This window comes from Bidens hawaiensis, unplaced genomic scaffold (assembly GCF_021521415.1).
Source record: "Bidens hawaiensis isolate Kalapana, Puna unplaced genomic scaffold, B.hawaiensis_p1.1 tig00003126_1, whole genome shotgun sequence".
Lineage (NCBI taxonomy): Eukaryota > Viridiplantae > Streptophyta > Magnoliopsida > Asterales > Asteraceae > Bidens > Bidens hawaiensis.
Window position 1 is genome coordinate 2760930 of NW_027491168.1, and position 68817 is coordinate 2829746.

Below are 68817 nucleotides of genomic sequence, written 5' to 3' on the forward strand. Positions count from 1 at the left end.
TCGTTTCAGCTGTTCACTTCGTGTGTTACGTGTCATTGTCTGTAATAGTGACCTCGGGTCACGTGTTTGTTATCAATATAACGTGTTTGGTTTATTGCTTGTGTGTTCGATCTCTACATACTCTACACTCGTATCTACCTACGCAGGGATTCCGCACCTGCGTTGTTAGCGACATCCCGTGTACGATCCGTCCAGGAACCTACAATTGGTATCAGAGCCATCGGCTCGATTGTGAGGTTCGGGATTTCACGCGGGTGTAGAAAACGTCTCGTTTGACCTATTCGCGGGACGTGTTTTTGTTGGGATTGTGTTTTGCTCGTGCTTGACAGTCATTTTCAAGCCATTGCATTGATCGGAAACTGCTGGATTGACGAAATCAGATCTGAACAGTTTCCTTGTTCATCGGGCGAAGTTACCGTTCTTCGGGCGAAGTTACCATTCTTCAGGCGAAGTTGCCGTCACTGGAATTAGGGTTTCGGCGAAGATATAAGGATTAGCGAAGTTAACCACAACTTCGCTTACCTCATAAGTTCGCCTTAGCGAAGTTATCCGCAACTTCGCTTTCCACCCAAGTTCGCTTACCTCCTAAGTTCGCTCATTCTAAGCGAAGTTATTTTTAACTTCGCCAAGTCAAGCGAATTTAAGACCCAGCGAAGTTCTCTTTTCAGCGAAGTTAACTTTCAAGCGAAGTTATTCTTAACTTCGCCTACTGAGCTGTTTTAATATTTTTTTATTTTCAGGTTTTTCAGGTTTTCGCAAGGATGTCGTCAATTAACATCTCCGATTTGGTCAAGATGGAAGTAGAAGCGGGGTCAGCCACTAAGACCCCGAGGTTGATGAAAGGAACTGACTTCGTGGCATGGAAGGACAGATTCATCCAATACATTAAATACCAGGATGCCAAAATGTGGGTGTGCATCCAGGATGGATATATCCCTCCAACTATGCAATACGAAGGCCGTGACGTGGTTAAGAAGTACAGCAAAATGGAGGACGAAGAAAAGAAAATGTATGAGGCTGAGAGCAAGGCCCATGCAGCTATAACAATGGCACTTCCTCAAGAGGTTCTCCACACTTTCAGAAAGTACACTTCTGCGAGAGAGCTTTGGGATGCTCTTGAAAATAGATTCGAGGGGAATGTGGGTATCCGTGCATCAAAGATCAAACTCTTAAAGACCCAGTTCTCCGTCTTCAAATTTTTGAAGAACGAATCACTGGATGATATTATCACCAGATACTATCCTCTAATGACAGAGCTTAGCAATTATTCGATTGCCTATCGAGAAGAAGAGATTGTTGAAAAGCTTCTCGATGCTCTCCCACCGAAGTGGGAAATGTACACCGTTCTTATGAGGGAAGACAGAGACTTTCCAAATTATGATCTGGAAACAGCAGTAAACAAGCTCAGAACTTATGAGCTTAATATGGTTCGAAAAGAAACACCAACAGATCAGATACAAGACCCTGGTATGTATGGTGCAAAGGTTAACTCAGGCTCAAGTTCGAGGCCTGAATCTGCTGCTTTTTACTCGAAAGGGGAGTCAGGTCCTGACTCTTCTCATGAAGGAAACGTTTCTGTGAACATGAACGGTGATGTCTGTTTCGTTGCTGGAGGATCAAGTACTTCAAAGCCTCAAGCATCCTCAAGTGGTTTTTCTGCAAATGCCTCAAGCAATAATTATTCCAAGATGCCTATGAGTGTAAAATCTGCTGAAGAGCAGTTTGCAGTCTATGCATCATTTATTGCTTCCTACAAAAACTACATCCAGGGGAAGATTGTGGACCCTGCTGTACTGGATGAGGACTACGACCAGATCGATGCTGATGATCTGGAGGAGATGGATTTGCAATGGCAAATGGCAATGATTGTGAGGCGTGTAAAACGGTTTATGAACAAAACTGGGAGAAAGTTTGTTGGTGGTAGGCCCGGGTTCGACAAATCCAAGGTAAGGTGCTATAATTGTCAACAGTACGGGCACTTTGCCAAGGAATGCAGAAATGAGAGGGTTGAACGAGGACAAGGTCGGCCTACACAACACTCTGGAGTTAACAGAGAGATTAACGCCATGTTGACCAGAGAAGCAGGTGAGTACAACTGGAACCCGCATTCAAGTGGTTCTGGTGAGCAAGCGAACATGGCTGAGTCTGAAGTTGAAGAATGTGAGAAGGTTGATGGAAATGAGAAAGCTAATGAAGAAGAAACCGCTTTCATGGCAGATGACAAGGATAATCGCTCCGAGGTAAGTACTAAGAATATTTGTACTAGTTGTGAGAATTTGTCTGAGCAACTCACTACGATAACTGATCAGTACGTCCGTTTAGATGCTTATTTTAAAACTATTAAAGAAGATCACCATTTTACTAAATCAAGAGAAAACAGTTATAAAGTTAAAATAAAAGCATGTGAAAAAGACATTCAAAGCTTAAAAACTAAACTTGCTGAGAAAATTGAAATAATTGATCTTAGTTATGAAGTTTTAGAAGAAAAAACTAAATTGATTGCTGATCGGGATAAACAGATTGCTGACCACCAGGTGAAGGTGGTGGAACTGAACCGCAAACTTGAGCAGTTCAGGAATTCCTCGGCCATCCTTGATCACCTCGTGAGTGATCAAGGTACCTCTGCAAAGAGGGGAGGAATCGGATATCACGAAGTTCCACCACCCTTTAACCACAACTATACCTATAATCCGAGTGTTCAGAAATCTGTTGATTTCGAGGTTACTCAGACAACTCCAATCAAGATTACAAGGGTAGAACCAAGTGTTAGCTGTGGCGAAACGAGTTCGCCTGTTTCTAGTGTGAATATTTCTGTTTCGAGTCCAGTCTCATCGGATTCGGATAAGTTGTCCGAATCTGGTCAGACAAAAGAGAAAGTAGGGTTACCCAACGGTGGAGATAAAAATAAAATTTCTAAAAAGAGTTCTCCACTCAATCCGTACGTCCCACCTTATGTGAGACATACGGATGGTAACACTGCCTCTACATCCAAACCAACATTTAACAAGAAAATGGAGAGTCGGTGTTGCTTTAGATGTAACAAATTAGGGCATTTAGTTGCAGACTGCCCTCTGAAGCCGAGATTTAGAGGTGTGAGGCCAAATACAACTGAGGATAAGCGTCATTTTGTTACTGCTAAAAATGAAAACTTTTCAAAGTGCAAAAATGTAACTAATTCAAGTTTTTATAAAAACAAACCTCAGTTTTTCAACCAAACCACAAGATATAATACTTTCAACTCTCATAGGTTTGGAAGGCATTACACTCAATCTGCAAGGAGATTCCCTAACAGGACTTACAGAAATTATCCTGATGCTAACTTGAGAAAGCCAGGGTACGGGACGTATCGATCCAAGACCAATTGGTCTTGGGTCCCAAGATTCTAACTCTTTGTTTTATTGTGCAGGAACAGTTGAACAGGGCTGCCAACAATCTTTGGATTGTAGATAGCGGCTGTTCCCGGCACATGACAGGCAACAAACACTTGTTGCAAGACTTAAAACCTGTTCAGGGAGCAAGAGTTAGTTTTGCTGGTGAGAGCGGAGGAAGGATTACCGGTAGAGGAACTGTGTCGAATGGGAGAATGACACTTGAGAATGTAAACTTTGTGGAGGAATTAAAGCACAATCTGCTGAGTGTGTCGCAGATTTGTGATAAAGATTACACTGTCCATTTCACGAAGAATGAAGCGATCGTATTGAAGCCTGGTTTTCAAATACCAGACGAATGGATAGTAATGAAAGCTCCACGTGAAACGAATACATATGTGATGGATATGAGGTCTACTGAAATGGCCACTGGAGAATCCTGTTTAATGACAAAAGCAAGCGAATCAGAATCAGAATTATGGCACAGGAGAATGGGACATATTCATCTTCGGAAGATGAACTTCATTGTCAAGAATGGGCTTGTGATGGGCGTTCCCTTAAAAAGTTTTAACTTTGAAGACAAATGTATAGCATGCAAGAAGGGAAAGCAACACAAGAAATCCCATCTCACCAAGAAGATTAATTCTATTGCCGGTACTCTAGAACTACTTCATATGGATCTCTTCGGTCCAGTGAATGTAAAAAGTCTAGGTGGTACTACTTATTGCTTGGTGATAACTGATGACTACTCGCGATACTCGTGGGTATATTTTCTGAAACAAAAGACGAGACAACTCAGATGGTGAAGAATCTAATTACAAAAGTTGAGAACGTCATGAGTAAATCAGTTAAATACATCAGAAGCGACAATGGGACAGAGTTCAAGAACTTTGAAATGGAAATCTTCTGTCTTCAGAAGGGAATTGAACATCAATACAGCGCTCCGTATACTCCACAACAGAATGGAGTGGCTGAAAGGAAGAACCGAACGTTAATTGAAGGAGCCAGAACTATGCTGGCAGACTCGAAGCTTCCTGTGATGTTCTGGGCTGAAGCAGTTGCTACAGCCTGCTATGTTCTGAATAGGGTGTTAACCGTTAAGAGACTTGGAAAAACTTGTTACGAGCTTATGCACGGAAGGAAGCCCAACGTGTGCGGTCTTGAACCATTTGGGTCTCCTTGTTCGATTTTGAAGACTAATTCGAAATTTGGTGAAGTAGCCGATGAGGGAATCCTAGTCGGTTATGTTGTTGGGACTCCCAACAGACGGGTCTTCAAGACGTCGACTTGCAAGGTGGAGGTGGTTTGTAACACCGACATTACTAGTTACCAACCGCCAAAACCAAGCAATGGACCTGCTGAGCTTTTCGACTATGTTAAACTTTTTAAGTCGTTTAACGTACCTGATTTGGAAATTTCTGAAGAAGACGAAAGAGCTGTGACGAAGATGATACTTGATGAGGAAGAGAATCTATTGCAACATCAGATGTTTGAGAAATCTCAACCTTCCACATCAAACCCTATCGATACCCCTGTGGCCTCAACTGAAGAAGAATTTATTAATCCTTTTCACTCTCAACCAGAAACAACCATAGATGAGATCTCTTCAAATTTGGAAGATAATTTGCATGTCGGTGCTGTTCCGACCACGAGAATTCACAAAGATCACCCATTGGAGAATATTACAGGTGATATGTCCTCCAGTGTTCAAACCAGAAGTAGCTTGAATGAGCACACATGTGTTTATACAAGCATTAAAGAAACGGGTATAATGAACGAATGTTTGTACTCCTGCTTTATAAGCCAAATTGAACCAAAGAACTATCAAATGGCTTTAAAGGACAGCTCGTGGGTCGAAGCCATGCAAGAAGAGTTGGCTCAGTTCAAGAAAATGGAAGTTTGGACTTTGGTTGAAAAACCAAAGAATGTGCATGCTATAGGCACAAAATGGGTGTTCAAGTGTAAGAGAGATGATAGCTGATGTCCCGCCAACTCTAACGCCTACTTCAGATTCCGAGAGGATTACATCACAAGAGCGGATTGTTGCTGATCAGACAAAGACCATTCAAAGCCTAGTGGAATCCAATCAACTACAAGCAGCCCTCCTGGTTGAACACGGTAAAGTTATAGATGCCTTCAAGGCATTCTTGGCATCTCAGGGGGAGAAGACTTGTAGGGGAGATGAGTTGAGGACGAAACGGAGAGAAGATCATGACGATGATCCCAATGCACCGGAAGGTGCAGGTGGTGAGCTGCCAAGAACCTCTCAGGCTCTTGGGGCTTCCACAGCTGAGGGGGAGTCTACAAATGCAGCTGGTGACGACGTGGTAGCGGTTGATGATGATGCTGATGTTGAAGATGTTATCGACGCATTGAAAGAGTTGGATGAGGAGGATGATGAGTTTATGATTGAAGATGATGTGCTGCCAGTTGATGAGATCGAGAGGATTGGAGAGCAGATTACGGTTGAAAACGTGTTAGAAGAATGGGAGATTGTTGATGACTCCGTGGAACACGAGATTCCGGAGGTTGAGAGACCAGAGTTGGGTGATGAGAACGCGGAGGAAGATGCTGAGTGGGAGGAACAACCGAAATGGAAGGAGGGTTGTGCCCACTGGTTCGTAAAGACGAAGAAGCCGGCGGTCCCTAAGATGTTCAGAAAAAGTTACAATATTAAGGGATACGCGGAAGCCAAGAAAGGTATTATCTGCTGGTTATACGACGAGCAGCTGCGGCTCTTCGTGATCAAGAGATACGATGGCATTCAGTACTTCCAGAGAAAGTTGAGATCTCTAAACACTCTGCCAGAATGTGAAGTAAAAGATTTAGCCAGATTGGGATTGATAAACAGAAGTGAAGACAACATGGCTAGAATCATTGCGAAGATCGTGTGGAAAGAGTGCGTTAAAGAGAAAAAGTTTGAGCTACTGAAACCACAAAAGGGGAAACTTGTCGAAGACAAGGATAGAGGTCTGAGAGTTGATGGAAAACCTTGGATGGTCATGAAATACAAACCGATCCGGTGCCTTAAAGAAGTACCGATGAAGTTCATGCCCAAGGACGTGCTCAAAGATCTAAAATGGTGGTACGTGGATTGTGAGACAGCTGAGGCGGTAATGGAAGATGAGGATGAACAAGAAGTACTTCGGGTTTAAGACCCGATGCATCTTGTTAATCTATCGCAGGCTGATCTGAAAGTGCTCAACGAGAAGAAGATCTTCTACATTCCTGCTTGGAAGGATCAAGCTAGGAAATATCAACGGGTGGTGTCGGTATGTGTTAGAGAGGGGGCGCATGGGTAGAGATGCAAGATTACAAGACTCAAGATTTGAAGATCAAGATATGAAGCTACTGCCAAAGGGGAGTCTGTTGGTACATGTGTGTCAGTAGTTCATAGTCTAGCATTTGTAATCGAGTCTGTAATGCAATTATGTTTTGATTATGTTTATATTTGTAACACGCGAAGTTGTCAACAAGTTCGCTCTGGCGAACTTGTTGAATCAGCGAAGTTATTGACAACTTCGCCTATGGCGAAGTTGTCATGTTTATATACTGTTTCAGCCGAAACAGTTAGAGTTGGTCGTTTAGGGTTTTCGTTTCAGCTGTTCACTTCGTGTGTTACGTGTCATTGTCTGTAATAGTGACCTCGGGTCACGTGTTTGTTATCAATATAACGTGTTTGGTTTATTGCTTGTGTGTTCGATCTCTACATACTCTACACTCGTATCTACCTACGCAGGGATTCCGCACCTGCGTTGTTAGCGACATCCCGTGTACGATCCGTCCAGGAACCTACAAAATGTCAAGAAGTAAAAACTCCAAAACCGGGGACATGTGCCCAAAACCAAAAATAAAATAAAATAAAATATTCTTGTTATTTAGAAGCTCTCGACTAAGAACGCCTTCAACCGTCCGAGTAGTCTCCAGCACATCCAAACGATAATCTCTACTCCTTAACCTGAAAATCAAACTAATATACACATAAAGTCAGCTTGAGCTGAGTGAGTCTAAGTTTTAAATAAGCAACATTCATAAAACATTTCCAAGGTTATAGGTGTAAAACACTATAGATAATAATAGGCAAATGATTAAATAAATAAATATTTAAATAATCACCAAATAACATATTCACGGTTGAACACACGTACGAGCCTCCCCGTGTTTAAATAATAAATAAATAAATATATAATAATAACCATATAATATATTCATAGTCGAACACGCGTACGAGCCACCCCGTGTTTAAATAAATAAATAAATAATAACCAAATAATATATTTATGGTCGAACACGGGTACGACCCAAGCACATGATACGAGATTTTAAGAACCCATTATAATGATGATAATGCCACACGAGCCTCACCTCCCTCCACGGGAATTTAAAAACCCGCCACGGGATTTAAGAACCCGAGTCTTATAGTTTGGCCCGGCCAATATCACCATGCACCCAAAGAATCAATTATAATGATGATTATACCACACGAGCCTCCCCCTCCCCCACGGGATTTAAGAACCCGCCACGGGATTTAAGAACCCGAGTCGTATAGTTTGGCCCGGCCAAGATCACCATGCACACAAAGAATCAATTATAATGATGATTATGCCACAAGAGCCTCCCCCCACATGATTTAAGAACCCGCCACGGGATTTAAGAACCCGAGTCGTATAGTTTGGCCCGGCCAAGATCATCAAGCACCCAAATAATGAATTATAATGATGATTATGCCACACGAGCCTCCCCCCCCCCCCCACGGGATTAAAGAACCCGTCACGGAATTTAAGAACCCGAGTCGTATAGTTTGGCCCGGCCAAGATCACCATGCACCCAAAGAATCAATTATAATGATGATTATGCCACACGAGCCTCATCCCCCCCCCCCCAAGAGATTTAAGAACCTGAGTTGTATAGTTTGGCCCGGTCAAGTTCACAATGCACACAAAGAATCAAATATAATGATGATTATGCCACACGAGCCTCCCCCCACGAGATTTAAGAACCCGCCATGGGATTTAAGAACCCGAGCCGTATAGTTTGTCCCGGCCAAGATCACCATGCACCCAAAGAATCAATTATAATGATGATTATGTCACACGAGCCTCCCCCACACGGGATTTTAGAACCCGCCACGGGATGTAAGAACCTCAGTCGTATAGTCTGGCCCGGCCAAGATCACCATGCACCCAAAGAATCAATTATAATGATGATTATGCCACACGAGTCTCCCCTTCCAACGGGATTTAAGAACCCGCCACGGGATTTAAGAACCTCAGTCGTATAGTCTGGCCCGGCCAAGATCACCATGCACCCAAAGAATCAATTATAATGATGATTATGCCACACGAGCCTCCTCCTCCCCCCCCCCCCCACGGGATTTAAGAACCCGAGTCGTATAGTTTGGCCGGGCCAAGATCACCATCCACCCAAAGAATCAATTATAATGATGATTATGCCACATGAGCCTCCCCTCCCCCCATGGGATTTAAGAACCTGTCACAGGATTTAAGAACCCGAGTCGTATAGTTTGGCCCGGCCAAGATCACCATCCACCCAAAGAATCAATTATAATGATGATTATGCCACATGAGCCTCCCCTCCCCCCATGGGATTTAAGAACCTGCCACAGGATTTAAGAACCCGAGTCGTATAGTTTGGCCCGGCCAAGATCACCATGCACCGTATACCCACACACCGTAGGCATACGCAACTAATTCTAGTCACAATGAACTAATTAATATCAGCAATCATAGGACATCAGGTAATATATGTATATAAGTCAGTCCAAAATATGAACTAATATAATTAGGTCTACTCACATTCAATTAGTACCAGACCAAATAACATCCACAAAACTAGTCCATAAACAATATGTATATCCTTTATAATTTAAGACGAGTCTAAAATATCCTAAGGCATAGAATATAATTTACACATGGTTTTATAAATGTACAAATATGGATAAGACTATGCATTACAGTCCACATAGTTTAAACGAGTAAAATCGAGTAAAATCGTAATAGGATGTGTATGCTAGCCCAAAACGTTAAAAGATTTAAAATGGGCGTCATGAACTCACCTGACACGAGTCACGTAAATACCAACAAGCTAGAGAACCTCTGAGCAAGTCCATAAATCACAAGCCTGTCGGATTGCACAATAAGATTACTAACTAAACCGTACCGACTCACTTACCCTACGAGGCGTTCTATCATGATTTGATTAACCTAAAGCCTCGTCCATACGAATTCCAGTTACATCAGCCCTCAAGGCCTCATACTTACCAAAACCACCCTTAGATAATCCCGAGGATAAAGGATTCCCAAATTACCCCCGGAAGTTGCTAGATGAGACGAATATGCACTTTTATGAGTTGTTTATTCACTCAACAACCAACTCAGCCTCGTTTGGACCAAATTTAATAAAATCACGGCCGATAAGTCCACACGACACCACACGAGTTGGATGGGTCGGTAATTCGCAAGCACAACGCACAAACTACCAATAAACTGCGTTGTACCGACCCGTTTGAGTAACCGACAACCAATTCAGCCCTAATACTTCAAAAAATAGTTTTTCATAGCTCGTAAATCATACCGAGGCTACACAATCTGAATTGGTTATTTATTCCCTCAAACAACACGCTAAACGCAACGGTTAACAAATTAGACAACCGAAATCCTAGTTTTTCAATCTATCGACAATTGATCTATCAAACGAGCTTCATAGCTCACGATACTAAAGTATAACACATATGACATACCGAGGAAGATGGCGGAGCAAAACATCACCTTAAACAGCCCCGACAAGAACACAATTAGACAGCCAACGGTTAAGCCTAAAACGAACGTATCGATCAATAACGAGTATAACATGCAGATTTTAGCATGCAAAGATGTATTTTATTACATAGGAAAACCATAGAAATAAATTATGAAATTTTTTCCAGAGTTTAATAAATGTCTTTGGTTTATAAAGATATTTTTATTATATTTTTCTAGTGCACATAAAAATCTTAAAACGATTCCAATTGGGTTGTCATCTTAACTCAAAATATGAACTTTCAGAAGTGGAATCAACCAATTTGGATTTGTCAAAAAAGAGTTATGATTTCAAGAAGATAGACCAGAATCCGTCAACCCGCATCAGCTTTGACACACAATTTTATAAAATCTTAAAAACATTCAAATCTCGTTCAAAAATTACAAATTATACCTTTCTAGAAACTAGACTCAGATTAGAACATCATGGAAACAAGAATCGTTCAAAAACAATAATTTTTCATCGAGTTACAGACCGAAAAATAAACGAGTACAAATATGCCAGCAACAGTTATCAACAAAACTCAAACCCTAACATGTTTATGACATCTCTAGGGTTCAATAAAGGGTTTAATGGTGAAAAAGATATTCAATCGAACAATACTAACCTGGAATTAGATGAATATGTGATTATGGCTGGAACCTTGGAAAAAAAATTGATGGTGGTGGTGCTAGGAAGAGCCAATCGTAAGAACATGGAAAGGGGGCTAGTATAAAGTTAGGTTTAGAGATTTTGTAAATAAGGTCCTTCCACTTGTACTTTGTGATAACTTGAACCAAAAGATAATAAATGGACTTTCAATAAGTTTTAAGAGTCCCCTCAACTTGGAAGATTCAATCCTGAATATTTTACAAACCCTACAAACGTGCGTGCCGACAAACAAAGTTTGCGGGTGTTACATACAAATCTAGTCCTTTTAGTCATAAGAGGTGATGCCTTGAGCAAAAGTATGGATAAACGGACTTTTAAAACGTATTACAAGACTCCTAAATTAGAAAGATAAAACACCGCCTTTTAAACAAACTTCTATAAACAATCAAGCCGATTAACGAATTTTCCGGGCGTTACAGGATAGCTATAAGTCACGTTAGCAAACACTGTTTCACCATCGAGTGGTCCAAGCTGGTCAAAAAACCAAAGTTATCTGCACGAACTGAGCCGGAGAAATGGGTGTTAAACCCCAAGTTCCCAGAACAGACGGTTGTGATAGGGCCTACTATTTCAGAGATTGTGCGCACATTCTTGAAGCAGCTACTTATGAAGAAAATTGATGTCTTTGTGTGGCAACCTGTAGATATGACTGGTGTGCCACAAAGTCATGCTGAACATAAGCTGTGGATAAATTCGATGTTCAAGCCAATGGTTCAGAAAAAAAACGAAAGATGGGTCTTGATCGAACAAAAGCTATGAATCAACAAGTTCAAGACTTGTTGAATGCGGGAATCATCCACGAAATCTGGTACCAGACTTGAGTTGCGATCCCTGTAACGGTTGCCAAGAGTAATGGAAGTTGGCGGATGTGCATTGATATCAAAGATTTGAACAAAGCATGTCCAAAGGATGTTATCCACTACCAAAAATTGACTTGAAAGTGGATGTGGTAGCCCCTTCAAATTTAAATTCTTTTTTGGATGCTTACAAAGGTTACCATCAGATTCGCATGGTAGAGGGAGATGAAGATAAAATCGCTTTACGGACTGATCAGGGCACTTTTTCCTACAAAATGATGTCGTTTGGTCTAAAAAAGCGGGAGCTACCTATCAGCGTTTGATGGATAACGCATTCAAGTAACAAATTGGAAGCAATTTGGAAGTTTATATGGATGATCTCGTGATTAAGAGTATTGAAGAAGATCAAATGTTGCGTGACATCGAAGAAACGCTCCGGACGTTAAAGGAAATAAATATAAAACTCAACCCGAGTAAATGTTCTTTTTACATGGAGGAAGGAAAATATCTGGGGGTCACAGTTACAAGCGATGGTATTAAAGCTAACCCTGAAAAAGTCAAAGCTATTTCATGGATGCCATCTTCTTCTTCCCTCAAAGAGGAACAAACTTTGAATGGCAGGTTGGTTGCCTTAAATAGGTTTTTGTCTAATCAAGTGTTAAAATCATTTGCTTTTGTCTCCACACTCCGCAATTGTTTGAAAAAAAATCCCATTTTAAATGGACTCCGAAGGCGAAACATGCATTTTTTGAAGTAAAAAGATGTTTAATGGAGCTGCCAACCCTGACCACCCCTTAAGCGGGTGAACCATTAACATTATATTTGTCCGCATCTGACATTGCGATTGGAGTAATTCTCATGATTGATATGAAATCTGTTCAAACTCCTATCTACTACATTAGTAGAACATTGGCGGATGCTGAGACCAGCTATTCTATGCATGAAAAGTTAGTTTTATTATTGGTTTATGCATCCCTCCGTCTCTGCAGATATTTCTAGGGTCATCCGATAAATGTTTTAACAGGGTATAAATTGAAGAGTGTGCTTAGCAAATCAGAGTTGTCAGGGCGGTTGGCTAAATAGTCCATCAAACTGGGTGAACATGCAATTGAATATAAACCTTGACCCGCCATCAAAGGGCAAATTCTGGCTGACTTTGTCACTAAGATCCCAAAGAATAAAGAAAAGGAATGTCATGATGAACAACAACCCGCCATACTGCCCGAATAGGGACATATTTGGTCTTTATATAATGATAGTGCATCAAGCGGAGAAGGGTCAGGCGCGGGCTTGAGATTCGTGAATCCCAAAGGGCATGAATTTACTTATCCCATCCGTTTAGATTTTAAGAGTACAAATAATGAAGCGAGATATGAGGCATTCTTACTTTGGTTACACATCGCCCAGAAACTTTGCGTTCGTCATCTCGAAGCGCGAGTACATTCTATGTTAATCGCGGGACAGATCGACGGCTTGTACGAAGCAAAAAAGGAAACAATGGCTTCATACATGCCTCAAGATAAGGATCTCATCCAATTCAGTTCTTGCAAAGTTATCCACATTAAACGGAGTGAAAACAAACCCGCGAATGCCTTAAGCAAATAAGCATCAACAAGTTTTGACAATTTGGCAAAAGAAGCATGCATTGAAGTCCTGGATAAACCTTCAGTCCCGCATCAACAAGTGTTGGTCATGCAAACGGGAGTGACTTCATGAATGACACCCATTAAATATTACTTATCATTCGGGTATACTTTGACATTCATTAAACCTTTGACCTCGATTTCTTGCTAGTACAAACATTATCCGGGTAAGTTGTTAACTGGTCAAATGTTCATAAATACTCACTTCTCGATAATTCTCAATCAATTTATGAGATTAGGGGTATGGACGGGTCAATTTGAGTCAAACCCGTTTAAGGGCAAAATAGTCAATAACTTTGAATATCCGTTTTCTCATACTTCTGGTCAGAACCAATGTTCGGTCCAGAAGACTTTTATTCTCGTATCGAAATTTTAAGGCTTCTGACCAAAACCTGACTTTCGAATCACTGTTCGAATTCTGGTCAGTACCGACTCATTTAAATATGAAATTTAACATAACTTGAGTTCTACACATTCATTTGGATTGATTCCAGCGGCATTAAGTTCGTTTTTACTCATAGCTTCATATCTCAAAGTTTCAGCCTCTGTTGGTTTATCTCGTTTGGCGCATTAATGGAAGATTTCTTATTTTCAGTCTTATTTTAATTACTTGCATTTGATTTAAGGTGAGTTTTTGTCATTCTCCTATTTTACTTTTTTTCAAACGTTTCGGTGACGTATGCGTACTATTTAGTATTTCGTAATATACATATCTTAAACTAGCAAACATGATATTGTGTGTGATAAATCGGACATACTTGCTATTTGACTACTTGTTTACTTTTACGCATTCGGAGAGGTCCAACATATTCTCATTATAGTATTATCATACGACCTTCATGTTAACCGGAGCCCAATTTGCTTGGCAATTGTCACTTGACACTTTACTTGCTCATGGTTTGGTTATATTTACCGCAATTATTTACGTTTTGCTATCTTTCATACTATATCATATCATTGCAAAACTGGTCACAATTCTCACTCAACATATTGTTGACAAATCTATTTTATTTTATACGCATATGCAGGTTATCGCTTGAGTTGAAGATTTGAAGTTGTGGACACTTAGTCGAGACCCTAGGCTTTATCAAAAGACAATTTATTTTGAGTTTTATTTGGATTATTATTATTATTATTATTATTATTATTATTATGGATTATTTGTTATTTATGGATTATGTGCGTTTGAATGAAATAAATTAACTAAATAGTTATTGTCGCATTTATGTATTTATAGTTACCTTGAGCTATAAACAATCATGCTCACGCCCCAGCATTTCCGCCTTAGGTTTGGGTGTGACAGATTGGTATCAGAGCCTAAGGTTTAAGATAGGTTGTTAAAAATTGTCCTAGTCATATGCTTAGGACCCTATACATGCTTATCTGAATTGCCTTGTGTGCTAATTAATTGTTTATAGTTTATTTAACTTAATTATTTATTTGTATCTTTTATTTTAGTTAATTATTGCACATACCAATTATCGGGCTATGCCTCACTTTAAAAAAATATTTTTCTAAATCTTTTAAAAATTTAGTAGATTGGTTTTCTAATTTGGGAAATTTCTTAAGAATTCCCAAGATTTGTTTTTACTCCCTCTCCTTAGGGCATGGGAGTATGGCATGTCCGATTAGTAGCCGTAGAGGGCTAGAGAACTGTGAGTTGGGCCTTGGACAAATGGTTCCGAGAACTAAAGGTAAGACGTTATTCCTTACCTGGAGGATAACCCGACCATAGTACTCGAGCCTCTAGGCCAAAGCAGGATAGGATGTCATACAACCGGACCCCTAAGCGGTCAAGCATAACCGATTAAACGTTGCATTCCTTTTATAAAAACCGAATTCACGGTGATTCGTGGCTAAATTCGAAAATTTTCCAAAATTATGTTTTAATTATTTTAAATGTTTAGTTGGGTGGAAAATCCATGGCATCCCATGGGCACACCAACTATCCATTCCACAACCCGATTGGATTCGATATTTGATTAGAGATATCACCGTGGTGGTTCACGAGATACCTCAACTACTCATTTTTTATTCGTTTATTCGATATTTAGTGGTGTCAGTTAAAATGCCATGTAACGCTGATGGGCCGACCGACTCCATTGAATTGGTAATTCGTTAATTAGTTGGGTCAGTTAAAATGCCATGTAACGCTCATGGGCCGACCAACTCAAATTGCTTATTACTCGTTATTTAATTGGGCCATTAAAAAATGCCATGAAACGCTCATGGGATGTCCAATTCACAAAAGTTTATGTTGCATTATTTAATTGGGCCATTAAACTGCCATGGATCGCTAATGGGAAGCCCAATTCCCCAAGTTTACATTATGTTATTTAGTTGGGCCATTTAAATTGCCAAGGAAAGCTCATGAGAGGCCAACTCACTTGATTTGATTTGTTATTTATTTTGGGTTCTTGAGCTACCATGGGAAGCCCATAGAAAGCCCAGCCCAATAACATTTAACGTTTGAAGTGAAATAAACATTTTATTTACTTAATTATCACAAAAGTTATTCATACAATATTAAATCGTGACTTACCCTCAAGTCATGACAAGTCACTAGCACAACTTTATCACATTTTTAATTGTCCCACATTGACTCGTTTACACAACTTACCCGATCCTCATAGAATTTCACTTTTGATCCCCACAGAATGTCTTCCATGCTTCGTCATCGTAACAACCGCCGCCCATCGGCTTCTCATGATCGCCATTTCGCTGCTTGTATCACGAAGGAATTCACTGCTGCTTCGCCCGAGGTTGTGGCCCAACTACAAAACATTAACTCCAATGGATCCGCTACTTCGACTACATCGAACAACTTCCATTACAAGAACTTCACGAGTGCTAAACCACCTCCATATCTTGGCGAAGAGAATGCTACTAAGCTCCTCCGCTGGCTTGAGAGGATAGAGAACATCTTTATCCACTAAGAGTGTCCGGATGACAAACGGACTAGGTTCGCCTCGAACGTTTTCGAGGATCGAGCTCTCACATGGTGGAACTCTTTCAAGGCCCTCCAAGATGTTGAAGAAGTGTTGGCTATGCCTTGGGAGGAACTCAAGGATGCTTTGAAGAGAGAGTTTTACCCCGAGCATGAACTGAAAAGGCTCGAGACGGAGTTTTGGGAACTTAAGCAAATCGGTGGCGACAACTCAACCTACTCGAACCGATTAAGGAACTGAGCCTGTTGGTACCCCACCTTGTGACCCCTTTGTCCCACGGTATCCGCAAGTATATTCGGGGACTACCTACTATCTTTCGTGATGCGGTGGTCAGTCGAGATCCTCTCACGATTGAGTAAGCCATAGCCCTTGCTGCTACTTTGACTGATAATCACGTTCGTATTGGTACCTTATCCATTAAAGCTCCAAACCTGCTGCCAAGAAAAACAAGGCCGAATCCTCTACTGGTGCCAAAGCCGAACCCAAGCCTGCCCAAAACAATTCCAACCGTTACCACAAGAACAATAACAACAATCACGAAAAATACAAGAACTATCACCAAAACTATGCCATGAACCAAGCCAATAGCCAACCTCAAAACCAAAATGCACCCAACAAGAAACCGTATGGCGAACTACACCCATTGTGCTCGATTTGTAACCTCCATCATCATTCTTTAACCACTTTCCGTCTTTGTACCTTGTGTAACCACTATGGGCATCCTGCCAATACTTGTCGTGTACCTCCTAATGCACGAGCCACTCCACAACAACCCGAACCTAGACCGGCTAATAACCCTCAAGCTCAAACCGGTGTTCCAAATACCCGTTCTTGCTATAATTATGGAGATCCTAGTCATCTCTGCAATATGAGCCTTTTGCAAGCCCAGGTCTATCAAGCCCATGTTATGCCTCCACCATACTATGCTCATCAAGCCCAAGTTGTGCCTGCACCGTACTATACTAGCCAAGCTTATCAAGTCTAAACCTACCAACCTTTGATCCCTCAAAGCTTTGCACCTCACACCTATACTCTTAAAGTTCATAAACTTATGGCTCCTCCACATGAAACTGCTCAAGCCCCTGCTATCCAAGCCCCTCCAACTAACCAAGTTGCTCAAACCCCTCAAGGTTCGAATGGTCGTGCCTTCATGATGAATGTGAATCAAGTTCAAAGTTCAATTGATGTGGTGAATGGTACGTTCTCTATTAATAACCATTCTGCTTCTGTGTTGTTCAATACTGGTGTGGATAAGAGTTTTATCTCTTTAGACTTTGCATATATTATTGGTAAGCCTCGGGATAGGTTGTCTAAGCCTTTTACCATAGAAGTAGCGAATGGGAAATCGATTACTATTAATTCGGTTATTAGGGATCATGTCATAGTTCTTAATAAGGTCAAGTTCCGTATCGATTTTATTTCAATGCAAATGGGTAGTTTTGATGTCATAGTTGGGATGGATTGGCTAACTTTGAATCACGTCGAGGTCGTTTGTTTTAAGAAATTCCTCCGTATACCTCTTAAAGATGGTCGTGTTCTGAAAGTATTCGGTAGTACACCTGCTTCTAAGCTTAATCTTATGTCGTGCTTTCAAGCTCAACACTATTTGCGAAAAAAGTGTGTTGCCTTTTTGGCGCTTGTGGTGGAGAAGGATAAAGATAAGAAGAAGATCCAAGATATCATGATCGTGCTTGATTTTCCCGACGTCTTTCCTGATGACATTGTTGGACTTCCTCCTATTTGTCAAGTCGAGTTTTGTATTGACCTCGTACCTAGATGCAAGAGCTTTCGAGCCAATTACAAGAACTCTCCGATAAGGGTTTCATTCGCCCGAGTTCTTCTCCTTGGGGAGCACCTTCTTTGTTAGTGAAGAAGAAGGAAGGATTGTTTCGCATGTGCATCGACTACCATGAACTCAAAAAACTCACCATTAAGAATCGTTACCCGCTCCCTCGTATCGACGATCTTTTCGATCAACTTCAACGAGCCGCATGCTTCTCGAAGATCGATCTCCGTTCGGGTTATCATCAACTTCGTGTTAATGAAGATGATATCCCCAAGACCGCATTCCGTACTCGATATGGGTGTGTTATGCCTTTTGGGCTAATCAACGCACCCGCGGTTTTCATGGATAACCATCGGCATAATGTTTTGAGCTCTACAGCAAAATTCAAAATGATGGATTCTCATTAACCCAAAAGGATGCATCTGGGAGAGATGGATCCCATATATTGATAAAAGATTCCCTAAAAACTTGGTAAAGGGAAAGCGAAGGTTGCCCGTCGTGAAATCCTCAGCGTAAAGAGACATCTTCCTCTTTGGAGGTTTGTCAACGATAGATCCGATAGCAGAGAACTCTGGTTCCCACTCAGGGGTGAGGCTGTACACATTAACGATGTCTAGGTAATCCTTCTCTTTCCAATTGTTAGTTATACGATCAACAGTGGGAGAGTTCTTTTTCTTGCCTCCCGCCATCAGAAAGTTAGAAAGGAATTTGTTACAACGAGCTATGATGGTAGAAAATTAGGGTTCCGAAAAGAGAAACAATATTTCCGACGAAGGGAGGATTCGAAAGAGATGAAAGAGTTGAAAGTGTAAAAAGGCGTATAGGGTTTCCTCCTACTTATACTCACTGCAGTTATTGCGATGGGAAGAAGTGAAGAGGAGATCGAAAACGATGGTCTAATCGACGATCACCACGTCAGGCTTGAAAAGCGAAAAAGATATCGAATAGTTTTTATGCAGCTGTCAAAGATCTGCAAACACCTTGAAATAAATGCCTGACACATTTAGAGCAGACTCGTCACATCCAAACCTAAAATGTTTATCCTAATCCTTCGATTAAATCATAATAAAGATAATACATGCACAAGAAAACATCCCGACACAATCATACCCTCAAGAAATATTGTAAGTCCAAAATCCCAACCGCAAGATGTTACGCGGAAGAAACAATGGACTGGGAGACTTATAGAGGTAGGGTAGAAAATGACCCAAGTAACCAGTAAGATCCCGTAGGTCACCCATAGTACCCGCAGGAGTCATCTGCCAAGAAATAAAAGGTCCAAACATTCTTCGGAAAATAGCAGAAGTCGTCCGCAAGACAAAGAGCATATAAGCCGTAGGAGAGACCCGCAGGCAGAAGAACAGAAAAGAAGAATGACTTCATATCTTTAGAGGAAAACAGTTATAACGATGTCCTTCTAGAAGCTTTCCAAAATATTCCCTGATAGTAACACATACCTCCTTCATGGAGAGCACGTGATGACACAGCCAATCAGAAGAAGCCAGCTGAACATTTCTTAACAACCTAGCACATTGCTAGCTGTCATCCCCTATCAAATTAAGTCGCGTTTTCATTCAAGTGAAAGGAAACATCTACTAGATAATGACAGATCCACCAATCATATTCCCTCACCCTCGGCTATAAATACTTTCTTAATGATCATGAGGTACTCATTCACAACTCCCATATTACATCAATCACTTTAATTAAGTACTTTCTATCTCTCTCTCTCTCTAAAAGAGAAAATATTACTTATTCTCACGTCAAAGGGTGGTTACGGTAAGCCCCCGATCTTGTCCCTCCCGTAACTAGCTCACGGTGGTTTATTTTGCAGGGAACAAACCTGGATCTAGCTCTATTCTCGACTTATATTATTCTAATTTCATTCATTAACCTTTACCCGGTGGAAATATAGATCTAACCCTAATACAATTCTAGGTTTATTTCTTTGAACCATCCTGTCATATCGGCACCAGCATGTTATTTTTGTATGGGTTCATATTTTTTGGTGATTGAAAAAATATTTTTTTGAAGAATTATTGTAGAGGATGAGAGGTGAAAGTGTTAAGAAACATAGGGGTTGAGAGGTTTATTTATAGTAAATAATATATATATATATATATAATTATCTACATTTAAAGCCCTCACGTCGATCCCCCCCCCCCCCTCTCGTGCCACCAGATTGACCCATTCCTGAATACTTGTTTTCCTGATGAGGATCGATGAACTCGATATTGAACTACAAAACCGAAAATGCACGGAGTTAGTTTCGGTGCTAATCGATGAATGAAAACGACCGAACACGTAGACGATATGCAAATATTAACTCGTTGAAGCTCTATTATCAATTTCGGCAGAGTGTCGTTACAATATGTGTCTTGTAAGGAAATCGGTTGTAACGTGTATGTGTGTAACTGCCTAACTGTTTCCTCTAACTAAGTGTCTCACTATTTATACGTACATGCACATGCGTTATGCTTTAATCAAAATTCGTTAGACATGACTCCTTCCATTCGTTACTTGCTTCCATCCTTACTCATTCGTACACAAACTGACAAGCTCATTCATTATATGCATGCTTCATTTATCTTATTCACTTCTCATTCGTTAATCTTTCTTCCATTCGTTAACTTGCATCTTACAGAAAGACAAAGCGACTCATCGGTTTAACTCCCAGCACTTGTCACATTTCATGTACTAACAATACTGCCTTCTCATTCATTCACCCTTTAAAAATTAGCGACTATCCACGGGTCTCGGTACCCAGATTAGAAAAACGGGTTAGAACCTCTCATGCCATTGCATCCATACATTTTTCAAGTCTCTTCCAACACCTCCTTAATCGATCCCATAATCCTCTTAATAACCTCAACCCTGACGTCATCCAATCTGTCATCCAACAAAACCCACAAGCTTTATACCCAATTTGTCTTCTCCACTTCTTCAATTAGTCAATCCACAAACTGGGTATTGCTCAAAACCCTAATTCGTTCTTGATTCTGTCCATGACGCAGTGTAATTCGAATTAGTTGGGGCTTGCCAAGGGTTGATTGGGCCAAATAATCAATAATCGGATGCCCGTTTCGGTTATTATCGATTTGATTGATGGGTTTTATGAGAATGAGAGTTTCAGTGTGAAATTTGGGTGTTAAATGTACGGAATGGTGGTTGATGGGTATAAGAGTAAAGGGTTGTTAGATGAAGCTGTGTGTGTTGTGTTACGAGTTAATGTTAAGGAGCTGTTTCCTGGATTTGGGTTGCATTAATTTGTTGGTGACATGTTTGGTGAAGCGTCGGAAAACAGAGTTGGTTATCAAGGTGTATGATAAAATGCTTGAGTAGAAAATCATTCCAAGTGTGTATGTTTATACGAATGTGATTAGTGGGTTATGTAAAGACGGGAAGTTGGTCAAGGCAAAAAGGGTTTTTGGTAAGATGACGGAGAACGGGTGTGAACCGAGTTTGGTGATGTATAATGTGATTACTGGAGGGTTATGTATAGGCGGGTGTATAGACGAGGCGTTTGAGCTATACATATGCAATGGTTATAGATAAGTTGAGTAAAGTTAAGAGATCGGAATAGGCAATAGTGTTTTAGAAGATATGTCGAAGGCGGGTGTGTTTCCGGATCGGGGAATTAGGAAGTTTGATGTGAATATCATATTAACATTGTTCCCTCGAGTGGTGATATCTTGGAGTTTGTTTAGAGAATGGCTGTTTGATTTTATTTGTTGATAAACGGGCCAAAACGTACTGACTATCTGTTGTTCACTATTTTTACAAGCTGGGTTGTTGCTGATTTTTACTGTTTTAATAAGCCAAAACGTGCCGAATTTGGTAAAACAAACTGAAATCTACTACTAAACATACTTAAACGCGCTGTTTAAGTGTTGAACTGCTGTAAACGTGCTGAAATCTCCTGTTTTAGTACTAAAACTTGTTGAAACCAGTGTAAAACATGCTGAAACGAGCTGTTCAACGCGCTGAACTACTGATAAACGAGCTGCTTAACGTGCCGAAGCTGTTGAAACGTGCTGTTTAACACGCTGAGACGTGCTGAATTGCTGATAAACAAGCTGATTAAGTGCCGAAACGTGCTTAAACTTGCTGAAACGAGCTGTTCTTGTTCGTTTATGTTTGTTTGTTAAAAACCTACAAAACTACGCATTACAATTGAAATAGATCAAACATTAAAATATAATGAACATTACAAACTAATTGTACTAAATCAAAACGAAACAAAACAAGTCACTAAAAAAATAAAATACCAAAACGATTAAAAACAAAGACCTAAATAAACTTCCGTAACATGGGGGCCAATACCTAGTATATAAATGTATATTTAAACCGTAATATGACCGTTGTGACAGTCATATTTCTTAAAAAGAGTGTTAGCCAAGCATTTTGTATACAACGTCATCACCAAAAAAAACCCCAACCAAAACGCAGGGAGTGGGGCTGTTTGGCTTCAAAATGCCGATTACATCGGTCTTCAAAGAAATAAAAGGGGAAAATCTCATAGAATAGTAACCAACTTTCAAAAGTGTTCCAATTAGGTCACTGATGCATATTTTCCCCAAATCGGGTCACTAAATCTTTAAATCAAGTCTCACCTATTTTTTTGTGCTTCAAGAAAGAAATGGAGGATAAGATGTGGGGGTCAGAATTTGCAATATATGTAGTTAAATTTTAAAAATTTTAAAAACTTTAATTATATTAAAATTTATAAATAAAAATAAAATTCACGTTGCCACACAGCGTCAACTTCAAAAAAAAAACATGAAAAGATTTCCTATGTGAAACAAAAAATAAAAAGGCTAAAAAACATGTTAAAACCTTTAATTTAATCTAACACGTTAGTTTATTGAAACACTTGATGGTTAATATGCTACCTTTTAATAGTTCATAATCTCTTAATCGTTAAGAGATAGTCTCTTAATGATTGTTAATAGTCTACCAAACAGTCCTTAGTAAGTTAAGGTAATAGGATGGCAGGGCGTACTACGGTATTGGTGATCGGGTAAGAGCATTCCCAACCCATTCCCTATCATATGTATATATATATATATATCATATAATTACATTAAAAATCACTATTCTTTTCACTTTCCTGTTTAATTAAATAATACTTTTTATACCGTTATCATTATTCTTTCTCTTTCCTCTACTCACAACCACATTTAGAAAATATTAAAAAATTATACAGTATCAACAATGAAACCCCAAATTTAACTTTCCCATATAACATTTTCTCTCTCCTCTACTCACAACCACATTTAGAAAATATTAAAAAAATTATACGGTATGAATAGTAAAACCTCAAATTTAACTTTCATGTATAATATTTTCTCTCTCATCTACTCACAACCACTCATAACCATATCATATAATTTACAAATCTCCCTCACATATTTTTAGAGAATGGGTTGAGAATGCTCTACCCTCTTAGGGATTAACGCCCACCTACTATAAGGGTCGTGGCTAGTGAAGTGATTCAAGTTGAGTTGTGTATGTGCAAGTGGGTCCTTAGTCTTTACTTGCCAAATCATCCATTATCTTTATAATTAATTTTTGTTAAAATGGTTTCAAGGTAATTGAAATAAATGTTGTTAATGATTAACGGGGTTTTAGGGTAATTAATGATAAAAATGACATGGTATTGCATGATTGGTGGAACTCAGTGTATAGTAGCACCCTTCCCACCTTAGAAAAACAATTACAACTACAAAAGCCACCTAGAAAAACTGTAGCATTGTACATATGTTCTCCCGTTGACATGGAAGCTTACAGTTTTGATCTTTGATATTGATTGGAGTGTCAATTGTCAAGTCTCTATAAGATCAACTCAACATTACTTAGATATACTAGCGGTTCACATCTTCGAAGCTTCTAACCGTTTACATTTGAATCTTTAACTTAAAAAGTCCTACAGACTTACAGTTTGAACTTTCGAGCACTTGTTAAGGGTTACTAGATGTTCTTTCGATTTACAATCTTGAACACTTGATTTAGTGAAATGACAAAATGATCTATCTTTTACGTATTGAGATGGTTGCATTAAAATTTATGAGTATATTGTACTTTAAAATTTAAAGTGGTTAGAGCATTCTTATCCCACCCCTCATTTTATGTGAGAAGTGTTTTTATAATTTACAGAGTGATTCAGGGTGTTGTGAGTGAAGAGTTTTTATATTTTAGAGAAAGTAGTGATTTTTCTGTATATTTGAAAAGTTACTGTTCATCCCCTATAATTTTTTAATATATTTTGAGAGTGGTTGTGAGTGAAGGAAAGAGAAAAGGTAATGATAAAAAGTATAAAAACTATTATTTAATTGAAATAGAGAGAGAAAATGTAGTGAGTTTTAGTGTAATTTTTGGTTTAGGGATAGAGGATGAGATGAGAATGCTCTTAGAAGGTTCAAATGCTATTAAAAGTACCTACAATACTTTACTTTCCTTTAATGCTATTAAAAGTACCTACAATGCTATTAAAAGTAAAATAATTGTGGACACTTGTCATCTTTTGGTTACAATACTTTTCCCTCCAAAAAATATCGTAATTGACTCTAATATATGTAATAGACCATTAATTATTTACTTTCCTTTAATACTCTATTTATATTATCTCTGTACATTTTTATAAAAATAAATTTTAACATATTATTTTACTATATATTTCAAAATACTTGGTGAAATCCAAAAATTAACAACAAATCATGTCTGTCAAAGATTGAAAAGAATATAATTTCAAATGCTATCATTAGCATATTGTAATATGTATATTATAGAAGATTGTAAAGAAAAACAAAAGTCGAATATGCTTTCATTTTACAAAGTAATTTTTTTAATCATTAAATTATAAATATATATTTAAAAGTCGATACATTTTTTAAAAATCAATCAATTTATCTATTATTATTATTACTACTAATATTATTATTATTGTAAATTGTCATATAAATTTATCAATTATAAATATACGTTTTAAATCTATCCATTTAATTTTCGGTTAATTTAGTAAACTATATATATGTTAAAATGTAAAGATAGTATATATATATATATATACCAATCACTTTTAGACATGACAAAGTTCATCATATGTAATTTACTAGTTTTTTTATCAAAGATTGTTTCTGGTTTTTGTAAAACTTAAATTTGATTTTTATGGGTCAAAAGTTGATAAATAGATTGTTTGATACAAGTTAACTACACGTAGATCAAAATTTGTTAAGGGTCAAAAATGGAAAATCTGAGTATTTTTACAAGTTTGAAAATACAAATAGATATATCATCAAATTTGTTACGGGTTAAAGTGTTGGCTTGAAAATGTCAAATGAATAAACGTTAGAATTTTAAACATGATTGGGGTTTCAAAATTATTTTCAAGGACATTTTTGAAAATAATCAAAAGGTTCAGGATTTGGCAAATTGAGTATTTTTCCCTCGATTATTAAAATTTAAGAAAAGATTTCAAACACTTTTGACATGCCACCCCCAAACCTATCAATGCTTCTAACTTTTATCAAATTTGAAATATTTGTGTAAGCATTAACTTTTCCTTCAATGGTGATCAAAACGTTGTATGAGAAACATGCCATGCAAAACTATGCTCAAATGAAGCAAAATATTCTCAAAATCGAATGGGTTAACATATTACTTTTTATGTTGTCATTATGACAAAGTCGAGAAGCCCCCTGAAAACGTATCAAAACATTTTTCATGGTGCAGCTCAGAAATACATAATTCTTGAAGAACATCCGTCGTTACAATTTAATGGGTGGTAAAATAATAAATATATCAATAAGGTAACACTTATTCTGTATTTAGGCTGAGTGGTTAGAACTACTATGTATGAGAGGTCTTATTTTAGAAATTGGCTAATAACCAAAATTCTTTCAATTATACATATATGACATTGAGAATGAAATTTTTAAAAGAAAGAGCGTTTTCGGGTAAGTTTCTGCATGCGCATTTTTTTATTAAGTTCATATAAAAAAATCGTTTTGTGATATAAATAAAATTAATTTATGTACACGTAGTATAGATACAAGCATAAATGTAATACATTTTTTCATATACATTATGTAATTATTTGCTTTACTTTATAATTTGGATCATCCCGTGTGTGACACGGGCTCTAAAGCTAGTTTATTTTATATAACCATTGCATTTGGTTCGACACTCACATCATCATTCTAAATCGGATCACCCTCCAACGATATAACCCTTGTTACATAGGGATGGCAATGGGTCGGGTTTAGGTATTCCCAAACCCATACCCGATTATCATAGCCCGTCCCAAACCCGTCCCAAACTCATCGGGTTTTTATCGGGTAATTACCCGTCGGGTTTCGGGGATACCCATCGGGTTTCGGGTTTCCTATTGGGTTTTGAAAAAAAACATTGGGTATACTTGGCCAAAACCCGTCGGTTTCTATCAGGTTTTGACAAATATAACCATTACTTTGAGTATAAACAATATGCACAGAAGAATAAAATGAAAAAGTTAAAAACTAGTCTGATAATGTGTCGTTCACGGATTCAACACTGAGATTATTTTTGTCACACCCCGACCAATGAAGGCGGAAACGTCGAGGCGCGACATGATTGCTCATTGCACAATGACACTATAAAGTTACAATATTTAAACAACTCATTTAAATCCATATCATCATAAATAACACAACAATTGTTCATACAAAATGCCAAAGAGATAGATAAACAAATAACTTGTTCTTTTATTTTCTAATATCCTAAAGCCAAGATAATAAGTTTCTTCAAGTAATCCAATCAAGCTAACATCAAACCTGTAACATTGCATAAAATAGAGTTTGTCAACACGAAGGTTGGTGAGCAATTTTCATAGTTTTGGACAATAACTATATAGTATGAAATCCACAACTAGTATATGAAAACAATAAATAATAGCAACAATTTAGATAATAAAACCGTCAATAAGAATACATTGACGACAATAATGAAATCGTCAATAAGAATACATTGACGACACATTTCTATATGGGGATACCATATATACTCGGAATTAACGTATAATCATACTTTGATGAGGCTACCCGCCTTAGCATTCAAGAGGCTACCCGCCTTAGCATTCAAAAATTTGCACATAATCATGTAAAGCATATAACACCAAATCGAGCATTTATTTAAGTAAACATATACAATACGTGTTGTGGTTTAAGACTCAAGTATAAATTATTTGAATTTGAATAAGTATGCAATGCCACCCCCAAAACGAAAGATGGAAAACGGGGGATGAAAAAATACTCACATTAACAAGTAACCTGAAAGATAGTGTCGTGAATAATCGGAGAGATCGGTTTAACGAGCAAGACCTATATTAAGCGGGTCTTGTGTTAGTAGGTAGTCTTGGAAGGGTTTAAAATAAAATACATGACAAATAAAGTAAATAAATAAAGTTTAGGATTTAAAATGTAAATATTTGAGAAATTAAAGAAACGAGTTTTTTAAAATAAGTTTACTCGAAACCGGGTCTCGGTATTCTATTCATTAGCTTTTTTTCTTTTTTTACTCAACCTATGTTAAGTAATAATGTGGGTTAAAATGCGATATTGCAAAACCCTTGGTTATAAGAATACCAAAACGAGGTTTAAACGAGTGTTCGGGTTTGTCGGTTCGAGACTTGATAATTGACCAAGTTCACAGTTAACTTCCCAAAATAATAAATGTTATGAGATAACTCAATAAAATCAAAATAGACTTAACCAAGTATGTAGTTCTATTGTGAAGAACCTTAACGTTCGTTAAGCGAGTATACGACCTTATCGGTTCGAACTTGTTATAAGATCAAGTTGGTTACCGACATGTCAAGTGTGTTTAGAAGTTAACTAAAATTGATTTAAAATATAATCTTGAAGAAAAATATGAGTTTTGGTGGCTAAAAACACACTTGTGTGTCTTAAGCGAGTGAACTCGGTTTAGTTCGGTTTTTGGTTCGGTCCTTGACTCGGAATAAGACCGAGGATGGCTACCACATACCCAATTACCATGGAACTTGTAAAATAACTTATAAATAATAATACTAAAGTTTTACATTCAAAAAGTTAACAATAAAGCTTTTAAACAAAAGTTCGGTTTTTGGTCCGGTCCTTGACTCGGAATAAAACCGAGGATGGTTACCACATACCCAATTACCATGGAACTTGTAAAATAACTTATAAATAATAATACTCAAGTTTTACATTCAAAAAGTTAACAATAATCCTTTTAAACAAAAGTTCGGTTTTTGGTTTGGTTCTCAACTCGGGATGAAACCGAGGCTAGTCACCACATACCCAATACCATGGAACTTGACAAATATGAACAATAAACTAAAATATGTAGAAGTTAATCAAGTATAACAAGTTATATGGTTAGATTTGTTAAATATATAAACAAGGACTACAAAGTCCTCCATGTAACCTTGTCTTACTAGCCCGACATTTCAACCGGCCGAGACCGAAGAAATGAAAGACCGAAGGTAAAAAAGGTGTGTATATTATATATATGTTGTAACATCAAGCTTTAAGTATTGAGAAGTTAGTTAAAATGAAATATTAGCTTATGAAGAACAACCTTAGAATTCAAGAATTTGAGAGAGAAATGAAGAAATGAGCAAGCACAAATGAAGAAGATGGGTGTGTATATATAGGGTAAGTTGAATGGGTCTTTCATAAAGGGTGTTTCATGAAAATGGGTTGGTTATAGACCCAAGAAAGCACAAACTACAAATGGGTCCTTCAAGTCTCCATTTTGGTAGTTTTAGTCCCTGGTGTTCGTTTTGAGCGTTTTCGGGGAATTTTAAGAACCGAAAAGGGTGTTTTTTTTATCCAACAACTATAAAACAAAATTTTAACATACAATTCATCATTTTGATAATATCGAAAGGTTCGGGATACAAAACGGGTCGGGTTTATATTAAGAATACAAGTATAAAATAACCCGAAATTGACAAATGTCACAATTTTAGTTTCAAAATCTCACAACATTTTAATTTACTTGCTGGGTTAGGTTCAAATAAGAAGTTTAATTTTTCTAAGAAGGTTAGGAAGGAGGGTATTTTTGTCTTAAAACTTTTATATCAAAACCCACTTATATTAATTTCAAAAACCCACTTACATCTTCACTCATCTCCTACATCCACCGCCACTCCACCGCCCACCGCCACCACACCCGTCACCCACCGCCACCACCTCGCCGGAAAAGTCCGAAAAAACACAATGAAAAACACTATGAAAAACACAATGTAAAAAACACAATGGAAAAAAATACACAATGATAAAAACACAATAAAAAACACAATTGTATGACACAATGTAAAAAACACAATGAAAAAAAAAACACAATGAAAAATACTATTGTATAATACAATTTTGTAAACACAATTTGTAAAAACCCACTTTTTAATTTTTATATTACAACATGGTACTCATATTAAAGATAAAAAGACACCCGTTATTATGGTGAACTTGTTTTTCAATAAAAACGTCGTAAAAAGTTATGGACGTTTTAAAATGATGGGGGAATTTAGCATGTGTCTTGCATGTGGAGAGAGAAAATAAACAAATATGTTATTCCTTTTATACCCTTCCCCTTATGTTCACACTTGATTTCCCCCTTAACTAATCTCAACCCTCCATGTTCAAAATCAATGACCAAGATTATTTCTTATCCTTCCTACAAAAACTATACTTCCTATTATAACCTAACTCTTTAATTGCTTTCTCACAAGTCACAACCTTTTGTGATAGTATTATTAGCTCCAAGCGATAAGCCATGAATGATTGTATGTTAAACCATGAATGATTGCATATATAAAAAATTTATGTCCAGTATATAATCAGGTAAACGGGTAAATATTATCAGGTAATCGGGTATTTTAGAGATCCCAGACCCGTCCCAAACCCACAAAAAATTTTTAAACGAATCTCAAACCCGTCCCAAACCCTAATGGGACGGATTTCGTTCGTCCTAATTAGGTCGGGTTTCGAGTTTACCCATCGGCTTTGGGTTTGACAGCCATCCCTATTGTTACAAAAGCTGTAAGAACCATTTAGAATTGGTGAATGTCTAATGGCATTTATTACTTAAATTAAGAATACAATTAAAACTAAAAAAACAAAAAAAAGCTTAAGTGATAAAAACTAAAAAAATCATAACTTTTATCTTTACAATAAAAATGGCTTTTTTTTATAGTAAATCCAAATGATAGCTTTATTTCTTTGAAAAATTCTCAAAATAACCTATTTTAGAAAGAGATTCTATTTTTGTCTCATAAACTTTAGAATTCTAAAAATGTCCCCTTTTAACTCATTTTTGATCATGTGTTAGGAAGTCTAATACATTTTTGACGACGTGTTTTGCAAACACATTATCAAAGATGCGTTGGACTTCATAACACATGGTCAAAGATGAGTTAGGTATCCAAACGTATGGCCAACAACGTGTTAGCATCTAAAACACATAATCAAAGACATGCTAGCCTTTTGTTTTTTTTTAATGTTATAGTAGTATAACTAATTCTAGTTATATTTGGTTTTTTTATAACTTTTAATATATAAAATTTTATATTATTTGAAATATACCGATAATACATGCTTATTTTTATCTATATATTGACATAAATTTTATTTAAAACTATGTGAGGTCAAATTTATTGAACATTTCGATATTAATTTGGCACAGCTCGGGTTTAAGTAACTTTATGTCGGTCCGTAGATAAAAATAAGAATGTATTATTGGTATATTCGAAATAATATAAAACTTTATATATTAAAAGTTATAAAAAAAACTCAAATATAAGTAGAATTAGTTATATTAATATAACATTAAAAAAACAAACAAAAGGCTAACACGTCTTTCACTATGTGTTTTAGATGCAAACACGTCGTTTACCATACATTTGGATACTTCCTAACACATCGTTAAAAGTTATAAAAATACACGTCGTTAAAAATGCGCTAGACTTCCTAACACATTGTCAAAGATGAGCTAAAGGCTAAAATTTTTGGAATTCTAAAATTTAGGATATAAAACTGAAATCTGTTTTTAAAGCAGGTTTATTTTGGAAATTTACCCTTGTTTTTAATATTAGTGTGAAGTCCCCTTGTGACCCAATGGAATTGAATGAATGCAGCAAAGTCTTTTGAGTTTTGACTTGCCTTCCTCTCTCACACTCACACCCATCTGACACTTCACATGCTCATGCAGACAAAAGCAGACCCACATGGAACCATTAACAAACCCACACATTTCCTTGGATTATTTTTTATTGTTTTCTTTAATTATCATATCACTCTCCATGAATCAATTCTCACCAATACCCTCACTTGTCAATTTTTCTGATTAGGGTTTGAATTATTTTATGTGTATTTGTCTGAAATGGCTGCAAAGATTTTGCGTTCACTGGCAGATGATATACAAAAGCCCGGAACCCTCCCACCAGGTAACTAACTCATTTGTTTGTATTACTGGATTTCAACTTGTCATTCATGTATTATAACTACTACAACTTTTTTACTAAAAGCTTTATCTATAGTTTAAAAAAGTTCATGTTTTTACTTTTTACTAGTATAACTTTCTACTCATTTCACCGGCTTTGTAACCAACCTTAACCATTATCTGACTTGTGTAGCTAGTCAACATTTTGACTATTCAACGCCTGAACGCCAGTCAACTACTTCATACATTATGGTAAGTATGGAAAAACTTATTACTAAATAAAAGTTTGAATACTCATTGTTATGCTATTTGTTAATACTTTTAACTTTTCATTTTTAAACTTTCAGCAATATATAGTTAAGTGACCATAGCAAAACAGGTGAGTTGGCTTGAAATGTGTTGTTTTTACTACGGTCCAAACCTGTCAGGTCGGGTTTGGTTGACCTGCAAATTAGGGATGTGCCTGGGTCTGTTTGGGCTCAAACCCAAGTCTTTTGAAAACCGTTTTGTTTCGTGTTTTTCGGTTTTCGCATTGGGCTGGGTTTTGGTTAATTACATGGCCATGATGATTAAACTTCGTGTCAAAATGTTTCTGTTAATTAATGATTAATTGAGTATTAAACAGTTGGTCTTCATATTTTGAGCTACACCATTATTTATTCTTGTATAACCTACTTAGCATTTAAAATAAAAATTATAGTTCATATACAGGTTCGGTTGTTTTGGTTTTCGGTACAAGCAAAAAACATAAGACCTAATGGGTTTTGAGTTGGGTTCGGTTATGGGTCAGCTGTTTTTTTGTTTCATGCACACCCTGACTGCGAACATTTTTGGTCCACATTGTCCATTTCTTATAATTTACCAATGCATGAAATATGAACATGTGATTATAAAAACACTGTTACAATAATCCGGTAGAATATTAACAATCTAACCGGTTTTGCTGTTTTAGGAAAAATACTCATATAACATTATACCAGACAAGAACCGAGCATCAACCGAATCATCACGAGACTCGTTCTCATCAATGTCTCGTTCGTCTTCGTTCTCATCTTTGGACTGTAATATTAACAAAACAAGTCATCCAGAAGCCGATCGAATTATGTTTCCAAAAACTCCTTCACGGGACTCTTCAACGCGCCAGTCTCGTCAAAGTGTTGACCTTCGAGACGTGGTCAAAGATTCAATGTACAGATATGTGGTTGACTATAATGAACCTAGAGAACTTTCAAGGTCTAAATCTTATCAGTTAAGAGACGGGTCGGTTTTATCAGTACCTAAAGATTGTCCCAGGTTGTCTTATGATGGTCGGGAAACAAACCGTTCAAGAAAAGTGATTTCAGAAACCCAAAGTTTAAGAAGCCCGGAAGGTGATGATGCCATCTTTGCGAGCCGAGGCCCGAGTCAGTCTCGGGCACCTAGCGTTGTAGCCAAGTTAATGGGCTTGGAACCTTTGCCCGATTCTTTGTTATCCGGCCTGAAGGAATCGGGATTTCGGGCCCGTCAACATGCAACCGCCGTTTTCGGGCCAATTAAAACGCATAATTCTTCATCAGCCAATCAGAAGGAATCGGGTTTTCAGGCCAATCAGAATGCAACTGACGTTTTCGAGCCAATCAAAACGCATAAATCTTTATCAGCCAACCAGGAGTTGGGCTTTCGGGCCCGTCAAAATGCAACTGATGGATTCGGGCCGCTCAAAACGCATAATTGTGATATGAAGCCCATACCAAAGTTTCCAATTGAGCCTGCACCGTGGAAGCAACGGGCTGGTGTTGGGCCTGTTTATCAGGCTATGAAATCAACAACTGAACTACAAAGCCCGTTACCGTCTGTTTATAGTGAAGTTGATAAACGATTGAAGGATCTTGAATTTACAGAATCTGGAAAGGATCTTAGAGCTCTTAAACAGATATTAGAGGCCATGCAGTTGATAGAAACCCGGAAAGAACGGACCCGGCCCGTTTCTGTTCATAATGAACGGTTTTTAGACTGTCAAAACCGTGGGGGATCAAACAGTTTCAGGGCTTATGAATCGTCTATTGTTATTATAAGGCCCCCAAAGGTTGTTGAAAGATCGACTAGGCCCGTTAACGAGTTCTCTATTGGTGACCGAAAGATTTTTAGAAACAATGTTGTTAGAAGTACGCGTGAAGAGAATATGATTGACCAAACTGAAGTCAAAGGTGGGGGAAAATATACAAGAAAAACACCGGGTTTGACCAAAGAAAATGCTACATTTTCAGGAAAGAGGTCCGGAACGGTCAGCCCGAAGAAGCCTGAGTTAGAGAGGCGGTCTCAGCCGCCAACGCCGCCAGTGGATTCTGTTAAAGTTAGAAAGCGATCAGTCAAACCGTGTTCAGAATCGAGTTCTTCTGGTAGAAAGTCAAACTATGGCCAACACCTGGAGATCAAAGGCGAGTCAAAGGGGTTGAGCTATAGAAAAAGTCAACAGTCTCATGAAGTGGTCAATGTTCCTGAATTTTCTGAAGAAACTGATAATATGCAGAGTCCTATCTCAACAAAAGAGGTAGGTTCAATTAACTGATGCAAAACGGGCTCTGTAATGGGTCAAAACGGGCTCGGGTCAAAGGGGTTGGGTTGGGTTGACTCACAAGCACTTTCTTAATTTTATTAGTTTAAAATTGCTAATGTGGCCCAAATCAAGCCATACTTAAGTAAACGGGTCAAAACTGACACCTTTAGTTACATTTATCAAATTTCAAATGTCTAATAGCTTTTTTGTTATCTTTCTTCTAGAAATCAACTTTACTTGACCCAGAATATCCAAGTCCAGTTTCTGTTCTTGATGATGGAATGTATGCAGATGGGTCGCCTTCACCCGTGAAACATAAGTTGAAGACACTGCAGGGTAAATAATATTATCATTCTTTCGACCCCTTAAGAGTAACACACGTTGACCCGTTTTCTTTTAAGCCAAATACTTCTATTACCCGTTAAGACTTTTTGACCCGTTTCTCTTTAAGCTAATAATATTATTGTTTATAGTAAAATGCGTCCGAGTGAATATTGTTTTTTCTTTTTTTAATGTTTCATTTTCAACCCACTATACTTTAAATAATATATTCCTTTAACCCATTTATTATCCAATTTGATTTTTCTCTAATAAGTTGCATTCGTTTAACTTTTTCTAGAAAACTGAATACGCAACTTGTTTAATTTTTTTTCTTGGCATTCTAGTATAAATTTTGTTGTAAACGGAGTTGTATTTAAAATAGAGTTTTTTTTTTTGGTATCATTCCGACCGAACAACATCAGTATGGGTATTGGTATTATCGGAATCGGTATTTGATAAAACTCACACTAGTATTGAATTCACAGATGATGATCCAGATGATGTCATTCCCGACACAATATCTTCAGGTATTACATCTGAAGTTAATCGCAAAAAGCTACAAGACATCGAGCATTTGGTTCAAAAACTCACAAGGCTCAATTCGGGCCACAATGAATCAGACACGGATCGCATTGCATCTATATGCGAAAACACAAAACCCGATGGCATGTATATTTCAGAGATTCTATTAGCTTCGGGGCTCCTACTTAGGGACCTCACAACTTTCCAGTTCCATTCTTCGGGCCACCCTATTAATCCCGAGTTGTTTTATGTACTAGAACAAACCAAATTCAGCAGTTCAGCAAAACAAGTCAGAAGGGAAAAGACTCATAGGAAGCTTGTTTTTGATTCTGTCAATGAGATTCTTGAACGAAAGTTAGGCTTATCAGTACCTATCCAAAAGTCGTTTAAAGTTGTAAAAAGGGCGTTTAACGCGCAAAGGCTTTTGAGGGATTTATGTTTGGAGGTAGAAGAGTTGCAAGTTAACAAGAAGAAAGAAGATGCGAGTTTAGAAGAGGAAGATGATGAACTGAATAGTGTTTTGTGGGAGGAAGTGTTGAACCGTGCAGAAAGTTGGACCGATTATGATTGTGAAATACCGGTTATTACATTGGATGTTGAAAGATTAATCTTTAAAGATTTGGTTAGTGAAGTTGTTTTGGGTGAGGCTGTTGATGGTAGAAGAATTAAGCCTGGAAGACGTTGCAGACGGTTGTTTTCGAAGTAGTGTGAATTCGATCGATTGATTTCTGCATGTTTTCAGTTTTGCATGTAAAAGTTTTAAAAGAGTATATGATACTCATGTGAAGGAAGTTAAGACATTTATGTACATGAATTCATAGGTTGATGTTATATTTTGATGATTTTTGAAACCTTGCATTTAAGGTCATGTTGATTCACCATGGGGCAAAAGTTCATAAATCTAATGTTACATTTCAGTAATATACAAAGCTGTAGCTCAGCAGAACTTATCAAGTTAGAAAATTTCGATATAAAATTATAAATAATAATATTTAACAACAATGCAATAAATGAAGACATGAAGAAAGCTTAAAAATAGTCACGCATGAATAGTTTTATAAATATAAATTCATCTGATTTATAAATAACTAAGATTTTTATAGAATCAAGGTTCTATAAAAAAGGCTTGAAATATGGAGTTTTCTTTTTAAAGTGTAATATTGAAACAAAGGAATAGGGTTTCGCTAAGGAAGTTTAACGGTTCGAGCGTTGGTCGTAACAAAATGTCGTGCGTGAGCCTAGGGTTTTTACCATAGCGGGCCTTCGTCGATGGGTTCCCTGCAATTGGTGATAAGTCGGGTCACCAGCGCTATCTGTGATTACGGGTATGAGTGATCTTTTGGCCAATGGAGGTACTTGGATGGCTAGGCTTGTTGGTCATTCAAAAGTATGTGTGGGTTGTCGGTGGGGGAATAAATAAGGTGGTTGGGCATAAAAGTTAACTGAAAACACCTATATCCCTTGTGTAAAACTGCTTTTCATTTGGGGTTTGGTCTGTTTTTGTTCTTTCAAGCGAAACTCTGTCTGATTTGTCTAGTGTCTAAAGCCTAAGGTTATGTAGAAAGGAAAACACCCGTATCCCTTATGTAAAATTGCTTTTCATTTGGGTTTGGTCTCTTTTCATTCGTTCCAGTCAAACCTTGTTTGATTCGTCTAGTGTTTAAAGCCCGATACTATGTAGAATATCAATTCTCTTATTATAATGGATAAAATTGTTACGGATCAACTGTAGTGGTTGTGGCGAGTTTTAATGTCTCTTTGTTGAAGTTTATTTGTATAGCTAGTCTTCTAACAACTCACTTCAACTCTGGTAAAACACTTAATACTCGCAGTACGTTCTTGAGATAATATCCATACAAACTCACTCTCAAGATTAAAGCAAGAGAGAACCTCGTAAGTAATTCCTACATTTCAAATCTTTTCTATATTAGTAATTCCTTTCTAATTATTAAGAGAGAAAAAAAGGAGTAATTTTTATCTTGATTGGAGACTAGAGAGTTTCGATGATCACTACCCAGAAAGTCATATATATGGAGTTTAGAGAGATGTTAATATTAAAGAAAACTCTTGGATCGAGAATCAAAGTGTGGATATAAGGCGGAATTAATAGCATTCAGCCGAACCACGATGTGATGACACATTTCTATCATCTATTATTATTATAAATGAATAAAAGTTTTAATAAAATTAAAAAGAACTCATTCTCCACTCTTAGAAGTTACAATCACAAATGGTGATGTCCATTTCTCTATCCGCATATAGAGAAACCAATGGAATGGGTATATTTGGCACTAACACTCCTCATCAATTTGATAATTGACAACAGATAATGAAAAATTAAATTTAAATTACAGGTATCACCTAATATCATATCCGTATCTAAACTCATAATTCTTTTTCATCAATTCCATTACCCGCTATTCTCTAGGTTATGGGTATTATTTCCTTTCAAGTTAAAATTTGTCTTTTTTTTTTCTTATGCATTCATCGTAATAGCATGACTTCTCGCATGTTTCATTGGAAGGTAGGGGATGAGGTGCATGTTCTAACAACTCACTTCACGATGACAATTCCAGACATAACCCAAACACGACACGACACAAAAATTACAGGTTTAGGTAAGCTAAGATGACATGTTTATGAGCAGTAACTTTCTTTTAGTAACAAAGTAATTCTAGTTACCATACATCAAATGATATCTGAATATTTTGATATGTGTTTTAGTTAAGAATGCAAATAAGTAAAGTATAGGGGGGCTAAAGTGGAACTTACTTGTTCCAACAGAAGCCTCCTCCTTTTCAGTAAACTAATTTATTATTTTTCATAAATAATAAATTCCGAATCTTTGTTTTGTAGTTTGGTTGTTTGATCTCTTCTCTTCTCTTGATCTCCATCAGCATCAATTCGAATCCAACGACACCCAAACCAGGTAATAATAATAATAATAATTGTTTACTCCTTGAATCAAATCAAATCGTTTGATTGATTAGTTAGGGCTTCATCATTATCGGTAAGCCCTACCAATTGTAGTAATCAACTGCTTCTCTTTATGGAAAATGGAGGCCTTTCCATACGCACTTCATGGATTTTATTATATGTTTCGGACATTTATTGCTTATTATTATTCACACAATAAAATAATCCCCAATTTTTATTAACTGTTCCAATGCTGTCAATTTTTTGAATAATAACTCTTGATTATTATTCAGTGATTTTTTTTTTTTTTTTTAATTTGGCTTAAAATGCGTAGTTATGAAACTTGATTATTATTTGTGATTTTTTTTCCTTCACGGTCAGTTGGTTTCACTTCTTACTTCAAGTTAACTTACAAAAAAATAATCACTACTTTCTTGTTTGTTCGTTTAGCTTTAACTGAACAAACTATTGAAGATGAACAATTAAAGGAACGTGTTTTCTTGTTTGTGATTGTTCTTTAAGAAAATGCATGTCTCTGTGTTCGTTAACAGTGTAAACTAATGGTTCAGAAACGTAAACAGGCATAATATAAAATAGATGAACGAACTAATTGAGCTAAAACCAGTTCAAAGTAAACATGTGTTGGGCCTAAAAGTTATTAAAACTAAACTAAGTTGTAATGGGCCAATAAATATTAAATGAATATATTAACGAACAAACTTAAAACGAATGTTAACGAACATAAATGAATGTAAACGAAGAAAAATAATGAGTTTAAATGAAAGATGAACATAAATGAACGAATGAGACATGTGTTCATGTTCATTCAGCTAAATGAACAAAATTTTGTGTTGATGTTTGCTCGTTTATTAAATAAACAAACTTCCCATCGAACAGTGCACTTGACGATCTGTTTGTTTACACGTCTAATTGGAACACCTAATAAAATTTGAGTGCCTTTAGTGGAACACTTGCTTACTATTGTGTGAAATTACCGCTATCTTTTATAGTTTTTGTTATAAACGTTACAAGTATTACTTTTTATATATTTCTACAATTCATTGCTAATGCGTTTTACAGATGGCAATGCAAGCAGAAAATCCTGCAACTGTTCTTCCGAGTGCACAAGTTGTTGGCAATGCGTTTGTAGAGCAATACTATCATATTCTTCATCAATCTCCCGAACTGGTTCATAAGTTTTATCAGGATTCAAGCATCTTAAGCAGACCAGATGCAAACGGTTTCATGAGTTCAGTAACAACTATGCAAGTGAGTTTCTTTTGTCGGTCTTAAGTAACTCATTATTATCTTATAATCCCATGGTTAAGTTGTAACAAAACAGTGAAACCAGGCAATTGATGTGAAGATTCAGTCACTTGATTACAAGAACTGTAAAGCAGAGATTAAAACCGCAGATGCACAAGATTCACATCAGTCAGGGGTTATTGTTTTGGTGACCGGATGCTTAACGGGAAAAGATAATATTAAAAGGAAATTTGCTCAAACGTTCTTTCTTGCACCGCAAGAAAAGGGTTACTTTGTTCAAAATGATGTTTTTAGGTATGTTGAGGAAACTGCACCACTCGAGAAAGTTGCTACATCTGTTGAGAATATTGTAGACTGCGCGCCGGCAGATCGACCCATACAAAGTTCAGGTGTGTTCAAAATAACTAATTAGCGTCAAATATGGTTACAAAACAATATTATTTTAATAATGACTGATGTTTTGGATAAAATGATACGAGGTTTTATGCATCAAATTACTCTTTGGGTGACCTTTAAATAGGCGAAATTTCCACCCATACTAATAGGAGTGTGCATGAAACCGAAATAACCGAACCGTAACCAGGATAAGTGACGTAGCCAAACTGAAATGACCGAACTCAATCAAAAACTGACGGCTTGGTTTTATCTTTTTTAAAAACTGATTTTTTGGTTCGGTCTTGGTTTTGCTATTAAACATAAACTGAAAAAACCGATTTTGAGTAATTCATTAAGAAACTAATAAATGGTGAGTCAAATAAATTGTTTCAAATGTGTAATAATCAATTAATCATTAATCAACAAAAGTTTTATGCCTAAAGATTCAAGCCCAAATTCATTATTTTGAGCCATTTTTTCGGCTCAAATGGTGCAACCTTAAAAATGGAAATCGAACCGAACCCATTGTGAAAACCGAAAACCGAACGATTTTGAAAAACCTAAAGACCGAATTTTCGGTTTTTGGTTCAGTTTGAGCCCAACCTATCCAAGTGAAATATTGATTGTTTATCTAAAATGCCTCTTATGTAGTTAGATAAAGAAATATTTTGGGCTTAAATTTAAACTACCAATTCGTTTGTTATGGTGATAACAAGTAAATAATTAACTTAAACATAGAATCCGAGAACAAAAGTTATTATTATCTTGAAGGGAAAAAACATATAAACACATACTTACACATATTAATCATGTTTTCAGAGGTGACTTATGTTTCAGATAATAATCCCACAAACGAGACTGCAACGAATTTGACAACCGAAGATGTCACTATCGGGCCCAAAGTTATTGACCCGGAGGATAAATCAGGGTCAGGGTCGAGTCTCGAGGAAGAAGTTGCGGATAAACCAGCTCCGGCTCAAGCAGGCCCAAGCGAAACGGGCCCGATTCAGAAACCTGATTCATCTGCAACCCTAGAGGAGAAGAAATCATATGCTTCAATTGTCAGGGTAACCAAGATTACTGGGTCAACTGGTTCGGGCCATGGTCAAACGGGCAGCTTAAGATGGGCCCCAGCTAACACTGATCACCAGAAATCCAGGCCCGCTAAGCCTTCTCCAGAGCCTGAAACATTAGCCCCTGTGGTCGTTAATGGGCCTGAAATCAACAATGTTCATGATGATGGTAATGATAACCCTTATACGCACTTTTAATCATTTAAAATTTAGAGAAAATGGTACAAATGGCCCCTGTAGTTTGACCATGATGCAAGTTTGGTCCCAAAGTTTGAAAATCGGTAACTTAGTCCAAACATTTGTGAAAGGGTTGCACGGTTAGTCCCACTGTTAATCCTAGTTATTTTTTTGACGGAAAAATGATGTCAAGTGCCATTCATTGTGTCTTTTCAAATTCCTGACAGTTTTAAAAGAGACAATTACCCTCACTTGAATGGCACATGGCATCACTTTTTGTTAAAAACTAATTGAGATTAATGGTGGTGACTGGTGACTACACTTGCAACCTTCTCACAAGTGTTTGGACTAAGTTTGCAGCTATGGGGACGAAACTTGCAATATGGTCAAAGTACAGGGACCGTTTTTGAAATTATGAATATAAGTATTAATGTTATTTCGGTGGATTTAGGTGAAGGTCACTCTATATATGTAAAGAATTTACCTATGAGTGCAACTGTCACACAATTGGAGGAAGTATTCAAAAAGTTTGGGGCCATTAAAACTAATGGTATCCAAGTTAGAAGTAACAAGGTTTGTTTATGATACTGTCACATGTTTGATGCAATTTGTTTCTAAAATATATTTTCTTATTTTCAGCATCAGGGATTTTGTTTTGGATTTGTGGAATTTGAGTCATTGGATTCCATGCATAGTGCTATCAAGGTATGACACGTCTTATTATTTGGCCCGCTATTATAAGCAAACAGGTCTTATTATTTGGCCTGCTATTATAAGCAAACAGGTCTTATTATTTGGCCCGTTATTATAAGCAAACATGTCTTATTATTTGGTCTGTTATTATAAAGCAAACGGGTCAAAATGTCTTCGGCTTTTTAGTTTTCTGAAACTGTTTGGTTTCGGTTTTTGGTTTTACCATTTGGTATGAAATTTTTGGGCAATAAAATAATTGGCTCGTAATACTGAATTTGGGCTAATCTTTTTGTTAATTAATGAACTACTTGATTATTATACATTTGGATACACTTTTTATTAAATTCTTATAATTTAAACTTCAAAACAAGAAACGAAAATCCATAAACTAAGTTTGGCTCGGTTTTTTCGGTTTTAACCATCTGAAAAACCCAAAGTTCAGTTTTTGCGAATACATAAAAGCAAACCAGCAAACCGTTGGTTTTTGCTTGGATACGGTTATTTTAGTTGCAGGTTGGTTTTTCCGATTTATGATATCTATGACTTTCCAGGCACCTTCTATCACAATTGGCAACCGCCAAGTGGCTGTTGAAGAAAAGAGAACTACCACACGCGGTAACCACAAGTCCTTATTTACTATTTTTTTCCCTATAATATTATTCTTCATGGCCTATGTAAGCCTGTGTTAACTTGGTTTCTCAGTTGGCATTGGCGGTGGCGGTGGCGGTGGAAGAGGGTGGTACTCATCTGGAAGAGGCGGTGGTTTCAGGGGTCGTGGCGGTTATTATGGTGGCCGGAGTTTTGGTAGAAATGAGTTTAGATACCAAGGCGAGTATTCTAACCGGTCAAAGGGGCGGAACTCAGAGGTGTATCAACGAGTCAACCAGAACGATGGTGGCAGGTACAATCATCAACCAAATAAAGACACCAATTCTTCTACACAGTAATCATAAGTAATGAAGATCGAAGCATCTAATCAAAATTTTGACCATGATTTTAGATTTATTGTTTTGTTTGTTTTCAGTGAATTATTTATATATATATTTGAGGGGTTTTTTTAAAAAACTTTTTGTAGACATTTATTGTTCTTTTTGGAACTTTACAGAATTATAACCTTTGCTAAAGTGAAATTATTGGTTTTTGGGAGGTTTCTTATTTTGACGTAATTAAATGTGTAAAAATGATGTAAATATTATTTAATCATAAACAATTTTGTTAATTTTGTATGTCAAGTATTAAAAAAAATGACAAGGTGTTGGCTAACAAGAAAGGTTGAAGGACATCCATGTAAATGAGAAATAATCTACATAGCATTTGTTTATGTAACAAGTGTGCTACTTGTGTATCGTTGATCCGTTGGTTGATTTTATGAACACGTGTATTTTAAACAAATTATCATTGATTTTATAAATACACTAGTTTGAGGTCTGTGTTTTACATGTGTAATTGATGAAAATTTTAAACTTTAACCATTAAGTGAAATATAGTTAACAAAATGATCATGTATTGTTAATAAAATTACAACTTACATTAAAATTACACAAATTACATAACTAAAATTACACAAATATGTTACACATAAGTAAAAACTTTCTTGTACACTACATTTGTGATTGTAACTCTTGATAAGATAACATATATGTCTATTTGTAACTCTTGATATAGCCACGTATAGTTGTCTGTGTGACATATAAGATTCTTCAATTACATACCAACCCTAGATAAATGATAATATATTCATAAAACTTACAAAATAAAAATATTCATACTACATAAAATATCATAACCTTTAATCAATCAATATGATGCCATTTGAGATCATCCGATTATCGCTTATAACCAAAAAAAACATGATTATTCCAAAAACCTCATTACCTGAAGTTTGATGATATAATCATCCATAAAATCTTTAGAATTTGAAATTGACTGATCATGATAAATTTGTTGTCATTAATATTCTGTATATGACAAATTTTTAATTGAATTTATGTTTTACGATTAATAATTGTATAATCAAGCAACATATAAAACTGAAAATTAAATTATAACAAAATGATTTGTTTCATTTCATATGAATGTAATTGCTAGGAAAATGATAAAGACATACTAACCTTAAAGTCATTATTCAAAATAACAGTGAATATTCGGGTTAGTAGAATATTAGAAGATTTAAAGTTGCATAAGGTGAAGATAGTGATTATTATTTGAAAGTATTAGATAAGAAATGTTTAAATTTTGAATATTAATCCCATGCTATTAGTTATTATTATGGGAAGTTGTTGAAATATTTAATTAATCGATATATATATTTTAACAACTTATAGAGAAAAAAAAGAACGAAGAAGAAGCAAATATTTCGGAGTTTACGGAAGCATAGTAAATGACTTTTAACCGGATTATTATTTTCTTTTAAATTAATGTGAAAACAGAATGTCCTTGAAATGTAATGAGGATCATGATTAAGTTAGATATAATAAAAAATAAAAATAATAAATATTTCTATTAAGTTACATTATATATAATTAAGGTGTGAATCTTAATGAATTTTTATAATATATTTTAATAAAAAATGTTATAAATGTATTTTTTTTATTTTGTGTATAGCTTTATTATTTTGAATATAAGCCATAATAAAGAGTTTAAGTATGTACTAACAAACAGAAAACACTAACATAACCCCAACTCGTTATATGAAAACAAAATTAATAAGTTAATATAATATTGAAGTTAACATAATATTGAAATTATGTAAATTACTGACGAAGAAGTTATTCTAGGTTTCAATATAATAAATGATTATTGGAAAGCGAAATAGTGGGATGGGATTAAAACAAGTTTTTTGGTTTAAAATTTTGAATGCTTTCAATTAAGTAATTTGTCTTATAAGGCATATTAAATTAAATATATTTAAATGAATAAAAAAGTATAAATCTTATAATAAAATATATGTTTCTAAAGCATTTTGATCTGAGTTATGGAAGAAAATATTGAAAACTAAATATTGATCTTCTTTTTGCTAAAACTCTTTAGATTATCAAAAGAATCATATAAATAAATGACAGATGGTTCATTTAGTAAATCTTCATACACATGGATTATAATTATAATATTCAACTTTAGTGATTTAATGCTAAACACCAAGATACATATAACACGTATTATCCATATTTGCAATATTTATATAAAATGTTTGGAGAAAATTAAGAGAATACACATTTTCCTGAGTTCAAATGCACATGAGAAAATTTTAAATCCAAATTTGAAACCAATCTTATATAAAAAAAATTTGCACTGCTGCTCGAATCCTAGTTTAAAAACAATTTGTAGTTTATTACCATACAAATCCAAATTCTTCGACAATGATGAACATTTATTTTCTTTAATTTGCAATTACCTGTGACTTTAAAATTTTATTCTGACAGACCCGTAACTTCAAGTTTGATATTTCCTTATTTCACCATTAATGTTAATGAATAAACCGGTTAGGATTTACGTTTACTAAAAATAAGCTTAAATTCATATATTGAAATGGTTTAAAGATAAAGACCATATATTAAAATTGGTTGAAAAAAATGTGAGGATGGCTATAAGATTGACAAGTGGCAAGATTTGGTAGTCTTTTATTAGAGTAGATAGATGTGTTTTAAATAAATCAGTGGACTTTAATAGATTACAAAATTCATGTAAAAATAACTTTCAGAGGGCGGTACAATGTTAAACGTATAAGGGCTGCTTGGTAAGTGCTGAATCATTAAATGCTGAACCAGTAAGAGGTAATGATTAATAAGTGACTACCGGTAAGAGGTCTAAATAATTAAGAAGAGACTTTGAGGTTGGACATCTGAATGACTTTGCAGAATGACTATTTTACCTATGTAAACTATTTCGTGTTGAATGAAATCTATTTGTTTAATTAGAGCTTTTAATAACTGTACCAAGTGACCAAACTTTAATTATGAACCAACCAAAATATATCTTAAAACAAACTTTATTATAACAACCAAATCCAAATTACACAAAAACCAAGCAAAAAACAAACTTACAACCAACCAAACCATAACTTTTAGCAACAAGCTCAATCCACACAAGTACAACCGAGACTAAACATCCCATCCTAACAAAATCTAAAACATATCCAAATATCAAACCAAAAGCTAAAGAACCAACAAACAAATAGCGATCTTTAAGGTCTTCAAAATTTCACCTTACCTGGGCTGCACATTTAAAAACCGTCTTTTTGCATCCATTTGAGCTTTTCCGTTGCCTTGTAAGCTTCAAGTCCTTCAACGCATCTAGCTTATTTACAAGCCAGCATACCACAATTAGGATACATACTGTATAATAAGTTTATCACAACATTTGTATCTCTTTATGATAATAAACACTCTCTTTTGTTCATTAACTAAAATCAAAACAATGTATTGTTTACTAATATGCCCGTTTGGCTTGTTATTTTATTTGCAAGTGTTACAAACACTTTGAAAAGTACCCTAACTAATGAATATAACATTTTAAAACCAAAGTATGTTTTGTTTAAGTGCACTCAATTATTCATATTTAACAACTTTTAAAATATTAGTTTTATGTAGCACTTATCTGCACAGCTGTTGTAATGGCTGATTTTACCCGCTTAACGATCATGTTTTCTGTTTTTCTAAAATTGTGTGATGAAATTAGACTCAATAAAGTTTTCGACCCAAAAAGAATCACCTTAATCAGGTCAATGGTTTATTTTATATGATTTTTTGAAAAACAAGACAGATTCGTATATTAACCAAAAATTCAGCTTTAACCATTCTGCTATGCTGTTTTGCATTGCAGTTTTCATGTATTTATTGTCCATTTTAACTCTTATTACAAATATCTGTAGAAACTAGACTCAATGAGCTTTTCAACAATATAAAATACACCCCAAACGGACTTTGGTTGATTTTATATGAATTTTCAAAGTTTGATAAAAAGTAGTGTAAAAGCTGCAAAAATCATATTATTATTCTTCCCAATTCGACCCAGCCTTTCATTGCAGCCCCAAGTCATGTCTCAATTAAACATAATCAAGAAAAAAACTTGTTAGGGTTTCATGATGAACCAAATTGTCAATATTAAAGCAAGATTCAACCAGATTGAACATCAATTAGTCATTCGAACACTAAACCCTAGCTTCTAGTCCTAGTCGGCCGTACCCTATAGCAGAAATTGATTACAGAAACAAAAAACCATACCTGTTTGTGCTTGGAATCGGGATGAAATCGAGCATGGATGGTGGTATTGTGCTTGGGTCGCCTGATGAGAGGAAGGAAGGAAGGAGCGATGGTTGATAAGTGGGTAATTTGGTCTCTTTTTCATCTCTTTTTCATTCAGCTACATTCCAAATTTGAATGCTAAGAGGCTTACTGGATCATTCAGATGCCTTCTTTACTTCTTTTCATGAAACAAACAATCTGACCGAATGAGACTTCAGCCCATTCAGACCCCACACCCTAATTCCCTCTAGCAGACTTCTTTGATACTTTGCCATAACCTTTAAAGGCCACCCATGTAACATTCGTTAAATTCGGACCCGAAACCCGACCCGTTTTTTTTAAAAAAAAGACTTTTATTTTTGGATCCGCACTCAATAAATAAGACAATGAACTTTTATAAATTATAGTATTTTCTTTATAATTATTTGCTTTTAAGTATCAAGTAAATGCAATTTAGCCCCAACAATCTAGTTCTTTCACCTTCTGATCACAAACCATTGTACAAGGACCTGATTGCAAATCAACCAAACTTCCTTCGTCTTTCCCTCCTTCCTACCGTCACCGACACGCAGCCCCCCCCCCCCCCCCTCTTTTGTTTCTTGACCCATAATTCATGCCGAAATCCACGGAATTGGTATCCCCATATGTTAAGTGTTAAAAAGCGCGTCCAAACCATACCGTAATTCTATTAATTGACAGCTATGATGAACGATCTTGCGTAATCTTGCATTAAAACCTAAACCGCGGTCTTCTTGTACCTAAATACCTATATAAACTCGTTTATAATTCAATTAAATGGTACCACACCACCCTCTCAACATCTCGACCCTAAATCCTAAGTTAATTGCATTATATCCCACTGTTGGAGCCCCGTTCAATATCAGGTTCAGAGCGTAAGCCCTAGACGACGTCTCCCTTAATCCATCCCCGATTTCGGTAATTAATTTATACAGTTAGTTTCGGTTTTATCGATTATCAAGAACCCCCAAACCAATTTAAATCAATCTAGACTAAAATTCGATCAATTGGAATGGAATCAAGTTAGGGTTTATAAGAACAAAGGGAGTATAAACTGATATCGGTTATTAATTAATGTTTACACGTCTTACTCGTGTTAGACACCTGCCCTAGTGGCAGGTGCATTTCATTTAAACCTTGGAACCAGCCTGGGGCGTGAGTTCGAGTCCCCCAGGCCCCGTTTTTGAATGTTATTTAATTCATTTTAATCATGTTATTATTAATATAATATCTAATAAACGTTATTTTGTTAAAACCGAAAGCTAATATTTTCCGGACTTTTAAACTTTTTTTCCCGACATCTACATATCATACACACACACACACATATATATACCCTCATAGATTTATTTTATATTATATATACTTTAATATAAACGGATTACCAATAAACCTATATATTCTTCTTATATTAAAATGAACCAAACTAACAATCTACTAATGACCGAAGTGAATTTGCGTTTAACTTTACCATTAATATATATATATATATATATATATATATATATATGTTTTATAAAATTTAACAATATTATTATATATAATAGTTAATTAATTATTAATAACTAGTATAACACAAATACAAAAGAACTATAGTAAAGGTGTGTCTAGTGTCTAGTTTTCCTACCGTTAAATATATTTTATGTGTAAATCTAACATAATAATAATAATAGTAACTATAATATTAAATAATAAATAGCGATTATAATAATGGTCTAAACTCTAAGAGGTTCAAATCTTTCGACCCGATTATAATTCGCAATATTGAAAACTAAACTAATAAAATGTCTAATAACGAACTTTTAAATTAGAACCCAAACAAACCCTAAATCCGTCATAAGTCTTGTTAATATTTTCGTTATTTAATTTATATTATCGTTATCAAATAGGGCCTTTTGACGCACCCCGAGGAGCTCGACCATTTCTATATTAATTTTTATCGCCATCTCGTGTTCGTTAATCCACTCGTTAAGGTGAGTTTACTTACCCCCTTTTTCCATCTTTTATGTTTTGGGGGTAGCATGTATATCTTATCAACTTTACTTATGTTTTATTTCATCATCTATTGAAATCACAATTCAATTTATGTCTATGTGTGATTATTGCATGCTTTATGATTATGCTCTATGTGCTTAAGTGTTTAATTTATGTTTGGCGGTTGGTATCTCATCCTTATCTATTCTCATCTAGTATGATTCTACATTTACCCAAGTACATTGATTTTGTATTAATAGGAACAGGTCTACATCTATTTAGTTGTTTACATTCTCATAAGTGTTGTAATGCTCACCATTTACATATGAATTGTGATTTACCTATATATATATATATATATATACAATTAAAACTTATGTATTCTCACAAACATTCGTGTTGACAAACTCTATTTTTATACATATTACAGGTTCAAGTATTTGATATATTCAAGATCGAAGATAGTTAGTTGACCTTGGGATATTTATTCAAATTACAAGTTATGATGTATCTACTTATTGAATTTGTGTACTTGTTTAATGTTAATGAAGTTAAATAATTATTGTCGCTTTAATTAGTGTCTTTTGAGCTACTATCCAATCAATACGTTACGCTTCGGCATGTTCCGCCTTTGGTCGAGGTGTGACAACCCACACAACGTAAACTATGATGAAATGATCCTCTTGGTTGGCAAATGTAGGAGTGTGCATGAAATAGTTACAAGCAAGTATTCAAACAATACACAACAAGATTAACCGTGTTATCAACCCCCCCCCCCCCCCCCCAACCCACACATGCATTCATGCGAGATGCGAAAAGTCATTTTAACCAATCAAATGATGTTTCACGGTCAAGTGAATATTGTTTGGCTTCACAGTCAGTTTACGTAGAATGATCAAAACAGAATAATACAGCCAAGGAGCTTATAATCATGGTTGCGGGATCCAATTAAGATTGATTGTTTCGGATGGAGAACACTTTTGAACATGTTACCTACCAAGGTCAAATTGGTAAAAGGCGGTATTGGACACTGGGCAGCTACCTGTGATCTCTATGGCACAACACCTAAATCATTTGTTAATTGAATGCCCTCTAGTTGGAAACTATCGTCTTAGATTGCCAAGTGGTGCAAACTCCCATCGTTCACAGGCAATTCGATAGAGGAGATGCTGGCTTTCCCGTAGAACCAACAGCTTTAAAAAAAAGGTCTACAAGCAATTCTCCTATTAACATTGTGGTTTATGGAAAGCTTGGAATGACAAAATCTTTAGCAACAAATGAAAAGCGGGTGCTATTCTCAAAAAGTTCAAGACGAACTCATTTTAATGGATAAAACACAAGTAAAAAAATGTCACAATAGAATGTTCTCTTGTGTAATGAATTCTCCATCTAATGTTCTCTTTAGCCATCTAATCATATGTTCTAGCGACTTGTTAGTATTGTAATGAATTCTTCATCTAATGTTGTCTTTATCCTGTTATTTTATAAACAATTTTTTTAAAGACAAAGTTCGTGTTCTTCTTATACCCGAACCCAAAACATTTAAGTGTTTAAGAGACTTTGTCTCTACAACTAGACCACTATAATATAACAAATACTAAATAAATATGGTTTAAATAAATTATGAAAGTTGGAAACAATTAAAAAGATGAAAGCAATTGGTATATGTTATATCAAATAAAAAAATAAAAAATAAAAGAAGAAGGAAAGAAAGAAAGAAAGAAAGAAAGAAAGGAAATGAAAAGAGAAGAAAACTAATTGTAGCTTTAATTTTGTTCATTGTTCCTAGACATATTATATTTGTATTGTTCCTAATTTACTTTTGTGAGGCGGTGACACTGAGTGAAATACAGAAGCCTGACACAGCTCTCTCCGGTCACATTTAACATTTTTCCGGCCGACAATCAAATTTATAATATAAATTATTCATATATGTGTTACTAAAATGTACATCAGTTATCAAAATTGGAACCTAAGCTAGTAATAAATAATTTATCAAAATTTGAACATAAGCTAGTAATAAATAATTAATAGACGATCGTGATACTAAGATAAATACTAGATCTCGACTAGTTGTTCACAAAATCATACAATGTCGTTATATCTTAATTTAGAGGCATTTAACTCTGATTTCTGTATTTGATTTGTTCATTAATTCCTTTTTTCTCTTTGTGGCATAAAATAGTCTGGCACCATCCGTGATAGTGAGCTGAACTCACAACGTCTCAAACTTACATGTTAGATGCAGGGCTGGCTCAATAAATGTAGAGGCCTAAATTGAAACAAGATTTTATGGCCTTTTCATTAGGTATATTAGTTTTTAATGATCCCAACTATTGCCTTTTGGTCACTGCTGGTCCCAACTAATGAATTGGCTACTGATGGTCCCAACTTTTAAAGTATTTGTTCCTAACGGTCCGCTACTAATAGAATCCTAACGTCGTTAGTTTCAGGTCGCCGGAAAAACGGTTTTGGCCGAAAAACTTAAATTTTTTTTCCGAAAACTCAACATTTTCGTCCCAAACATCTTTGTAACTTCATACCTTTTTCAAGTAAAAGCCCCAATTATTGAGGTCGCCGGAAACCCTAGAACCATCGTCGGAATCGGTTGACGGTGCTCAAGTGGTGGTAGTTGGTTAGCGGGTAGTCAATTGGTGGTGGGTGTGGGGTTCAGGTGGTGTTTTCCTGCAACAAATTTGAATTTTCCAGCCAAAACCGTTTTTCTGGCGACCTAAAACTAACGACGTTAGGATTCTATTAGTCGCGGATCATTAGGAACAAATACTTTAAAAGTTGGGACCATCAGTAGCCAATTCATTAGTTGGGACCAGCATTGACCAAAAGACAATAGTTGAGATCATTAAAAACCAATATACCTTTTCATTATAATTATTAAGAACAAAAATTGCTTATTACAAGTTTGAAACTCATAGCCTATACTTTAGTAACAATCAAGCCTACCACCAAATCAATACATTACTTTGAGCTTACTTTGCTCATTGTAATATATCTATATAATGTTTTTTTGAAATTGAAGGCCTTAATTAAGCGTGGGCCTAAAACCCTAATTTGTTTTCGCTGTTCCACGAGCCACCCCTGATTGGATGTAAGTATATACCAAATACATAGATCAATCCAAAGATAAACTAATGAGCTATTTACAATGTATTTGCATGAATAGTTCAAAACTGTAAATAAAGTGCTTTTACTTTGTGGGATATTCAAACGTGAAAAAATTAATTGACATGAACTTGGACGTTGATGGAGGACATAAAACCGTAAAAAAAATAAACCTATCGTCGAGAAGTTGCTGCGAAACCACGCATCGCGGTGGAGGCGTAAAGTTGTGAAAAAACCAACGTCGAAACATTGTTGATTACATTCGAAACTTTATATATAAAAGCGAAACAGTCCCTGATCCGTAAGTTGGATGGGGCTGCTTATAAGATTCAACACTTATATAAAACACAACAATTAAAAAGTTCTACGTTGAAATGTTGATAAAAATAAGCATGTAGCAACGGAAAAAAAACGCAACGTGAAAAACATTAACGGTTTACGAATCAATATTTAGAATTTAGATAATCTTATTACATATTAAAGCAATACAAGGTTTCCATGGTATTCAACTAGCATGTCCAAATAGGCTTCCAACCCATCAATTTTTCTTTTATATAATTTCCACAAGTTAATTTGAACATTAATTTTAAGCATTAACTCCTAAGTTGAAGAAAGCTTCAAAATAAATTGTTATAAGCATCATTCATTGAGTAATAAAGACAACTAATTGTTTTTATTGTTATATTTTTAAATTTTGAGACTTTGTTATTTTATTTTATTTTTATTTTGGGGAATTATTTATGAACGTTTTGACTGGATGTATGGATGTTTGGATTGAAATTGTAACGTCCGTATTTTGAGAATTAATAAATAAAAGAAAATTTATTATTTCATGTGTGTCGTTAATTTAATTGTGTGATAGTGTTTGGGTTATGTTGGGTTTAGGCTTGGGAATGGTTAGGAAAAGGTTATGGGCCCTAAGCCCCATAGACCCATATATAAACCCCAAACTCTACTCCATTTCTTTTTCTTTTCACAACACACACACTTAAGAACACACACTTTCTCTCTCGAGCACCCGGATCCAATCCGAGCAAAAGAGAGGCTGAATCTCGTGTTCAACGTCATCAAACAACAAGAAACATTTCTTATATCCACGGGTGGTCCAGAATCCGAATCCGAACCCAAGACCAAAAAGGTGAGTTTCGGCAAAAAGGTTAAGTTTTATGGTCGGATTCGACATGCAACTTGATATATTAGTAGATCGGGTTGTAAGAAGTTAGAAAAATGTAAACTTGATGGGCCGAGCATTAACGGTTTCGTTATAGGACAAAAAGGTGATATCCGAACCTTGTAAAACACGGGTATACAAAGTTGGTACAACCCGAAAACCATAAAAAGAGTAAAATCGGGTCCTAAGGAGGAGTTACCGAGGAAATGACTTTAAATGGTAAAAACAAAGAAAAGAAAAGAATTCGCATCGCACAGCCATGCGAAGAGAATGGACCATGCGAGGGTTTCCATGCGAATTTTCCATGCGCATTTTCCATGAGAAATCCTTTCATGCGAATTGTTGTAAAACGAAACCCGATTCATTTTTCTGATGCATTTTTGATAAAGCCCTATTAGCTAAAATAAAATTTTTCCAAGCTAACCTGGCAGCTCGACCCCAGCTAGGGGCTCTGCCCCTTGGACCCTGCTAGGGGCTGCCGCCCCTAGACCCCGCTACCAGGGGCAGCACCCCCGTTAGTTGAAGGGTTCATTAACACATATATACGAAATAGTAGAAATAGATAATTGATACCCGCAACTTGTTACACAGTTAGCCGTGCACAGCTAAGGAAGGACATTACCATTAACTCGGAGAGAAACCGACTCCAGGTGAGTTTCTAGCCCCTTTATATGTTATGTTTTCGGGGCTGTGTTCATACTACTATGTGTTTAGTGAATACACTTACCTTAAGTGGTAAGTGTATGCTACGTAAATGCCTATGAATGATGTACGAATGATATATAAAGAGTTAGGAATATGTATGTGGATGTGTATGATTATATATAAATGTGTAACAGGTTGGCGAAGTACGTATGGATGTATGGTTTAATGATGGTACGAAATGAAGGGACCAGACCCTTATAATATCTGTGATGTTAGGGACCAGACCCTTACAATATCTGTGATGTTAGGGACCAGACCCTTATAATATCTGTGATGTTAGGGACCAGAACCTAATAATATCTGGTGATGATTGAGAAAGAATAGCTTATGGTATACCATAGGGTTTTAGGAAAGAAAGTATGTAAGTACGCATGCATGTATGTAAAGTATGTATGAAGGAAGTAATAATAAGTAATGTATGAATACGTATCTTCGGACACGTATGAGTAAGGATATGAATGTAATGTATGTTAATTGATTTAATAGAACTCACTTAGCGTAGCTGAATTTTAGTATGCACGCAGGCAAATAGGCTGAGGCAGTTAGCTTGAGGAGGGACACATGGCATAAGCTGAAGAGGCTGGCATCTATGAAGAAGTGTCATGACTATTTAATATTAATGTTTATGAAAAGACAATTTGTATGCTTAAGACAAGATTCGATGTTTTATAATGTAATGCTTGAATTTTTAATTATTCCGCAAAAGTTTTAATTAACTCTGATTTTAGAACTGTGTTTATGAGTAAATCCAACGCCAAAGTAGGGTTACCGAGAATGGGACCTTACAGAAATGGTGGTTTAAGTCATGAAGTTTGGATCATATTGTTGCTTTATTACACACGCAGATTAATAAAAATTACAATTATATCTTATTGTTATATTCATATTTTTAGCATTCTTTATGTTGTGTACTTAAATGTTTTATAATTTCAATAAAAATAGTTTTTATAACACACAACTTATGTTACAACATCTACATGTTTACGTTTCATAGTTTACAACATATGACTTCAGTAGATAATGAAGTTTTAATTAATATGTTTTTTTTGTTTCATAATATAAGTTAGAAGTATGTGGTATAACTTAGAATTATGTTTTAAATTGTTATTTTTCTCTATTTGTTTTTGTATGTTGAATTCTTTTAATTAAAACAACAGTTTGACACCTTATACTAATAATAATGATATCTGACGTTACAGTTAATTAAAATGTATACAACACACAAGCGCGCGCACACACATATATATACTACACGGGTGACCGCACGATGCAGCGGGTGTCTGAACGCAAACACTGTGAATCACGTAAAAATTATGAGTGTTCATGGTTCGGTTTAAAACCTTTAAACCTTTTAAAACGGTCATCAGTTTGATTTGACGGTTGGTTTTATTTTTAACCTTCAATCGGTTGGTTGGTTTCAAAATTTTCAAACCGTAGCGAATGGTTTGGTTCGCAGCTTATGCTGAAAACCATCCATATGAAACCAGACTAAACTTTAAATGCTATATGCATTTTAATCTCTTTAATTATTTAGTATTTGATATGTTTTGTTTTATATATTAGATATAGTTAAGATATAATTGAACAAAGTCTTTTTTAATATAAGTAAACTTGACTATTACAATTTTAAATTAACCTAATTCTAGTATGATTTTTTTTTTAATTTTCGTTCTTGTTATAATTTCGCTTCTAGGGATGGCAATGGATCGGGTTTGGGCCGAACTTAAGTATTCCCAAACCTATACCTGGTTATAAAAGTCCATCCCAAACCCGTCGGGATTTAATCAGGGAACTACCCGTCGGGTTTTCCCATCGGGTTTCGAGTTTCCTATCGAGTTTTAATAAAATACCTATCTGATATACCCGGCTCAAAACCCGTTGGGTTTCTACCGAGGTTTTGACAAAATATAACCAATCGATTTTACAAAGATAGTTACCATAAAAGGTAAAATATCTCAAATAATTGACTTAAACAAGTTTCGACAAATAATATATTTGTAATATAGTATATATGTAACATAATAAGCTATATCGGGTACATCGGGTATATAATCGGGTAAATGAATCTATGCTATCGGGTAATCGGGTATATTAGAAATCCCAAACCTGTCCCAAACTCGTGAAAAATTTCAAAACTAATCCCAAACCCTAAGGGGTCGGGTATTACCCGTCTCATTTATATCGGGTTTCGGGTTTTCTCATCGGGTTCGGGTTTCATTGCTATCCCTATTCGCATCCTAGGTCTTCCATTAATTTTTACCATTTATGTTGCTAAAATTATCATTTTTCCTATTTTGTTATATATAAGAGACCGTTGATAAGGATTCGGTTTCAATTTTCAAGGATTCAATTTTGGTTTTGGACAATGAAAAATCGATACTAATGGTTAGGTTCACAAGTTTAACTTACAAACCATCAAAAACCGGCATTGAGCACCCCTATGTAACATATTAATTTTTAAAATATTGAAAAAATTATAACAATATCATACACAAGGGTTGATTTATTCTACAAAGTCCAACAAAAATGAGAAGTGTGAGAAACCATAGTTGATTGACATGTGTCAAGTGGGGACCAAAGGTAAAAGGGTATAATAAAAGTAATAATACATATTTTCTCTCTCCATATGCAAGTCACATGTCAATTCCTTTATCATTTTAAAACGTCCATATCTTTTTCATGCAACATTATTTTTTTAAAAAAAATTCACCATAATAACTAGTGTTTTTTTATCTTTAATATGAGTATCACCTTGTTATATAAAAATTAAAAAAATAATACGTCATTGTGTCATTGTGTCTTTTCGTCGTTGTGTCTTTCTGTTTGTTATTGTGTTATTTTCGTCATTGTGTCTTTCAAATCATCATTGTTTTTTTCTAAATGCTAATAATATGGTTATGTAATAATAATACGTAAATATAATGATAAAATAATAACAAATTATCTAATACATAAAACACAATAATGAATACATATTACACAATTACATGAAACGTAATACGCAATGATGAATACATATAACACAATGACCAGAAACGTAAAACACAATGGTGGATACATATAACACAATGACCAAAAACGTAAAACACAATGGAAACTACATATTACACAATGACATGAACAAAATACACAATGACTAAAACACAATGATAAGTAGTAAGACAAATGGTGAGCACAAAGACACAATGACAAACAAAAAGACACAATGATGTAATCTTTGTTTTAATTGCTATCTTTAATATGAGTATCAATTGATCACACAATAACTAAAATCTATAACACAATGCACAGAAAAACCCAATTAAAAATCATAATGAACAATCGAAAACACAATATAAAAAACCCACTAATTTTTATATAATAATATGGTACTCATATTAAAGATAAAAAAACGCTTGTTATTATGGTAAATTTTTAAAAAAAAAAATAATGTTGCATGAAAAAGTTATGGACGTTTTAAAATGGTGAGGGAATTGACATGTGCATTGCATGTACAAAGAGAAAGTCAACAAAAGTGAGTTATTACATTTATGCTATTTTCATCAATTTATTTTCTTAAATTAATCTCCACCATTCAAATCTAAGATAATGGATTAGATTCATTCTCACCATTCTCACTTTTGTTGTCCTTTGTATTTTAACTTTATCCTCATACACAAATTAAAGAGAATAAAATGCTAGATTTTATGGTGCACTTTTTTTTTACAAAAAATATTAGCGTGCGAAAAAATTATGGTCGTTTAAAAATCGTGGTGAGAAGTTAGTTTAATATTAAAATTAAAAACATAATATGGTTAAAGATGAGGAGGAAAACTTGTAAGTTAGGTGAATTATATTTAAAAGACAAGTTTACCCATTTTTACACGTGTACTTTATGCATTAATATTTATAAAACTCGTAAAATCAAGTGTCTTAATTTACCCTTGTCTCATGTGTATATATATATATATATATATATATATATATATATATAGGGTTAGGTTATAATAGGAAGTATAGTTTTTGTAGGAAGGATAAGAAGTAATATTGGCCGTTGATTTTGAACATAAAAGGTTGAGATTAGTTTAGGGGGAAATCAAGTGTGAACTTAAGGGGAAGGGTATAAAAGGAATAACACATTTGTTGTCTTTCTCTCTCCACATGCAAGGTACATGCCAAATCCCCCCATCATTTTAAAACGTCCATAACTTTTTTTACTACGTTTTTATTGAAAAACAAATTCACCAAATTAACGAGTGTCTTTTTATCTTTAATATGAGTACCATATTGTAATATAAAAAAAAAATTAGTGTGTTTTTTACAAATTGTGTTTTACCAAATTGTGTTTTACAAAATTGTGTTATACGATAGTATTTTTCATTGTGTTTTTTCTATTGTGTTTTTTTCATTGTGTCAAACAATTGTGTTTTTTATTGTGTTTTTATCATTGTGTGTTTTTTTCATAGTGTTTTTTTCTATTGTGTTTTTTACATTATGTTTTTCATAGTGTTTTTCATTGTGTTTTTAGGACTTTTCCGGCGATGCGGTGGGTGACGGGTGTGGTGGCGGTGGATGTAAGAGATGAGTGAAGATGTAAGTGGGTTTTATGTAAGTGAGTTTTGGAATTAAGTTAAGTGGATTTTGAGATTAAAGTAAGTGGGTTTCGATATAAAAGTGTTAAGACAAAAATACCCTCCTTTTTAGCCTTCTTAGAAAAATCAAACTTCTTATTTGAACCTAACCCTATATATATATATATGTGTGTGTGTGTGTGAAGTTTTATATATTTTTTATTTGTGTGTAACACGTGATATAAATAGTTGGTTTATTATACTATAACTAAGAGCATGAACAATCATGCCACCACTCTCCTCTTATCTCTCCTACTTTTTCTCTCGTAAAACCATTTGTAAATACAAATTACCCTTCACCATATGGCATTCAAAATGTTTACAAACATAGCATTGGAGATGCTCTAGTAAACATGTGGACAAGTTCCAGTACCGCTTCCCAACTTTCCAAACAGATAGCCACAAACCAAATTTTTTTTAAAACACTTATTATAGATCTAGAGATAGGTTTTAAAGTGTACGTGTTGACCCTTCAAAAAACCTGAGAGTTAAAACTGGTTGTCCTTGTGTAACAAGAGTATATTTAATTAAAAGATATAATAATAATCAAATGACAATAAATAAAAGGGATTTTGTTTTTAATACTCCTAATTTTCATCCGTTGGTTGATACCCCTCTCAATTTTCGATTTGTTGCCCACCATTCTCAACTTTCATCCTATTTGTTTGTGACACTCCCGAACCTAACGGACCCTAACTCTGTTAGTTTTCTTGTTAACGTGACATTTTTAAACACACATGGCATGCTTATGTAGCATTCCATATAATATACCACCACCTATTGCCAGCCACCACCCACAATCACCATTTAGTTTGAAGCCTTCATTTCACAAAACAAGTTCTTCCTCTTCAAATAATACAAATCCAGTTCTTCATCCGTCTGTTGAAACCTAAAGCCAGGGGGAAAGTACTTCGTCGACGATCTTGACTCAAAACCCATCAAAATTAGGACAAATTGGTTCCTGGGTTTGCTATATTATCGATCAATTGACTGAATTTGAGTGGTGGATTGGAGTAATTGGTTGGTCGAAGAGTGAATTTGGGAGAATTGGAGAAAACATGGGAAAGAAGGAATTAACTGAGACCCCCCCAATTTGAGCTAAATTGCGGTTATGTGATTACATGTTTTGTTAAGGGTTTTTGAAGAAACACTAATTGACCCTGGGCAGATTACGGATAATCTGGGGGTTAAATAGATGTTTCCCACGAGGGGTTATGTCCTGCAAAGATGGTTCTTCTGGTGACCTGCAAAACAGACACCGTGAGCTCGTCACTTAGAAGGGGGGGGGGGGTACCTCCTTGTGACCACCCTCCGGCGTGAGAATCAGACTAGATTGTTCTTGAATATAAGTGTATATTAAGAGATTGCTAGAAAAGATAAGATGTGATAAGGTAATGTAATGTGTCCATACCATTCCAAGGTGTTGGAGTATTTATAGCCGAATGTAGGTTTCCAAGCAGGTACAGCCGGCTGAATAGTATTCCTGTTCTGCCAACTGTGGGCTACGCACGTGCCATGCTGGTGGTTGGTGGGTAGGCAGCGGCTGATAGTGACCAGGCCGGCTGTGTACTATTCCTGTTCCACCAACTGCAGGCTATGCACGTCCTCCGACAGGTTGGTGAGTAGGCAGCAGCTGATAGTGACATACAGTACAAGAGCGTGCTGCTCGTCATACTGTTGTTAGTGAGCTGTCGTATCTTTGGTCAGATCTTTTGTCCATACCTCGTCAGGTACAGTACAAAAGATCCTCCAGTATCGTACGGACTGGCTCATTTGTGCGGGAGTGTTCCCGGCTTTGTGCGGGAGTGTTCCCGGCTTGCTCACTCCTTCTTCAGGTGACATTACTGAATTATTTAAGAGTTAAGTGCCTTGTGCATGTAGCCTTGCTGCGCGGGTAGCCTTCCCTGATGGCTAGTATCCGTTGCTGCGGGAACAGGCGGAGTACGTCGACCATTGGGAGGCTTTTCCTGCGGGAACAGCTTGCGTACTGCGCGTAAGGACGTCACGTCTCTGAGCATGGTGGGTCCTGCGGATCCAGTTGGTTTCTGCGCAGACGTCTCTTCAAGGTGAGTCTTGCGAGTTTAGCTTTTGCGCAGACGTCCCTGTTGAAGGTGAGTCTTGCGGGTTCAACTGCGCAGACGTCCCTCTTTGAGGTGAGTCTTATGTGTCCAACTGGGCTCTGCTGGGACCTACCTCTTCAAGTCCCCCCAGTCCAATGTTCTTCTCATGAATTGTTAATAAGTGAGGTGAACTTTTTGACTTAAGCAAAGGGTTTTGAAAAGGGTTTAGTTTTAAGGTTTTCCATGGGGATTCTTCCCGCGGAAGTCCTAATGTCACGTGCAGAAATTCCCGACTTTTCTGCTTGATCTTTGGGTATGATGCGGGTAGGTCTGTAACCTCCTCGCAAGTCAGGAGCGTTGAGTTCCACTTGTATAGATTCTCCATGAGGTTTTGGTAGTTTTGAACATAGTGATCAATTATGTTAAAACAACCAATTCCATCTTGGAGCTTCAAACAATCTAGTTATCGACGTTCCCGCTATGCGGGGATGTTATTCCCGTTTCCGCAAGCATGGCCCAGAAGATCCTTCTTGGTTTCAATTCCCTGCGGAGTGCTAGGTATGTGAAGGGTTTCTCCTTGACACTGTACCCGCACTCGTCTTATAGTTACTTTACTTCCAAGGTATTCCTGGCTTCAATTCCCTGCGGATGCTAAGTATGTGAAGGGTTTTGCCTTGACACTGTACCCGCACCCGTCTTATAGTTACTTGGTCGCCGAGGTATTCTTGGCTTCAATTCCCTGCAGGTGCTAAGTATGTGAAGGGTTTTGCCTTAACACTGTACTCGCACCTGTCTTATAGTTACTTGGTTGCCAAGGTAAGGGGTATAGTCCCGCTTACTTTTGAATCTTTTTGAAATTCGAAGAGTTGGTGAAAGGATAAGAACAGTCCAAACTGTTGAAACGTCGTCCGACAGTTTCTTCTGACAGTGTCAGGACGTGCAGGAAGTTATGACGACGTGACAGTATATGGTCATTCCAGACGCTTTTTCAGGCGCGTGGGCACGAGTTTTCGGGCGCATGGCCGCGAAGTTTACGGCACGTGTCCTGTCAACAGCTGTTGCCAGCTTGCTTTTTCCACGTGTTATAGTTTCATTGCACCAGCGTTTTCCTCTCTCTTCCGCATTAAATTCATCGCATTCATTGCGATGAGTATATAAAGGGAGGAGAGGTTGCATCTCAACTCACAGTTTCACCTCTCTTCTTCTTCTAAACGATTTCCGGCGAATACTCTTAACTTTTCTGTCGAGCATTCTCCTGAAATCGTTCTTGTTTACATCCCAAACATGTCTTCTCATGATCCTGAGGTTACTGTCGAGGAGTCCGATGTATACCTCGAGAATCCGTCGTCCACGTCGGACAAGGATGACAAGAGTACTGCTGGCGAGTGCCAGTGTGCTCTTCCGGTCGACCTCTATCAGTACGTCGTCAGGAAGTTCATGCTCGAGCCTTTCGAGCCTGAGTTTCCTGCACCTCATCAGACGGTGTACGATGCCCCCAAGGGCAAGATAGGGGTGTACGCTGCATTCTTCGTCTATGGGAATCTCAGGTTCCCATTGACGAAGTTTGTATACCGTGTTCTGGAGAGACACGGTGTGCATCTGACTGAGGTACACCCAATGGCGATCGCCAAGATCTGCCATTTCGAGTGGGTGTGTCTCATTCTGGGTGTGGAGCCCCATGTTGACTGCCTGATGACCTTCTATTCCTGGAGGTGCATCCAGGGGTGGTATACCTTGGTCAATCGGATCAAGGGTTTGAAGATCTGCGCTACCGAGCGCAGTCTTCGATCTTGGAAGCGGGAGTTCTTCTATATCTCCGCTCGCGTCGTCCCCATAGCGATGACGTTCAAGAACGGGAGAGCTCTCCCGAACCTTCACGCCTCCAACTACCAGGAGGCGGAATGGTTCTCCAAGGTTTCCCGGATCCAGTCTCCGATTTACCGCTTTGCGGAGTCCGGGATGGTGATGCTCGGGATGAGCCGGGTGTGGAAGGAGGCGTCACAGATTCCCATCGTCCTCGAATACGGTTTGAACTCTGTCCCTTACGGTATGCTTCATATTATCCGTTAATTTAGGGTTTTTGTTCTAACCGTTTTTTCTTTTTGTTTTCAAAGGGAAACGACTTGCAGTCTCTCCTGCAGCCGCGGGAGAGTGATGGTCCCGCTCGGATGGGTACTCGTGCTCTAGATGAGAACGAGTTGCCCATCCTTGAGCAAACGGCGGATCGGTTCGTGGAGGTCTACCCGCCAGGCCACGAGATCCTGAGCGCCAGACGGCCAGGTAAAGAACTTTTTGACCCTCGCCCTCTCAATGCTCAAACCTCTGCGGGAATTCCTCTAATTTTGTCATCTTCTGATGAGGAATCCGCAGATGGTCCTTTCTTGGCGAGGAAGAAGAAGGCTGCCGGCGGGAAGGGCAAGGCGAAGGTTGCCTCCACTGCCGATCAGGGGAATCGGTCAGAGTCGGAGACCGAGAGTGAAGAGGTGGCGGGGAACCATGGTGGTGATGAGACCACTGTTCCGGAGGTTGAGATAGCTGTCACCTCCGGGCAGCCTAGTACAACGACGGTGACCGGCGTGAAGAGGCCGGCTCCATCGGGTTCGTCCCCGCCTATTCGCACCTTCAAGCTCAAGAGGACTCGTAAGTGTAAACTTTAACTTTAACTTCATATCTTTCCGCCATTATATTTAAATATGTTGTCTTCATGCAGGCGTGGATGCAACCGCATTCCAGGGTGGAGCGGGGAGGAGCACTTCTGGACCCATGACGGTAGGTTTGGTCAACCTACCCGAGGCGATGACCCAGGCGGCTGCGCCTGCTTCAAGTGTTGGTTCAGTTGCTCACTCGGTTGAGGCAACTGTTCCAACTGTGACGTCGTCTCCGCCGGCTGTCAGTGCCATATTCACTGATTCCTTCACTGAGCCGGCGGTGAGTTTTTCTGTGGGCTCTTCCGCAGCGGCGACCATGGTTGTGAGTTCACCTCCGTTGGTTCCTACGACGGCGGCTTCAACCGCGCCTCCGGCACCGGCGACCACCTCGCCCCCGGCCGGTTCAGCAGGTATGTTTGGGGTTGGGGCGTCTAGCCAATCTCTGCCTCCTTCCCATCTGCCTGACCTCTTGGATGGATATCCGTTAGGTTCGGGTGATGGGTTTGGCGGCTACAGGCCTGTCGTCGACCCTACAGGTGCGTAGGGTTATTTTGGCCTGTTATGTTTTTTTTTTTTTTTTTTTTTTTGTTATCATCTTTTCCTAACTGCTTTTTGTTTTTGCAGTGTCGGATTCGAATGAGGTGTTTGTTCCGCGGTGGAACATCCGCCGGGGAACCACTCTTCGGACGGCTGTGGACTGCGTCGAGTGGGCGCGCCACGCCGCCCCCAGTGGTGCACTGGGAGAAGCTATGTCAAGCTACCAGGAGGGTAGGCTGACAAACGAGCTTCGAATTCTCCTTGCTCGGATGCAGCCGCGCATCGAGCTACTTTGTCGTGAAAACGACAAGTTAAAAGCAGCTCGTATCCAAGAAGTAGCTCAGGCGCGGGCTGTCCGGGAGGAGAACAGGAGGCTCTCCGCCGTTGCTGCGGAGAAGGAGAAGGCCTTCAAGGCCCTTGAGGTTGAAGTTCAGGCCCGTCTCGAGGCCCGTTCCAAGGCTGCCCAAGCTGTTAACGAACAGCTTCGGTTGGCTAAGGAAACCGCTCGGAACGCAACTAAGAGGGCCACCAGGGCTGAAGCTGTTGCTGAGCCTCTACGCACCGAGAATGAGGAGCTCAAAGCCAAATTAGAGAGGCTCCAGCAGGCTCATGACGCCTTGGCCATGGAAGACGCCAATAAGCTTCAAGAAATCTTGGACCAGAGGGGTATGCTTGACCATACTGAGCGTAAGCTAAAGGGCGTTGAAGAGGCTGCTGCTAAGGAAGTGTTGCTTGCCAACCTTAACAAAAGTGAAGCCGAACGCGCCCGTAACCAAGCTCAAGCTGCCCTCCAGGAGGCTACCAAGGAATGGCTTCTACGAGAAGCGTTGTCGCAGGTAAGCTTAGCTTCATAATGTCTTCACGCTTTTCTTTATACTTAGAAAAGGTTTTGATACTTGTATTTTTGTTTTGTAGGTTGTGCATCGGGTCTTCACGGACACATCATATGATGATGCCATGAGCGCAGCCCTCAACGCTTCTCATGAGGATGGGGAAAAGGCTGGCTTCCTGCTTGGTCTAGGGTTCGTTGAGAAGGGCATCTCGCCTTCCAACTTCCCTTTATTTGATGTGGATACTGAAGTTGCTTATGACCAAGCAGCGAACCAGTATGCTGCCTTCCCGCATCCAGTGGTGGAGAAGGTGAACGAAGTTGCAGCTGCTGATGATGGGTTAACCATTCTCAAGACCTTCCTTGAACCGCCATAGCCAACTGATGGTGCAGGTACAAGTGGGTTTGGAGGGAGTGGTCCTGAAGCTTGAACCTTTAGATCCATTCCCACTGTCAGGATAGGTTTATGTTTTTGTATAGATTTACACTCTTGTAGGCGGGTGGATACACGACCATTCTTGTAATACTTGAATTTTTATGGAATGTAAATCTTTTGTGCGGGTAGGACCGTCACTCTTGCTTTATAAACGTTATACGACTTGCTCATGCATATTATAGTTTAATTTGGCACTTGTTTTGCCGCATAAACAATATATGATTCGCTTGTGCATACTTTAGTTTAACTTAGCAATTTCTTAAGTACTTTGAATAAGTTAACCTATCAACGTGGCAGATAATAGGTTAAAGTTTTGCTTTCTCTTTCGTGATTGTGCGGGTAAGACCGTCACTTGCACTTAGTAGGATGGCTAAACTTTACCTATATCTGACCTGCGTGGAGGTTTTCCTCATTTTTTCCATGAAGATATAGTGTTCTGAATAAGTTAACCGTTCGACACGCGGTTGTCAATAGATTAAAGTTCAGTTTCCTCTATCATGATTTGTGCGGTTAGGCCCGGCACTTTCATTTAGTGGGATGACCGAACTTCACCTATGACTGACCTGCGTGAAGGTTTGCCGTTTTTTTGTGTTTATGCGGGTTTTGCCGCCTTCCACACGCAACGATTTCTTCACACTTATTTATGCGGTGAAAACCGGCATATCAGTGTTTTGAATAAATTAACCGTTCGACGCGCGGTTGTCAATAGGTTAGTTCGGTGTCCTCTATCATGATTTGTGCGGTTAGGACCGGCACTTTCATTTAATAGGATGATCAAACTTTACCTATGACTGACCTGCGTGAAGGCTTTCCTTATATTTTCTTTAGAAATTTGTCGTTTTGTGTTTATGCGGGTTTTGCCGCCTTCCACATGCAACGACTTGTTTTCCCACTTATGTATGCGGTGAAGACCGGCATATCAGTGTGGAAAGTTCATTAAGTATAAATGTAAGACCATCAGCGTCAATGTGATAAGGAGAATCATTTCCATTAGAAGTGGCTCTGGGCCTTTTCTTTTACAAGTTTGGAATTGATCTACATGCAGACTGTGTAATTGAGCTCCCTTCCATGTTCTTGGGAGTGTCATCGAGCCTTTCGAGCCGATATGCACTTGGTTCGGAATCTCGTTGTTTACGCAGTATGTAGTCTCCGACATTGAAGCTGCAGTTTTATTCGTGTTTTCCCCAACTGGGGTTCTACACGCATTAGCCTGCTCAGCGTTCATTACGCCACGAGGTGCGTGAGCGTCCCATCTCTGACAAATGCTTCGACGATGTCATTCAAGTCTACGTATTCCTCGGTGTTGTGGCCTCTTGTCCTGTGGAAGTCACAGAATTTGCTCTGATCAGCGTTGTGACGCTCTCGGATTATTGGAGCCTTTGGCCATGGGAGTCTCTCGGTGTCGAATATCTCGGTGACGCTTTTGGTGAGTGGCGTCCATCTGGAGTTCCGATTTGACGACGGCATGTTATCCTTTCCGCCTAACCGAGGGTGAGAGCCGGATGAGGTGTCAAAGTTTACCCTTGACTGCCAAATGCCTAGCTTCCTCTTTTTGTTTAGTCGGGTGGTAAGGACATTGTTTTCTCTTGTTTTCTGGGTGTAGAGGTTTGTGCTCTGGGGAAGATCTCTACCCAGTTGCTTTTCCGTTTCCGCGAAGCGTTTAGCTGCTGTCATGATGGCATCCCATGTGGATGGCATGCCATCTTTACCCGCTAAGGTGCGGATGAGCTCTGGGTCTTTTGTGCCCTGGATGAAAGCAGCGCGAACAAGATCTTCGCTAATACTACCCAGACTTAGCTTCTTTGAGTTGAAGCGAGTGATGAAGTCTAGCAAAGATTCATCTTCCTCTCGAATGCAATTGAGGATTGTCCATTGCTCTTCGGTATACTTTCTTTGTTGGCTGAAGTGTTGGCTAAACTTCTGTTGGAAGTCTGCCCAATCATAGATGTGGTGGACCGGTAGACGGTCAAACCACGCTTTAGCCGCTCCAACTAGAGTCATCTGGAACATATAACACCACGTGGGTTCCGTCCAATTGCTGACGGTTGCCCCCGCTATGAATCTGTTCAAATGATCGTCTGGGTCGGATATATCATCATAAGTGCCGATGTTGGGCATCTGCTTGGCACTCTTCGGGGCGATTGCTTCCGCAATGTCCCTTGCAAACTTGGACGTTCCCGCATTTGCTACAGTTGGTCTAAAAGCTTTGGAGAAGTCACGTGGGTTTCTACCCGCGTTTTTTGGTTTGAAAGTTTCTCCCAAATTCCTTCTCGGTTGGAAGTCCGTGTCCTTACGCTTCCCTTTCGCCTTATGGCGAGGGTTTACGTCGGTGTCGGATTCCTTCGAATCATCGTCCAAGTACTCGCACTCATTGCTCATGTTGAGCTGTTGAGTGCTTCCGAATTCGTCAGCCTGTTGGAGTGAACGTAAGCGTTCATCCAACTCAGCTTGGAATTCCCTTTGACGTTTTTCCGCCCACGCTTTAACTTGTTCAAGTGTTTGGCGGGGGTGCCTCGTCTGATGTCTTTCCACCTGGGTATCAATGAATCCCAGGGGAGGATTATTTACTGCACTTGCCCCGGCTCGGGTAACCGGGGTAGTGTTCGTAAAATTTACTGCACTTGCCCCGGCTTGGGTAACCGGGGTAGTGTTTGTAAAATGTGTGTATTCGCCGGTGTTCCCCCCAGTAGCTGGGGTTGTGGTTACCGGGGTTTCTTGGTTACTCCCTGGCCTGGGGATCGGAGTAACGTTAACCATCTTTTCGGAGGTTTTGAAAAAAACTGAGAATTAGTTCTAGCTTTTATGCACGGATGGCACCAATGAAGAAACACTAATTGACCCCGGGCAGATTACGGATAATCTGGGGGTTAAATAGATGTTTCCCACGAGGGGTTATGTCCGGCAAAGATGGTTCTTCTGGTGACCTGCAAAACAGACACCGTGAGCTCGTCACTTAGAAGGGGGGGGGGTACCTCCTTGTGACCACCCTCCGACGTGAGAATCAGACTAGATTGTTCTTGAATATAAGTGTATATTAAGAGATTGCTAGAAAAGATAAGATGTGATAAGGTAATGTAATGTGTCCATACCATTCCAAGGTGTTGGAGTATTTATAGCCGAAGGTAGGTTTCCAAGCAGGTACAGCCGGCTGAATAGTATTCCTGTTCTGCCAACTGTGGGCTACGCACGTGCCATGCTGGTGGTTGGTGGGTAGGCAGCGGCTGATAGTGACCAGGCCGGCTGTCTACTATTCCTGTTCCACCAACTGCAGGCTATGCACGTCCTCCGACAGGTTGGTGAGTAGTCAGCGGCTGATAGTGACATACAGTACAAGAGCTGCTGCTCGTCATACTGTTGTCAGTGAGCTGTCGTATCTTTGGTCAGATCTTTTGTCCATACCTCGTCAGGTACAGTACAAAAGACCCTCCAGTATCGTACGGACTGGCTCATTTGTGCGGGAGTGTTCCCGGCTTTGTGCGGGAGTGTTCCCGGCTTGCTCACTCCTTCTTCAGGTGACATTACTGAATTGTTTAAGAGTTAAGTGCCTTGTGCGTGTAGCCTTGCTGCGCGGGTAGCCTTCCCTGATGGCTAGTATCCGTTGCTGCGGGAACAGGCGGAGTACGTCGACCATTGGGAGGCTTTTCCTGCGGGAACAGCTTGCGTACTGCGCGTAAGGACGTCACGTCTCTGAGCATGGTGGGTCCTACGGATCTAGTTGGTTTCGCGCAGACGTCTCTTCAAGGTGAGTCTTGCGAGTTTAGCCTTTGCGCAGACGTCTCTGTTGAAGGTGAGTCTTGCGGGTTCAACTGCGCAGACGTCCCTCTTTGAGGTGAGTCTTGCGGGTCCAACTGGGCTCTGCTGGGACCTACCTCTTCAGTTTCATTTGGTGTTATAGGCGGTGGTTGTGGAGTTGGGTGATGGTATATCATATATTATTGTGAGGGAGCTTTATGAATTATATGGTATTGTTATTGGTGGTTGTGAGTAGAGAAGAGAAAAAATGCTATATAGGAAAGATAAATTTATGGGTTTCACTGTTCACACTGTATAACTTCCTTAATATTATCTGAAAGTGGTCGTGAGTGAATCAGAGAGAAAATATAATGATAAAAGT

The 68817-nt window shown here is 37.5% G+C and overlaps 2 protein-coding genes across 2 annotated transcripts; both read left to right on the forward strand.

Annotated features, from left to right (window-relative positions):
* Positions 1–32450: 32450 nt before the first annotated feature.
* On the forward strand, positions 32451–35558 carry LOC143622391 (protein LONGIFOLIA 1-like). The gene is made up of 3 exons (XM_077093558.1): positions 32451–34003; positions 34234–34345; positions 34816–35558. Exons 1-3 carry the CDS (start codon positions 32501–32503, stop codon positions 35556–35558), a joined length of 2358 nt encoding a protein of 785 aa, XP_076949673.1. The 5' UTR covers positions 32451–32500.
* A 3248-nt stretch (positions 35559–38806) lies between these two features.
* LOC143622392 (nuclear transport factor 2-like) lies at positions 38807–42487 on the forward strand. Its single transcript, XM_077093560.1, has 7 exons — positions 38807–39037; positions 39120–39423; positions 40229–40651; positions 41111–41232; positions 41299–41364; positions 41904–41967; positions 42055–42487. The coding sequence occupies exons 1-7, from the start codon at positions 38849–38851 to the stop codon at positions 42297–42299; spliced, it is 1413 nt and encodes a 470-aa protein (XP_076949675.1). The 5' UTR covers positions 38807–38848; the 3' UTR covers positions 42300–42487.
* Positions 42488–68817: the final 26330 nt, after the last annotated feature.

Coding starts and splice junctions, on each gene's coding strand:
- LOC143622391 (XM_077093558.1), top strand. CDS start 32,501: ATGTCTCGTTCGTCTTCGTTCTCATCTTTGGACTGTAATATTAACAAA. Junction 34,004..34,233: donor GTCCTATCTCAACAAAAGAG/GTAGGTTCAATT, acceptor TCTTTCTTCTAG/AAATCAACTTTACTTGACCC. Junction 34,346..34,815: donor TAAGTTGAAGACACTGCAGG/GTAAATAATATT, acceptor TTGAATTCACAG/ATGATGATCCAGATGATGTC.
- LOC143622392 (XM_077093560.1), top strand. CDS start 38,849: ATGGCAATGCAAGCAGAAAATCCTGCAACTGTTCTTCCGAGTGCACAA. Junction 39,424..40,228: donor TCGACCCATACAAAGTTCAG/GTGTGTTCAAAA, acceptor TCATGTTTTCAG/AGGTGACTTATGTTTCAGAT. Junction 40,652..41,110: donor CAACAATGTTCATGATGATG/GTAATGATAACC, acceptor CGGTGGATTTAG/GTGAAGGTCACTCTATATAT.